At 40.5% G+C, this 61,782-nt stretch overlaps 2 protein-coding genes across 4 annotated transcripts; one reads left to right on the forward strand and one right to left on the reverse strand.

Moving 5' to 3' along the window:
• Positions 1-10,419: 10,419 nt before the first annotated feature.
• LOC310949267 (excitatory amino acid transporter 2-like) lies at positions 10,420-36,490 on the forward strand. Of its 3 annotated transcripts, none has more exons than XM_083916643.1 (11): positions 10,420-10,586; positions 27,620-27,759; positions 29,511-29,663; positions 29,962-30,212; positions 30,620-30,767; positions 31,476-31,602; positions 31,788-32,021; positions 32,111-32,305; positions 33,087-33,221; positions 33,368-33,556; positions 35,380-36,490. In XM_083916643.1, exons 2-11 carry the CDS (start codon positions 27,630-27,632, stop codon positions 35,381-35,383), a joined length of 1,566 nt encoding a protein of 521 aa, XP_083772769.1. In that variant the 5' UTR covers positions 10,420-10,586; positions 27,620-27,629; the 3' UTR covers positions 35,384-36,490. The 3 variants fall into 3 exon arrangements, with proteins under 3 accessions (XP_083772769.1, XP_083772770.1, XP_083772768.1); XM_083916644.1 differs by lacking the exon at positions 10,420-10,586 and adding an exon at positions 24,680-24,783 and having other exon boundaries at positions 33,368-33,656; XM_083916642.1 differs by lacking the exon at positions 10,420-10,586 and adding an exon at positions 24,680-24,783.
• Positions 36,491-41,221: 4,731 nt separating this feature from the next.
• LOC310949413 (CD44 antigen-like) lies at positions 41,222-55,591 on the reverse strand. Its single transcript, XM_083916872.1, has 8 exons — positions 55,267-55,591; positions 46,079-46,244; positions 45,207-45,349; positions 44,994-45,053; positions 44,056-44,445; positions 43,035-43,124; positions 42,782-42,860; positions 41,222-42,590 (listed from the first exon to the last, which is right to left on the reverse strand). The coding sequence occupies exons 1-8, from the start codon at positions 55,331-55,333 to the stop codon at positions 42,377-42,379; spliced, it is 1,209 nt and encodes a 402-aa protein (XP_083772998.1). The 5' UTR covers positions 55,334-55,591; the 3' UTR covers positions 41,222-42,376.
• Positions 55,592-61,782: the final 6,191 nt, after the last annotated feature.

Here is a 61,782-nt window from a genome sequence, read left to right on the forward strand (position 1 = left end):
CCTGTTGAATGTTAAAGGAGGAGGGATTCTCTGAGGCCATTCCTGGACAAGTTAGGTCAAGTATGTTCTTTAGTTCTAAAAACACCTACCCTCTCTCTCTCTCTCTCTCTCTCTCTCTCTCTCTCTCTCTCTCTCTCTCTCTCTCTCTCTCTCTCTCTCTCTCTCTCTCTCTCTCTCTCACACATACACACTTACACACAAAATGCTCTTGTGTTCTACCATGACGAACCCAAGTGAGAGAGGAAGGCAGACGAAGGGGTGGAAATATTCCACTCAGCGGTTGTTGCAGTGAGCGTCGCAGCACAGTGTTTGCATTTCAGCCCAGTTTGAGATCTTTTACTGTGTTTTTCTGTCATTTACAGGCGCTTTTCTCTTTTCCTCCCCACACACTTGGTTCCTGAGTGCGCGACAGAGAGCAGCTGCAGGACAGTCCCTAACTTCGTTGTTTTGCTACCAACATTAGCTGCTCTGTTTAAACAATGTAGACTTAAAACACTGAAATTAACCACAGTGTTCTGAGCAATATACCACTAGCTAGCTGCTAATTTATTAATTCCACTGAAACACTGCAGCCTGTGACATATTAGAACTGAGCCATTGGTAATGCCATTACGCCTGGAGCTGACTGGCTGGCTCCTTCTAGAATCAGATAATTGTATTTTTTTTAGTTCTGTGATTTGTGAAAAAAAACACATGGAGAAAATGAATGCATTTGTTTGGTAACATTCACATAGTTATAGTGAGTAATATACCTTCATACAACTAAGTAACTTAATATGTCAAACTCCAAATCTAACTTTCTAATTTATTTATACTGTGTATATACAGTATATATATATATAATGATGTGAAATGATGAAATGTTCAGTGAGCAATGTATTTTTCTAAATATATATAACTCCCAACTATATATAATCAAGTCATTTACTGAATATCATCATGAATATTCAGTTTAGGTAAGTGCATCTGATACTACCAAGTGTGATTGGTATTACAACAGTAAAGTAAATCCTACAAAATATTTTTGCAGTGCAGAATATCAAAGTTGTTTTTCTTTGCTCTTCTTAATATTATTATCATTCAAAATATATCCAGTCATTAATAACACTTAATGTTAATAATACAAGACCACAATTGGCATGCAACTTGTACAGAGCCTTTGTTGCACTCCACAGGAACATTTATGAAAGAATTTCTGTCTTTCCTTCACCCATTTACTGAAGTTGTACAACAGCTTAGTATAGTCCCATTAGGAGAGTCACACTTGGGCTGGGAGCTTGTCTCTTCACAGGCCCTCGTAAGCTCACAGGGCATCATCCATAGAAACATAAGCAACACTTAACCAAGTCCTGACTGTTCTCAGAAAGGAGATGTGACACTGAGCAAAGAACCTGGATAATGATGAGAAAATGCTACCATGAGAACTACCGGTACATCGTTAACACTGGAGAAGCGGAAGGGCAAAATACTTAACACCAGACTTACATAAAATGTTTAGGTTTCAGTCCAGTTTCCCAGTTAGACTGGTGGGCCCTCTATGCTTTGTTCTCAGTGTGAGAAGCAACCTTTTGCACTAAAACATTTGGCACTAAGGATCCACACACAGCTCCACTGTTAGTATCATAGTCTGACATAACAATATGGGACTGCTAAAATGATGTCCTAAACAGTCACATTTAAAAGTTTGGTGTATAATTTTTTTAGCGCCAAAGCACAGACAATTTCAGATGTAAAGGCCCTTTTGGATTTGCTGTGATTCTTCCTATTATTATTACTATTTTTCAGGATGATGTGGCTTTTTGAGTGCCTAAACATGCACAACAAATAAAGTTATGTGATGATATTTAAAGGGGTCTTGTGCTTGGGTGTGGCAAAATGTCTCATAGCAGCCCTAGAAAAAGGCAAAAATGAAGCCCCACAATGAGGTTTCACCTCGAGGTACAAAAATCACATGTAACATGAGAAAACGCAAAATAATGTCTCTTGGAGCGATACCTTAACCCAACAAGAAGTCAGCCTTAAATAACAAACATTATTTGATCTTTATGAAATTAACATAGTGTGGGCTACACTTGAGCAACATAATGAATGTTTATTGTGTGTTGTGAACGTTGTGGCGGCCATTTTGAGAGTTTCACCACAAAACAGGAAGTTGATTTAACTTCAATCCGACCCAAATTTATCATGCTTGATAGGAGCCCAGGCTTGAGGACAACATACCAATATTGACTTCCAGCAACAGCGCAACAAACATCATCCAATTTACATTAAAATTATACTGTATGGTCTACACTTGATATGTCTTGTGTCACACTGCAAAATGGGTAAGTTCTTTGAAGCTAACAATATTGACACAATGAAATGGTCAGCCGCGAGTCCAGATATAAAAAATCCTTGGCAACGAAGTAATGGCTAAGAAACCCACTACAGTCACTGAACTGTGGAAGAGACTGAAGTAGAACGGACAAAGATCAAAGCAGAGCAGTATGAGAAACTAGTGATGTTCTGTTGGCGCAGATGTGCTGAAGTCATTCAAAGCAAGGGCCTCTACACTTCCTTTTTTTTTTTTAATCCTATCACCCGAAGAAAACACTGTTTAAATCTTCTATTCTGAAACAGTGGTTACTGTTCTCTAATTTTGCTTACTGTTTTTTATTTGTGTGCCATGGTTATTTAAAAAAAACATGCATGTACAGCAGTGGTATGGCTGGTATTCTATCAAATTCTAAACAATAGAAAATAACAATATTTCAGAATAAATCATTTTCATGGAGGCCTATGGTACAGAGGCATAAAACAAGGTATATCAGGCTTTCAGAATTAGAATAGAATTAGAGAATGTTGCTAGCCTTATTCTTTATGCAGTATTGCTGTTGCCCTGTGATAACTATCCCTACCCCCATTTTATACACATCATGCCTTTAGCAACTCAACATTCTGCCCCCAAAACCATTCTTATTCCAGCCCCTTCAGCCCTCTAATACAGTATAACACCAAACAGATCATGGCATTATGCAGTCATTACCTGCCAGATATGGCCATATAAAATGGAAGCAAGTGATTCATACACTTCACAGGCCTGAATAAATATACAACATACTCTTGTTGCAACAGGCAAAGCAATTTTGCTGTATTTGATATAATTCCCAGGCTTGGTTTTTCATCCATATGCAGGCCTGTGCCTGAATTGCACAGCCAGATGTATCTTTATGAGTTATTAGCTGTTATTGTTTATTGTGCAGCAGCTGCAGAAAGCCTGCATGAATTCAGGCGGCTGCTGATCAGACTGAACTGAGAAGAGTTTATGAGACAAAAAGGTATTGAAAAAAAAATTGAATGTACAGATGGGAAGATAGAGAGGGAAAGAGACAGCAGTAAATATGCATGACGTGTACATCCTGGCAGTTGCATGTGGTTCCTTTGTCAAGGGAGGTTGTTAACATTCCCTTTTTTTATCTGTTCTTTTTGTATGAACATTTGTACCATCCAACAGCACTGAAGCAATCTTTAAAATATACAAGGCTTAGCATACAATTCAATACTTGCATTACCCTCTGCCCCAAGGACCCCCCCTCACCACCACCGCATCATTAGGTTATTTCTGAAGACCTGCCAGCTTTATTGCCACCGTAACACTTCTAGGTTTTCTAATTGCTCCTGAGAAGCCATCAACACTGACCCAAGCCCTTTAGGGTTAATGTACCCTTTATACAGGGGCAGGAAGTTGCTGTCTATCCTGCTTTCTTCCCTAAACAGCGTATTAAATTGCCTTACACTAAAAATGCCCAACTTTAAAAGATTAATCCGGTTTTAAAAGGTGATAAGTACTATTTTATCGTTGGATACTATTGTTTTATTACATTATCAAATGTTGATGAGCATTCATAAAAAGTTCTTAAGCGCTAAGAAGTTATGCAAGACAAAAACGTGAAGTGAAGAGCCAAAAGTGGAAAGCTTTTCTTTCTAAATGATTAACCTGTTAGTTTGAGGACGTTTGCTGTTTTCCAAATGGGTAAATATGCTTAAAATGTTATTGCTATACAAAATGTTTGAAGCATGCACATTTAAATAATTGTAAAGAAGTACAAAATGCAATAAAAGCCACATATGGTGTCGTGGAAATGAATGTTCAATAAAGATCAACAAACAGGATCAGCTTCTTCTCAGTGGTTCATTTGACAAAGTATTTTTCTCTGCAGACAAAAATAAGTTAATAACAACCTCTGCCTTCTCATGCACAAAGTTTAGAGTCAGAAGGAGCGACCCTGAGTGTAGTAGAGATCTCCCTTTTGAGGAGGAGGAATCCAACTAATAGATAAGGTCACAAGAGCAAAGACTCAGCTGGGTGACATCTTCAGACAAATCATTCTCTCATATATGTAGGTAATAAAGACGGGTCATGCACTATCTTTCAGGGACAGGATGTGCAGCTCAAAAATGTCTCAGGATTCTCTGGGATTTTCTCATGCTATGTGGCAGACCATGTACAAACAGGGCAATCGTTTTAGTAATAGGATAAGGTTAACACAGGAGATGCAGGATTCACATCTGACCTAATAAAGATTATGATTATAAATTACAGACATCCAAAAATTCCCACAACAATGGTGATTTAGTTAGTTGAAGTTATGTTTACAGATTTGATCCACATGTGCTGAGTAATTAAAGAGGCCTGCACAGCTTATATGTTCTGAAAGTATTGTAAATTCACTTGACAGAGATATATTTTGTTATCAGTCATTCTTGGGAATGACTAATATGCATGGGTGCAGTTTCCCATAATTTTCTGACAAACTTGAAAAAAAAGAAATTCCCTAAATTATTCAAAATTGATAATAATAAAATAAAATGATTGAAATGGTGGAACAAATAATGTTTGACAAACATGACTCCACATTCCATCTCTGCACTCCACCACTACAACACAAATGAACAGGTAGTTTCTTACACAGATGCTTGTGATCAGCAGGGGTTTCATATTCTGATATTCATCCATATCAATTACTAATGCATAAAGTAGTCCCATACACTGGGATCAGAATAAGATGGTGAGAGGAACTGGTGGGGAGTAGACATTACATGCCTGAGACCCTTAAAATTATGATTTACTAATATAACAGTTAAGTAAGCAGTGATACACTGTTGGCTGTTTAGGAGAAATAAACATGAAAGGTAAGGCCAGTAAATGATTTCATATGTGGTACTTTTTATTTTGAAAGAAAATCCTGCGTACCAATCAAGAGGCTCATAATTATCTTGAGAACTTCTACAAAAAAAACTGTAGGTGGACATCATTTTAGCTTAGCTCCTGTTTTCGTTGTTATTGTGTTGTTTCGTGTTGTTTCGTGCTTGGAGCTCGGGCATGGGCTCAGGATTGCGAACATTTCTACATCCTGTAAGTCCCCTTGCGTTCACGAGAACCAAATATGGCAGCGTTCTAAAGCAACCCTGCGCCACTGAGCAGCTCCCACAGGAATGAATGCGATATTTGCGATTTTTGCCCATGAGACCTTTTATCATTCTGAAAGGTACTGTATGTATGTCCTCAGACAAAGGTAGAGCATATTTGTGCTCACAGCTGTAGATCTATACAAAGGTTAATGCATGACTTCACCTCAGAGTAATAGATATATTTTCTGACTTTGCATTCCTTTACATCTAGTGATGACATATTGTCACTTGACAAGACAATGTAGCATAAGTCAGGTCAAATGTATTCATGTAGCACATACACAACAGCAAAAAAATAAATAAAAAAGTGACAAAGACCATACATACATAAGAATGTATTACATATATAAAATGAGGGTCAAAAAGATAAGGTGACAAAATAATGATGGATGCTAACAAACTTTCAGAGATTATATAATCCACTCATTACAAATTCATTCACACTGGAGTCATTTTCACATATGAATCCTGGATAAGGCAGGAGACTTGGGTCGGTAGATAGTCCGGACTTTCTCATTCACACATGCAGCACACAGCAGGAAATTCTGCATGTCAGATGTGCTCTCACTTAATGGAAATACTTGCATTACAGAGCGCCGTCAGAGCCGGTTTGTAATTTGGACAACAGGAGAGTCTCTTGCTGTTCCTTGAATTTGGCTGATGATTTTGGTGTTGGTCCTTAGTGACAGAAGTTCCCAGTTAGAGATTTCGTTGCCGTCTTTGTGTAAATCACCCATCTTGTTCCCCGTCGGAAGTTTGTTTTGCTCTGCTGTTAGCCAATGCATGGTATAAACGTCATCGAGGCACCCTATTCAACTCCAAGAATTGAGTGGAGAATGATCGAAGTGTTCTCACATGAGCCCACTTAGAGATTGCCCGGTCTTTGTACTAGGGAGCTGGCAGGGTAAACTCTGTTTACAGTCCAGTCCGACTGAATGGACAATGTTTTTCTTCACACATACAGTCCTGCCGGTTAATGTCTGGATAATTTTAGGTTTGCAGTGCATGTGTGAAAGGGCCATAGGTTAGTTATTAATGAGGAAGAGGAGGATAATGTGAAGTAGGTGCCAATGGGCACTCCAGGCCAACAGGCACAAGGAGTAGGTGATGAGAATATGCTCTACTTGTACTATCCTTTTTAACAGATAAGAGCAGATAAGTGGCTTATGTTGTGCTACTGACATCCTACTCTCAATGTGCCGCCAGTTTAGATAAGGTGCAAAACAACAAATCCAGTTACAGTTGGCTGCATACGTCCAGATGTTCTATCACCGCGCTGACGGATAACTACAGGGAGGTGAAGGTGAAGGACGTCTTTTCTGGGACTGCAAGTTTTGTCTGACACCATCAACTACATAACCCAGCAAGCACATTAGTCTACTGTGAACCTGTCTGGGTTTCTGTATATACTTGAGGGCATTGAGATTCCATCGATCCACACTCAACGGTTTGGCCGTTTTTGAGTGTGTTTTTAAATGCAGTACACTGCATTTTACTGACTTCCAGTGTTAACACAATTCTACCCTCAAAAAAGCCAGTTTGAGGGTGGAAGTGCGCGGGACACAGCAAGAGAACTGAGTAGTGGAGACATGGAAGTGCCGACCATTCAGAGCAGACAAGGCTTTTCGGGAGGGAGGCTTAAAGAGACAGGCACTGCAACTGAGCATCTCAGACAGAGGGTGAATACAGGTGCAGCAGCCATGAGCAGTATGAGAAAAATAAAGTATTTAATATAAAAGAAAGCATTTAAAGTGTTCTAGTAGAAACACAAAATACATGTATGAAACTGAAATCTAGTATAACAGGTCTCCTATATAACATTTTCATAGGAATGGAACTTGATGTAATAAGCTGTGTTCTTGAAATTGCTGAACAAGCTGTTAATAAACAAAACAGAAACCTACAATTTGAAGGTCCTTATAAAATCATCAAAAAAAACTATATGAAATGACACCCACAAGACATTTCATGCGTACAGCGTAGGAAGAACTACAGTATAACTTTCTCTGGTGATGTCTTTCTTCTGTGGGGAGTTGCTCCGTAATAGGTCAGCTTCATTATCCCCTCGTCAATATCTACTCATTCTTCTTATGTCATCATACTCCTGCTGAGTAACTGTCCCTTGCAAGCGTTTTCCTTTGGTGGTCTGCTTAATCCATGACAATTTCTCGCAACATCTCTGACGGACAGAGAACTTGATGAAGAGAATATAATGGGAATACAGAGCTGCTACTTTAATTTGATTTGTGATTTGGGCGACAGTAGCTCAGTCCATAGGTGACTTGGCTGGGAACTGGAGGGTGGCTAGTTCGAGTCCCTGTGTGGACCACGAGTGGAGCGTGGACTGGTGGCTGGAGAGGTGCCAGTTCATCTCCTGGGCACTGCCGAGGTGCTGTTGAGCAAGGCACCGAACCCCCAATTCCTCGGGACGCCGGTCACTGGCAGCCCCCTCGCTCTAACATCTCTCCATTAGTTGCATGTATATAGGTCCTGTTTGAGCATGTGTGTGTATTTCAGGCCTGTGTGTGTGTACAATGAAAAAATAGAGCGAAAATTGAATTTCCCCATTGCGGGACGAATAAAGGAATTCTTCTTCTTCTTGTTACAAAAGCTTTTAAGTTTTTTTCACCACACATTTGAAACAATGGAATTTGCACAAATGCATTCATACACTTTTCTGACAAAGTGCTAAGTGACACGTGCAAGTTTGGGCATGGTCTGTATTGAAGCAGGAAAACAATGGAGGCCGGGTCACAGACTTCCTCAAATTACAGCTAAACATTACACTAAAATGCTTTTCAAATAACATTTTGGGTGAGTATAAGCAATGCAGTAACAGAATATTAATTTGAACGTAATCAGCCCGTCAGATCTCAAGTTGCTGGAAATCCGTCTGAATATGAACGGGGCCCAAACTTTTTGCTAGAACAAATGAAAAATGAACACAGCCGGTTTTTCCTGGTTATCAGGCTAACATTACCCTCTAAATGATAATAAGGTGTTGTCAGAACAAGTCTCAAATCAAATGTGTTTTTCTAGCTGTTTAGCAGACATGGCCTGTCTCTTTCCGAGTGTGTCTCAGAAAGTTAAGAAACTGTAAGCTCCCCTAATTCCAGTGTTGGAGAGGTATTGGGAAAGCTTTCAGAAGCTATTTGACAAGGACTACAGATGAAGCATACTCACAGGGCTGGCCCTAGGCTTAGAGACCCTAAGCCCAGTGGGCAGTGCTATTACTGCTATTCCTTTCTCATCTATATCACCATCTCTCTTTCTTTCAGTCTCCTCATCTTGTCCCTTATGGGCTGCAGTGATGGCAAACTGTCAAAGTATGCTTGTGAAGACATTTATCCCAATTTATGTAGTGTCCTTTTTGTATTTTATTTAAGAATACTGGGAGTGCTATTTTTGTAGTGGGCAGTACATTACTCGGCCTACTAGGAATTCATACTTCCCTTGCAAAGGAATCACCCTCAACCTGGCAATATAGCTCAGCATCTTCAAAATATCGTCTTTCAGAATATCTGCAGCATATCCAGTGTTTTACATTAGCATCACTGAACTTTGGAAATTGTGTCTTGTGATATAGCATACAAATATTGCAATATAATGTACAGTATAGGCCACATCACCCAGCCTTAAGCCCGGTTCAGACCAAAGATTTGCAACGAAATGAAACCGTTTTAGAATGTTGTAAGGTAAAAGTTGCAGCAATGTGAACTGATCCATCTAATCTAGACTCAAACCGAGTGATGTTATCGCCTGCAACTCGACTTTTCAAATCGGCAGCAGCTGGTTTTAGAACATAAGACACCTCTTTTTAACAGCCAATTAAGTCTAACCAAAGTGCGCTGGTCATGTCACTTGCAAAGAGGGGAGGCTCAACGTGCATGTGAAAGAGAGAGAAAGAGAGAGAGAGAGAGGATCGAGCCAGCAATACAATAAATAAGGAGAACGATTGGAGTCAGGGAAATAAAACGGTATTTTTGTAGTTTCATCACTTATAGAAATGCTGATGTAGGGAGTATCTCACTATCTCTGTCCTTGTTTATATTTTATAATGCTACAAATTATAAACAGTTACGAAAGAACTGTTTATAATTTGTAATAATAATAATTAAACTCAGACTTTAGAATGGAAGAACATAGAGTCCTTGTTATGGAGATGATACACCACCTCACCTCGTCTCACTGATGTGAACTGGCAAGTTTCAGAACTTGCAGAACTGCACGTTGGAAGTAGTTGCGAGTTTCAACTCGTCTCATTGCAAATTTATATTCTGAAATGGGCTTAAGCCAATAGTCAGGCGGAAAAGGAGTAATGCCAAGTCAGTACATAACCTAATCTAATTTTTCCAAGCCCCTGTCCTCCATGGTTGTGACTCACATTGATCATCGATCATGGGTTTCTTTTGGGTATAGGAAGTGTGCAGGCTACTTCGGTCATATAAATTAGACCAGCAGTATACTGTAGCAGATTAGAGAGACACTACATGCATCGAAATTAAGCATGGGCTTTAATGAGTTTCAGCCAATCTCTAACAAGTATCTCCACCAACAAAATAAAGGTCATAACATCAAAGCCAATAAGGGCATGAGAACCTGCAGCACACCATCTGCATGTCAATGCCTGACTTCATTAGGATACTCTGGGTTTTCATAAAATAAGTCAAATCCATCTCTCTGCACTACAACTGCTTATGAACAGCTAGTTTTGCATCAAGTTTGGCGGTGTTGGCAGGGCAGGCTATGCGTGTGAGTATGTGTGTGAGAGAGAGAAAGAAAGAAATAGAGTGGCTAAGAAAGAGACATAGAGAGAAAGACAGAGGTGTACGTTATAGGCTGCATCTTCAACCAAGGGGAGTTGGCATTCCCATGCTGAAGAGACAAAGAGGGGGGGAAACGGGCGGAGGTGGGTGGGGGAGTAAAACGCCGAAGAGTGAGGTGAGGCAGAGCTCATTCAGTGGGATCGCAGAGCTGCGGAGCTCCTCGGATTTTACTAACAGAAAGAAGCGCTGTTGTCCTGGACCGCTTTGCGCTCTGCAGCTGGCTGTGGCTGACCACCTCTGAAGCGGATACGAAAAGACCCTGCAAGGGGACAAGACCAAAAACTTTTTGCATTGTGGTTTTCAACAAAGGTAAGATGTTGTTTTGTTTTTATTCTATCCTGCAAACAACACCAATAAACGCGCAGCGCTGGAGATAGTGGGAGATGCGTGCTTGTCGAGATCGTGATTTGTGGCATATTTTGTTGTTTATCACAACAGGTCACAGGGTTAATTGAAATGATCAAATTAATCGAGAAATTACTGCATATATGTAGGTAATTTGCAGATCTGCCTACCATTGACTTTATTTTCCGTGCAATATTCATATTCCGAAGATGATCATATAGATTTTCCGTGCAATATTCATATTCCGAAGATGATCATATAGATTAAGCCATAGAGGTGACAACCTGAAAGTCCCGGTGCGCTGGCCGTAAACAAAGCTCGCGCTGCATATTGCATTATATTGATTAAAAAGCTGCATACTCACATCTTTCTTCTGGTTGCACAAAAAGAGCGAAAGTGGGATTGATTTGCTAAAGATACATGGTCTAAGTTAACCTTTATTCCCTCTCAGACATACGGGGACAATCAAAATGCGTTTCTGTACGGTTTACAGCATCTGTGAGCAACACTTTGGTGTCAGTGCTGTAGATATACAATCATTACCTCTGTGCTTCTGCATAGGGTGCTTTTGATGGTAAATCAGTCAACAAGTTATATCCTGAGTAAACAAAGTGTCTTTTTAAGTATTGCTCTTACATACACACTAACACAAAGATGACTTTGTAAACTTGCTTGATTTTCAGTAGTTTATCTTTCCTCTGCAATGTTATCAATAAAAGGTCATATTACATATTTTATTTGCACAGTGCTCATGCAGTGGAGTAATCCATGACATTCCTTGTGTCCAATGCCTTGTGTTTTTTTTCTTTTTTTTTCCCACGATGAGACCCTAATATCAGGGCTTGTAATTTTGCACAGAACGAGAAAAAAAAGGAAAACGGAATGCTTATTACTTTGGTACCGCCACCTACCTCTTGAGCCAATCGTTGAAGCCCTTTCCCCCTTCTCTTTCATATTAAAACGCGAGCACATGCACGCACGGACGCGCGCGCGCGCACACGCGCACGCACACACACACAAACACACGGACGCACGCACCGTTTCCCAATAGCAGTGTCACCATGGAAACCAACTCTCTTGGCACCCCCAGTTGATCGCCTTCACCATTACTCTAGCTTGTCACTTAAAAAACGTGTACAGTGCGTGTTTATGGTCTGTCAACTGCATGGTGATGCATTAAACCTGGAGAGGAGGTGGTGCCTCTCTCTCTGACTAGAGATAGACTAGTGGTAGGCCTATGTTTGGATTTGTAATAGGCTATCTTCCCCCGGTGGTCCTGATGAGAGGAAATGGACACAATGCACATATAGGCTACCATGTGTGGCAGGGCAGGGATCTGAAGAGGCATTGGCCTTCAGTGTAATTGCTGGGAGAATCAGTAAAGGAAAGTGTCCATGCAGATAATGCATTTTGTCCTTTTCCCAGAGGCGGCAGCTCTCTAAACTACTGTACTGTGGCATTTGCTGCCTTACATGAATGAACACAACAGACATTCAAGGAAGCTTATACAGTACATGCTGAAAGGCAGTGTGAGTCATTTAATATATAAATCCATGTCCTAAATCTGTAGGTGTGGATTTATTTCTGTTTTCTGTATGTGCTTTTCATGTGAGAGGGTTACATGCTACCACAACAGCTGATTGTCATGAATGGGAATTCACATCCACATCCACATCCATGGGAGTCTGTTTGAGTTCATTTTGCACATATTTAGCATTTGTTTACAGAGAGGAACATCATTAGCGTAAGGGAATTTATGCAGACTCTTTAATCTGGGAGTGTGCCATTAATCTTTTCCTACCTGCATGTGCCGGGTAATGATAGAAAACAAAAGATTTCCAGGGTGTTTATCACTTGCCATATGCTTTCTAGAATATGTTGCCTAAAACAGGAAGCATATTCTGTTTACTATTCATTTTGCATTCATCACAATAAATGCAGTATTATATGAAATTATGTCTGGGTTACTTGGAATTCTTCTTTAGCTATAATACCTTTTTACATCAAAGTCTCTCATTAAGGAAATGCCACTTCAATATAAAACAAATCTAAATCAACTGTGTGATTTCAGCCTTTTACTGTGTTTGCTATGGTAAGAATAGTTTTTTTAAACCAAAAGTTAATGATCAAACGTTCAACATAAAATCATGAAAGTGTCAATCCTTTAACATAAGCATAGCATAAATGGATCCAAAGGAATCATGCACGCATGCACGCACAACACAACATACAGAGGCACTCCCACGTTCAGACAAAACCCTGCAGTGTTGCTCAACGCGTAATTCTCGGTATCTGTTTTATTGACCATCTGCGAAGACGTTACTTTAATTAGGGTAGACATCGCTTGGGGTACTCAGGGCAGAGTAGATGTTTGCATGAATATGTCTGTTTGTTAGGCTGTTCTACTGTGAGGCACACACACACAATTGAATGATTAATTGAATCCTATAGGATGTTCACATGCAGTGATTTTGATTATATGGATTTCGAGAATTAGCTATATTTTTTAGACAACTTAGAAAGCAAGCAGCCTTGCTGCCTTCATATTCTCTTCACTGCTCTATAATGATCTTCAGTTCAGTTTAGCGCCTGAGAAAAACAATATAACCCACGGACAATGTGGAAACGCTCAAGTTTCTGCCAGACAAACTGAGATATTACACTGCCAGAAGTGTTAGATAGAGTGGGAGAATGGCTTTAATATGTAGAAGTGACAGAAAGACACAATAGATGGGGAGGACAGACAATAAAATATAGTACTCTTTCTTTGGTTTAAAAGAGATAAATGGCCAAAGGATGGAGTGAACAAGTGGGATAGAAGGTGGGTTTGATTCTCCCCAGCTCTGCCCAGGCACAAGAACATAAAAAGGGCAGCTTAAAGAAGGAGCATACGTTACCTGTCTGTGGCTGGCCAAGTCAAACCTCTACTCTCACTTAAGCTGCAGAGAGACTGAGAAGGAAAGAGAGAGAGAGAGAGAAAGAGAGAGAGAGAGAGAGAGAGAGAGAGAGAGAGAGAGAGAGCGAGAGCGAGAGAGTGAGCGAGAGAGTGAGCGAGAGTGAGGCAAGGGAGGTGGGGAACGGGCTGGGAAAAGTGGAGGAACTAAAAAATAAAAAAGGAGGAAAAAAGATAGTAGAACTGGGAAAAAAAGAGAAGGTGAAATAGACACCAGAATTCAGACATCCACAGAGATGTGTATGTGTGTGGCTGTTGGTCTCCATTCATGGAGCTTCTCTGTAGTATTGCTGGCAGTCTGTGGCATCTAGTGCTTGAGTAATCCTCCTGGGAACACATTGAAGCTGCCAAAGTACCATCCAGCTCCTCTTTTCACTCTCTACCACCCTCATGGTCGTCTATCTCTGTCTCTCCTTTTCCCCCACTTTCTCAATACTCCTCTTTCTTTTCCCTTAGCTGTTTCTTTCGTATTAGTCCTTCCTAATTGCCTTAATATCATCCAATTTAATTTGTTTCTGCACTTAATTTTCCCCAAATTTCCTTGCTTTATTGCTTTTCAGGCCTTGAATTGCATTTCATCTCTTCCTCATCTGTGCTCCTGCCGTGAATCTTCCTAATATGTGGGATTTATGCTCTTTTTCTTTTTAAAGTCTTGCCTATAGAATCAGCGTTTCGGTTCTCAGAGAGCAGAACAGAGTGAGGCCTTTCCCATGGTTTGACCAAACAAAGAGCCTGGCTTCCTTCACTTCTGTATGACTGCACAGGAACAGAAACAGAGGCATTCACCAGCGGGTCGGCTGCTGGGCGGCAAAGCGATAGATCTCCGCTGGCCATGGTCAAGGCATTTCTTCAGTTTCGCTATGAGACGGCAGCGATCATTAAACTGTCCATATAATCTGTGTTGATGCTTAAGGGACGGAACATAACCTCAAAAAATGGAACTATGTGTGTCCACTTGGCATCAATGTGGTCAATGAGTTCACTTTAGCACCACAACTAATATTGTCAGGAACTTGCCTTCAAATCCAAATAACATGAGTTAAGGAGATAAGATGAACAGAATATACTGTATATCAATAACGCTTTGCAAATAAAGAGCCAAATAGTCTATGCATATTAAAATACACAGCATATGTTAAATAAGAAAGAAAGATGAGAAAACAATGAACCAAATATATATATAAAGTTTTCTATTATGATCTATCATGTTTGTGCTTCAAAAGCAATGTGCTTTACTGTTTATTTATTGTATTATTAAAATAAAGTATCTGATTCTGAAATGTTTTATAGTTTATATAATAATCAGATGTTATTTAAACTTCCTAGTACTTTCTAGTATTCTGTGTAAAGTCTTTTGAGATACAAATGGCTATGTAGCCAGTACAAAGACCATGTCTGAATGTTGTGCTACATCTCTTCTGGTGGACACAGGTTTAAAGTCATGGTCACCCACATTGACCCATTGATCTGGTTAATAGTGGCTTTTTGTGCTCTAGTTTAAATGATTCAATCTGTAGTTTCCATCCCTTCTTTTCAAAGGACTCAACAGAATTCATATCACATTAACACATTACAATTTACATAGAGGGTGGGGGGCCCCAGAGGGGATTGAGTCAGTGTTTACTGTGGTGCAGCGAAGGGCTCATCCCTCTCACCCCCATCATCACTGCCACTGTCCTCCTCCTCCCTGAAAACCCCAAACCACCCACATCCCATTGGCACCTGCTACATCGGAATTCAGGTCAGCAGGGGGAGTCACGAAATTGCTCCGAGAGTGATTGGTAACGGAAGGAGGGGCCGGACGTTTTGTTTATTCGCTTGGCACCAAAGACCATGCCATTGAGAACAATCAGCCCATTGTGCGGCAACAAAAGAAACATAATTAAACCACATTAAATGATTCGTTCAAAACAAATAGATGACTTCATCTGAAAATTGTCACAAGATGCAGTCTGACAGATCCACACTGGTTGACGGATGGAGCTACCTTTGCTTCATGCCATTGCTCTTTGAGCCTGTCAACACAGACAGCAGTATCTCAATATTAGACAATAAAGCAGTAAGACTGTTCACTTTTGGAGCGCTAGTTTTCTCCTCATACCCCTGCTTTCTATAGTAAAGCTTTTATGACATGAGTCATAATGAGGATAATGGGAGGATCAGCAAATGTGGAATAAAGAGGAAGAGGATGAATAGAGAATTAAAAAAAGGATTAGATGATGCCTAGAGTTTCTATATGGTGCCAAAAATGTAACTAGATCATCATTTTCACATTTTATCCTCCTGCTATTAGCCAAGTTCTAACCTGACAAGGAACAAACAAGGAAAAATGAAAAATGATATAAAAAAGTTAATATAATTAAAATTACTATCCCTGCCCCCTCCTCGTCTCAACCATCTTCCTCTTCCTTTGCCCCTTTTTACTATTCCACAAATCCTCAATTAAGTGCGTAATGGGCCTCTGGGGCCGGTTTGTGTGCTTCTTTGTTCAGCTCTGGGGGATCGGCCGGCATTAATGTTCCTCTTGAGTATGTAAATAGCCTGAGCTGTGGGAGCGCAGGGCAGAGCTGCCACTTGTCTGCTTAATCGCGAGGAGCTCCATCACTTTCCGACATTTCAGGGAGCCAAAACGGGACATGCATGAGAACTTCAGCACCAAGTACAATGCCCACACTCGGAGGAGTAACCTCAGCACCCATGTCCACCTCCCACTTCTTCCGGAATAAACCCCCCTTTGCTCTCTCTTGCTCACCCCTTTACCCTCACCCCCTCTACCCGCACTCCCTCTACCACCCCATTCCCCCAAAACACCTCCCCGCCGCAGACCTCCTGACCAATCCCCCCTCTGCATGAGTGCTGTTCCCCACTGCTCAGCCTATCCCATCCTGATGAAACCAGCTGATAGATCCTAGTCTAGTTTTGTTTACCTCACCCACTTGTCCAGCAGAACACACAACAATCCCCTTCATTGCATGTTTGTCAGCCCCCTTTTGAGAACTAAAAGAGGAGAAAGAGAGGAGGGGGGGGGGGGGGGGGGGGGTTACAGAAACAAAAACGAAGGAAACAATTAAATCCCCCCTCCTCCCCATGAACCCTGTGCTTGCGGTTTCCCAGCTCTAGATTCTGTGAACTAACTTGGAGGCCTGTAAAGTGGCCCATTATTCTAGTAGGGGTGGCGTGTTCCAAGAGTGGCTTGCCTCAATGGCTTATGAACACAGAGAGGGTTTTGTTAAAGAGTTTTGGCTCAACACAATATGCACTGGTTAATTAGGAGTGGTGTCTATCTATCTATCTATCTATCTATCTATCTATCTATCTATCTATCTATCTCTCTCGCTCTCTCTCTCTATCTATCTATCTATCTATCTATCTATCTATCTATCTATCTATCTATCTATCTATCTATCTATCTATCTATCTAAGTTGAATCACTTTAGATTCAGTATATTAAAATCCGTTCTACATAGTGCACACGACAGAATCCATTTGTATCCAGATGGATCCTCACATTACAGTGAAACTTGGATCCAGAGGATTACAGTGAACCAGGATTTCAGGGATTTTATGCCGTATGCCTTAAATCTCGACTGAAGGGGGTTTACCATCATCTGAGCAGGCTAAGATGAGTATGCTCTGGGGATTTTGGCTGTGTCTGGCAACAGTGGAAATGTGTTGAAACTGCTTTTGCTCAGAGGTTCTGATAATGATTGACTGTGACTGTGTATAGGCAGGCTTTCATAATTAGGCAGCGGAAATGGCCTAAGCGAGCGCATTCACTCTCAATGGCATTCCAGTGCTGCGTGTGACTGAAGAAATATTTACATAGTTTGACAAAGTATGCAGCGAATAGTGACATGGAAAGAAAAACAATGAAGCGAGGAGCAGAGGGGTCCCTCTGTAGCTTTTCACGTGAACAGCAGTCATTAATAGCTCTTTTTTCACTGTATCTATGGGATATGAGAAAATGAGTCTTGATTCATGTGTATAAGTACATGTGGTTCTGAAAGAACAGTGTCAGGGAAGTGGTCCTGAAAGGAAAGCAGAAGGCCTGAAGTAAGTGTACATCACAGGCTGAGGTTTAGCGTTTTTGAAACGCTGAAAAGGGTCATTGTTTAAAGACAGATCAAACATATCGAGTGAATTCATCTCAGTCATTATATTTGTAGAGATAACTTATGATATTTTCACTTCATGCATCAGTGGATTGGATGGTTAAATTTCCGTTTCCTTCACTAAAACAGTTGGCCAACACTCCACGGCTTTTTTAGTATCCCGTGTGCTTCGGTGCCTCTTGTTTCTAGGCACTGAAAATATGTATATAGGCATTGCAGATGAAGGCGCTCTATTAGATGATACAGTATGTTGTGATAGCAATGATGTGTTGCATATGCGTGTGTGAAAGAGAAGAAGGAAAAACATTGAGAAAAGGAGGGAAAGATGCTAAAAGAGAGAATGTAATGAGGAAAAGAAATGCATACTGTCGAATGAGAAACTCTCAGCTCTGTCACACTTCCGTGCTTTTCTGATATGCTTTCCCCCATTGTATTCCTTGATGTGATGTGTTGTCAGTGCAGATTCAGAGACAATGGGTATTGTAATTAGAAGAAAACAGACAGGGGCCCTTATAGAAATGTGTGTGCAATAACATCAGCATAGGCCATGCCTACATATGTTCAACCTCTGTTTACAGTAATTAGCATAACATGCCATTCAGGCAGTAGATACCATATGGTACATTAGTTGTAAATGTATGTCCATGAATTTCTGTTGGATACATAGAGATCGGGTAGTGCAGTATATGGCTGCAACAGCAACAGTAACTATACTTTTAGTACTTTTATCTAAGGTGCACTATAGTTATATAGATTTTTCCAGACATGACCTAACATTTCAATTGAATAACAGTCTTTAGGATGTGGTGATAAATGTGCTGTATGTATCTGTATGTGTGTGTGTGTGTGTGTGTACGTGTGTGCGTGTGTGCGTGTGTTTGTGTGTGTGTGTGTGTGTGTGTGGTGTGTGTGTGTGACTGTGTATGTGTGACTGTGTGTGAATGTGTAGCTGTCTGTCCTAGCTGACTGATGTATAATAAATGTGCTGTATGTTTCTGCATGTGTGTGGGTGTGTGTGTTTGTGTGTGTGTGTGTGTGTGTGTGTGTGTGTGTGTGTGTGTGTGTGTGTGTGTGCGTGTGTTTGTGTGTGTGACTGTGTGTGACTATGTGTGGCGGTCTGTCCTAGCTGACTGATGTAATGAGCTGTGTGTGTGTGTGTGTGTGTGTGTGTGTGTGTGTGTGTGTGTGTGTGTGTGTGTGTGTGTGTGTGTGTGTGTGTGTGTGTGTGTGTGTGTGTGTGTATGTGTGTGTGTGTGTGTGCAGGAATGCCCTTTCTGTCATCATCACTGCAGGGTGGTGTGAGGAGAGCGGGGCACGGCCACTGCGGCAGGCTATACTCATTCCCTAAGGGCTGCAGTGTTTAATTAGTGAAAGAACATCCATCCTCCTTAGACCTCTTATTGGCAAATCCTGAGTGAGACTGTAACCCCCTCACCCCGCCTTGAATACCATGGGACTGGACCAACTGAGATTGATGACCACACAGATAACCGTGTGTGTGAATGCATGCATTTACATGTTTTGTACTCACTCAAATGTGAGCGAGAAAGGGGTTAGACAGTGATATTGTGTGCACGCATCATCTACATATACTGATATTTGAGAGTGTGGCAGGTGAGTTTAGTGATGTATGAAACATAATTTGTGCACTAATCCCATCTCACAGAGACAGCTGCCCAACACAGATGTCAACTCTTTATTTATCCACAGATAACCTGATAACACAGGAGCTGCTCGTATATAAAGACACATGCTTCATCTCATTCCCTGCTTCTATTGATTACTTTAATCTTACCTTCGTCCAACCCTTTCCCCCCGCCCTCACTTATTTCCTCATCTGTTAACCATTCCTTTCCTTTGTCTCCATCCTTACCTTTCATCAGTCACACCTTCCCTTTTTTCCACCCTCCCCCTTTTTTCCTTCACCCTTCCCCCATACATTGTTACACATCTATCTTTATAAGGCATTCTTGCCATTTCACCCCTCCCACCCTTCCCTCTGTCTACTCTCTCTCTCTCTCTCTCTGCCTCTGTCATCCCCCTCTCCGCAATGTAGCGGGTATACCATAGTGGTGGTTATAGTGGGGGGTGGGGTAGTCCTGCCTTACTGGCAGATTTAATGAGCTCCTATGGGGATCGGACCAAAGCCATCAAAAGCTGTGTGCTGCTATATAGCAAGCTCTGTTAAACAGATGCGCCTTTGCTAATGATAGTAGCATCGCTTCATATGAACACAGGAGTAGCTATAGGAGAAACTAGAGGAGTGTCTCTTCAAAATGTGTATAGCCCCTCATCGCATAAAGGAGGTTATGGGGACAGTCTGATTGTGGATCATCCTGTTTTTGACCTTTCATCTTTGCAGCTTTAGGCAAAAGATGGGAGCTGAGATAAGGGATGCTGTGGTAATACATTCCTGCAACTTTGAGGAACACCACTGAAAAAAATTAAGCAACCTGTGACATGCTTAAGGAAAGACGGAGAGTTACTCAAGCTGAGACATGTAATATGAATGCCAGAGAGAAGGCCTAACTTTGAATGCAAAAAAAGACAACACCTAAACTAGAAAAGGAAAGACATGCAGGGATGATTGATCTTCAATCTTTAGCTTTGAATGTGAAGTGCGTTTTAGTTGGAATGGATGCCATCAAACTGAATCTCTCTGCAGACATTAACCAGAGGAATGCGAATCACCCAATTCAACCCTGTAACTACCACTCCGCAGCATAATGAACTGTTAGCACGTAATTACAGTGGGACTGGTCACATCTGAGAGACCTATGCAGACTACAACACTAGCCTCAGGATTCCCAGAGGCTCTCCCTAATGACTGCCTCATTATGGACACAAAGAGTGGTGCCAAACAAAGGGAAACCTTAGAGGATGCTGAGGGATAGGCACGTACGGCACAGTATCGTTTAATCATGCGTTTCCAGGATGTTGATGCACCCTGATTGTAAAAGAGAATGGCAAAAATGTAATGAAAGCATGGGACTTACAGTGTTAGAGCCGTGACATACAGTGTAAGAACCAAATTGCAAATTACTGCACATGATGGAAGTGTGTATGTGTGTGCGGTGTGTGTGTGTGTGTGTGTATGTAAAGTCTTGTGAAAACTTTATTCTCATTTGGTTTGTAGAATAGTGTTACATGCTAATCATTTGACAACAGTGGTATGTATAACCTGTGAGGACTCTTGGTGGCTAGTATGCTGGATCCAAACATGCTAACCTAATGATCACCGAGGCTCAGTTGTGGTAAAAGTAGCTCCTTGAGTCACTGGCCGTGGTACTGAATGCCTGCCCTGCTACCCCATATCTGTTTGGAAGGGTCAACCCTCTAAGACCAAACCAAAGGTAGCCCCTTTTTGTATTTTTGTATTTACAACTGTAACTAAATGCAAGTATATTATGCAGAATTGAATGTTACATTTTTGATGGCTGTGCCCTGATTCTGTAGAAAAACATATACTGAAAGACTATATTCCTTTCCTTGTATTACTAATAACATGCCTCTATAACTGTTAATATTCCCTTTGTTAAATCAGCTCTACACTGCTCTCATTGATTATGCTAAAATTGAACTCTAAATTGGCATATTGTTTGGCATTATTCACTCTCAGTTTATTGAGTAACTATTATTCATTCAGTCCAAAAAACAGTGAGTGATAGCATTGTATTGACTTGTGTGTGAATATCAATATCAGTCCGCTTCGTTCAATTTGTGGCTCTATTGGTGTCGTGCCTGTCTTTATTCACACTGTATTCTCACTCCAGGGTTCACTTGGAAGCGCTTCAAGACAGCTTTCAAGTGGACTGTTGAGTGACTCTACATTTCTGTCACTTTCTTAATTTGAGCAAATGAAGACGATCACTAACTTCACCTGCACTGATGTTGCCTGTAATAGCTGATATAGAAATGCCAAGGTTTGTCAAAGTGGTTTTGGATGAGCAGATTCAGAACCATTCGATATACATAAACATGTACACAGTGGACGCACACTGACATACACAATGAAGAACAGTGTTTTCCATCCTTAGAAATTAGTCTCCAAGAGAGTAATTGGCTAAGAAACTAGTAGGTCAGTTTCATTTGGACAGTTGTTTGAGAAATGCATACTGGGAAAGCCCGATGTTGACTGTAGTTTGGTATTGGGGATGAATCTATGCAAAGTTTGTAGGCAGCATCCTAATGGGAAAGATTTTTACCATGGTTACTCATGGTTCCTACTCATAGAAAGCAGCACTCCTAGGGATCTTCCGTGTTTTATTTTGCTCCTGAAGAACAGCAGGTTACGCTGCTGTTGGAATACATGATAATTGGCATGACGGTCCACACATCTCTCTATCTTTCACAGAATGCATCCATCCCAACAGCCATCTAGGGAAACATAATTGAGAGGATAACGCTTCCCTTTCTTCAGATACTGGAATTTATCTCCCACTTCCTATGCACAGCACAACCTGAAGTGTTTGCTGAGAGCTTCATTTGGGAGGGGGGTTCACAGCTCCTAGGCAGCCAGTATGTGTTAGCCCATTTTTTCCCATTGCATTGCAAGTGGCTTTGAGGCCCAGGGGGGCCAGATATATCCGGAGCCTGGCCCAGCTCCAGTAGTCTTTACCTCACAGAATATTGTGATGCTCCAGTCATGAGAACGGGCATCGGGCCCCTCGAGAGACCAGTGGGAAACGTGTATTCCTATGTCCAAAGTATAGCCATGCAACTAATGCAAACTTGTTAATTATTATGTAAGCATGTTGTGGATGGTAGAGAGGCATTGTATAGCAAAGCCACTGACAGAAGCTATATAATTCATAGCATTAATTATCCAGAACAGACACCAAACAAGCTTTTACGAATGTCCCGTGAAGTTTTTCAAGATATTTATATGGAGTGCATTACTTCTCTGTCTATGAAATTAAATGCTCTTTGGTGAGGTTCAGATTCAATGTGTCTATCCATCTGCTAATCTAACAAGCTAACACATATTTACTGTATATAGTGTTCACGCAGGCTATGCATTTGTATGCTGGGTGTGTATGGCTCTGAGCTTCCTCTTTCCCCTTCATCCCCTTCTCTCTAAGCCGCAGAGTGTTGCTAGGACAACCCCGCGTGGTCCTTGCTGCATCGCAGCGGTCCTCAATGCCAGCACTCAGGGAACCTCCTCGCACTGGGAAGGCAGCATAAAATCGGGATAATCGCCGTCGATTATGGGACACAAAGGTCTGCCGCTTCTGAAAGATTCATTCATCCTGGAAAAAGAGACTGTGGAGGGGGAAAGAGAAAGGGGCGCCTTGGTCCCTCCGCTGCTCTCCCACGGTGGGCACAGGCATGACATCAGTGGCCTGAAAGAACTGGCATTCTGGACATGCCCACTGCCCTCCCCCCTTGCTATACCCTTATACCCCCTCCCATTCGAACCCCCCTCCCTTCTTTTCTCACCCCTGCCAGTTTGGATGCAGCTCTTGGCCGGGCGAGTTGGGGCCACTGCCACTGTTTGCGTGTGAAACAAAGCCCCTCAGAAGGAAGAGAGAGGAAGCAAAGAGCTTCACATGGTACCAGCCAAGAGCAGGGATGGCTGCCTCAGCCTACCCCTCACGGGCCCCTCTTTTGGCTGAGAGGTGCTGGTGTGACCCCAGTACCCCCTTCTCCCCGAGTGTCCCTCTTACACTCCAATGTAACCCCTTCTTCTCTGTCCTACTCTCGCTCTCATCCTGAAAACTCCTTCTTCCCTGAGAAGGTCCTTTCAATGAGTATGACATGTCAAGGGATTTAGGATGAGTGATTTCTCATGACACAACCTTTGCCAACAGGAATGGGATTCCTCTGGCTTTTGTTATGCAGTTGGTCATTTGTTTGAAGAGGAAATAGCTTTCCAACACATTTCCCTAATTACAATAATGTGATACTGCTCAATACCATGTGAAGTCCCATGCTGCTGAGAGACTACAGTGAAATCAGTGTGACACTATCCTCACATGAATCACGTTGGTCATTTGTGCTTTGGAGTTCAGCACTTTTGAGTTCTGTTGAATAGTGGGGAAATGTAAATCTGTATGTTGAAGTGTGACTTGAATATGTGGATCTTATTTTGACAGAATCTTTAAAGACAGATATTTTGTAGCTATCGTTGCATACAAAAAATGAATATTTATTGAGGTTATTGAGGACATTATAGGCCTATCTATTATATCTTTGAATCTGATTATTTGGGCCTTGTGTGTGACGTCAACATTTACAGAAAATATCCTCTTAGACCACTGTGGCTCAAGAGCGACATAATGCGTAGCATAACTACAGAGAGCAGTTAACATTAACCTCTCATCTGCTGTCCATCAGGATGACCTCAAGGCTCACAAACGGCAACATTATGACATTAAACCTTCCATTCATCATTCATTTGCTGTTTATTCCCCTCTCACCAAAAGGGCTACGTACAAAGCACTACTGTCCGCATTGTGCCATTAGCAGGCATCATCATGATCATCTCCAGCAGCCTGGACTTTGCCTCACTATCCCATGAAGCTGTATGAGTCCGGGAGCATGCTCTCCAGGGGATTACAGTGTCCAGGGAATGGAGGGTCCATGAGGGATTTGACTCTTAAGCTCAGATATTGACTCCTCCCTCCACTTCTTTTCCCACATTTATTTATTTCTAGGTTTGTTGGATATATGTGTGTGTGTGTGTGTGTGTGTGTGTGTGTGTGTGTGTGTGTGTGTGCATGCGCTCTGTGCTGGTTGTGGTTGGTGGTGGTGGTTGTGTGGTGGTGGAGTCAGTGGGTGGGGGCTGAGGGGGGTTTGCATGCTTCAGTATGGGGCAATTCAGGTTGCTGTGGCTGTGACTGGGTCTGTCTTCTGGGCTGTGTTGACTCTCTCCTCTCTGGATGCTTCGGAAGAGCTCGTGGACAGCTGAGAGCTGCTAGCTGTCAGCAGAGCTCTAGTGTTTTACCTGGGACCTTACCTGCTGTCATCCGGAAACGGTTTTAGATGGAGCAGTCGTGAATGATTCCTTGGGCTGATTCACTCTTAAATACCAAAAGCTGGAGACTTGATCCTGGTCCATGTATATAGCACTTACTTCAACTCCAACAGAAATGAAGTAAGTAATCGCATCCCATTGACAGTTGTAGGCTAAATCTACTTTTACTTTTTCTTCTTATGTATTCAATTCAAGCGATTTTTAAAAGTAATAGTCTAATAATAGTATAGTCTATCAGCATTTTTTAATTGAAAGAAATAACGTCTTGAAACATTTTTAATCTTTCAGTTTAGATTTAGATAGACAGGTGTTGTTTTATTAAGACCGTCATTAATTCTTCATGGCTTTACGCTCCTGTAATGCAATTAATCTGACTAAGCCCTTGGCCAAGATTAACCGGTTTATAAAATGATCCTATTAGAGACTGAGGAGAAGAAACTGTGTGTATGCATGTGTGTGTGTGTGTGTGTGTGTGTGTGTGTGTGTGTGTGTGTGTGTGTGTGTGTGTGTGTGTGTGTGTGTGTGTGTGTGAGAGAGAGAGAGAGAGAGCGTGTGCATCTGTATATGAATGTCAGGACTTTTGAATTATGAGTTCCTTTCCTGTCAAATCATTTTATAATCGCAAAAACTTACCATAGAAGTGATTAACATCTTGTTCTTCATTTCTTTATATTCACATTTAAAAAAAAAAAAAAGAAAGAAAAAAGCAGCCCAGTTCGATTTAACTCAATGGCACTGAAAACTTTGAAGCTTAATACCACAGATTTATTCTTTATAGCAGAGAGATAAATTAGTAAGACATATATATAAATATAAATTAATACTTAATTTATGGCATATGAATCAAACTTGCACAGCAAGGATCACTTTTCATCCAGTATAATAATTCTATAATATAGAAAAACACCTACTGATGTGAAATGCCAGTTCTCTGCTGTACTGTAGCTGATTGCTGCAAATTTCCGTTTTCATCTATCATTGGGTCACACAAGCCCACTCTCTCATCCGTGTCATACTTGGTGAGGGAAACGCTAATGAGAGGACCATGACAGAATAATATCCGACCTCTGTGACGTCTAATGTCTGCTTCCTCTTGCTCTCTCTATGTGCTAAAAATAATGAAAGTGAGAGAAAAGGGGAAAAATTCAATTAGGAGGACTCATCACTCTAATGGGATAGGATTACAAGGTAATACCCATTTTTCAGGTTTTTTTCCAGGGATGCTACTAATTCAGCCAGCTATCATCTGAGGGAGGAAATAATTATGGCTACTGTTTGCCCGCTGTTTGTATGGATTTTCTATATTTCACACTTTAGTAAGAGGAGGCAGGATTGGTCCATCTGTGTGCCTGGAAGCTGACCAGGTGGTCTTCATATTGTCAAGCTTACAAAGCAGCAATACAGAAAGCTGGGGGAGGTGTGTGTGTGCGAGTGGAATTATTAGTGACTACTTACACAACAACAATAACACCATAAAGAGCCGTTGGTTTCGAGGAAGTTTTCCAAACGTTGCCTATTGATTTGAGATCCTTTTGATCAACTTTCAGCTTTGAAGAGCTTGACAGCCACCATGATTAATATCTATGACGTGTTCTGACTTCATATAGGTCTGTTGGGGGAGGGTTTGAAGACAAAAACTTTCAGTTCAGCACTGAGGCTTCCATTTGTGAGTTTTAGGCCATGAACCCCAGGGGTGAGGTGAAAGGTCAGAGTCACATTATTTCTTCTTTTCTGCTCTTTGTAATCCATCTCAGCAGACATTTCCATGAGCTTATTGGGGATGAATAGGAACAGAGAGATTTGTCTATATCCCAATTTGATAGATTATTCCTGTGACTTGGTGAAGAGACGACAGAATTATTGAACACCTGCCTAACTGGCATGGCATAGACACAGCTGGCTCTCTTCTCGCTAGCAAACATATTCCCACCTCACAGGAAACTGCTCTGTGCTGCCGGTTAATGTGAAATCAATTTTCATTCAACCAATCAGGCTGTGTGACTGAGCCCCGTCTTCCTATGATTATATTTGAAGTTTCTAAATGTAATGTCACACAATTGTAACTGAGAAAGAGAATGTATAAGTGGGTGTATGAGACTTAAGAGGGAATATGTTTGCTCCTCCTCTCTGTCAATTACCAAACCTTTATACTGTCAAGTGGGCATCTGTTTCACTTGTTCATTGCTGTCTTAAATGGATGTCTTAATATACCCACTATATTTGGTAAACTACAATGTGAACTACAGTATTTAATTTAAAAAAAATCCATGGCATGATACAGTATTTTAAATGGTAATGTCTTCATAATTTAGCTGTGTTTGTCTCTTGTATTATAAGTCAAATCTTTGTCACTTGTTATTATGTGTATTTAAATGTAGTGCATACTGTATAACGTAGTAGTACTTTTGCAGAATATTAAATTCATACCATTTCTTTGCGATACATCTATCTTGGAAGTGGAACAGTCAGTCAAATTACATAATGTACACATGCCTGTACATTCTTACAAGACCCTAGACAATTATTATTTTATCAAAATGCAGAACATCTTTGCATAAATCTTTTTACAAAACTGACTTATGGTGCTAAATGTCTGAAGTATCGCCCAAAAAGGACAGCAAGGAATTTGACAAGCAGAAGCTTGTAGTCAGCTTCCATCTGTTGGATGCTTGGCAACACCCTTTAATGCTTAACATTTTTTTATCATGCACTATTTTCTTTTTAACTATACCAGATATACATTTTTATGCACATCAAGATGATCTGATTTCTGTATTATGGTGCTGTATTTCATTGTGGAGTCAATATAATTCCTTATTCTTTCTCACGGAGATCACACATGAAAGGACATAACCACATGATAGCTGAAAGAATGCGGTAAAGCCAATAGTGTGTTCTTAAAGGGGTTCAGCTTGATGCATTTTGAAAATAACAGTTTTCTTTGCCTCTGTTACAGCGCCAACAGTATGCCTAAACAAGTTGAGGTGAGGATGCATGAGAGTCACCTGGAGCCCATTGAGGCCAGGCCTCAGAACAAATGTGCCAAAATCTGCTCCAAGATGTTCAAGAACCTTCTGCTCACACTCACCGTCCTCGGTAAGTCACCTCATCGCCAGCGTCTTTTCATTTTCTTCTTTCTTCCTTAAGGACATGATAAAATGCAGGGCATGCTACAAGACAGGCACCAACCGCCACTGAGTTCAGCATTCTGTCAACTCAGAGCTTGATTATGCAGCTTGCTTGTAATATGAGGAGGAGATGCCATCTGTGCCTGCTCAGTGTACCAGACAGTAAGATGACTGGGTGTCCTGACCTTCCCCAGCTCCATGCCACCTGTTGCTATCAAACGCTCTCTGCAGCCCTGGACAACCAAACAGCCTCTGGTGGTGCATGAAAAATACTGTCATTATAGCGGTGGCTCACTACACCATGGGGGGAGGTTTAATAGAAAGAGGAAGGGGCACAAATGTACTTTATACTTAGTATTTCTGGTTAAAGGCCTTAAATCAGCTTTGTGTTTAACCATTACATATCATATATACTTTGTCGTGTCTGACAGGTATGGCCTACCAATCTTATATATCATTGTATAAACAAAGGCTGTAGTCCTGTTAAAACTGTATAAATGCATATACTGTATGTGTGTATAATTTAATTTAGCCTGGTGTGTGCCTGTCTATTTGTACCCTGCTTGCATGGACGTGTGTTTGTGTGATCATGTGTAATGTGTACATCTCACCCCACTTGGCAGGTCTCTCACAAAGCAAGTGAGCCAGCATGATCATTGATCATCTGTCACTTGGCAGATAAGAGCCTGAATGGGAACTTGCAAATGGGCCAAAGGGAAGGCACAGGAAATCAAGTGCCATCCAAATCTATTGGTTGGGAAGAATCCACAGCATGCCATTAGACTGGAGGATATTTTGAAGACAGCTTATATTAAAAAATCAATAAAAAAAGATAGAGGGCTTTGGATTCCCATGTGTGCTATTAAACAACATCTCGGCCTGCGTGATCATTGGCAGTGATGTGGTAGCAGAGGAAGTGCAACCCCGGGGTGTAGAGTTTTGTGTGAGATGGACAGACACAGAGGCCAGCTACTACAGACTACAGGCTGGGCTGGGGGTTGGGGGGGGGGGGGGGGGGGGGGGTGAGCACACAGAGGTCATCTTTAATTTTGAGGGCTGAAACACTGTGTGGCCGGAAAAGAACTGTTAGTTGGAAGAAGCATATATCAAGGGTCAGCAGTGGCTTTGTTAAAATGTTTTTGAGGCTTTTAGAGAGTAAGAGGAGGCCAGAGGATAAGTAAGGTAGCAAATAACCAAATGGATGGCAGTATATTCCAGTGAGAGATCAGGTCAACTACCTAATTTTACCCCTTTTTATTGAATTCTTTTTCTTTTTCTTGCCACAAGGTGAAAAAATCCTTGAAAACATTTTGGCTCAGCATAGATTACAGATGCTTCACCAGGGAATCTGACATGCTGCCTCCTCTTCACTTCTTCAGAGAGATCTGATCTTAATCCTCCACGAGCTTTACTTTTTCTCAGGAGGTTTCCATATATATCTTCTGAACCTACCGTCGTCCTTAAGCACGTAACAGATAACCTGTCCTACAACTCCAACGACTGGATTCATAGGACAGAAGTCAGTTATTAGGGTTTATTTTTAGGAGAAAAATCGTAGCTCATTTGTTCTTTCATAGAATATATCTAAGGTTTTTATTCAAATGTAAGGCTTTTCTCCTCTCTGACTTCTCAATATCTGACTTGATTCCTAAATCTCTTCTAGTTTGCTATTATACACTCTTGCAGTTGCACTCACTAACACTTCTCCTTGCACTTCAGGTGTGATCTTGGGAGCTGTATCAGGGATGTTGCTTCGCGTCGCCTCCCCGATCCACCCAGATATTGTCATGGTGATTGCTTTTCCCGGAGACATCCTGATGAGGATGCTGAAGATGTTGATCCTGCCACTCATCATCTCCAGTTTAATCACAGGTGCAGACATTTTACTCTTTGCATTTTATCTTTACACTTCACTGCTGTTATTCTTAAATAGACACAATGAAAAAGCATGGTTATTGCTGTCCTGATTCTAAAATCATAATTGAAAGTAGTTCATGTAATACATCATTTTATGTTTCATGCACATGATTAAACACTATTATGCAAGACCCTAACCGCACTAATGGTCCTTGCATCCAGCCTTCATGGCCTGCAGTATTAAGACAACATTTCCATTCAGTAAGTTCATGTAATTACCAGATAGACACAATCTTGCTTGTTTTGGCTGCAGGTCTCGCCGGTTTGGATGCCAAATCCAGCGGTCGTCTGGGCACCAGAGCTATGGTCTACTACATGAGCACCACGGTTATTGCTGCTGTCCTGGGAGTCATCCTGGTGTTAGTCATCCACCCTGGCAACCCCAAACTGAAGGAGAATCTGGGCCAGGGCGAGAAAAATGATGATGTGTCCAGTTTGGATGCCTTCTTTGATCTGATCAGGAACCTGTTCCCAGAGAACCTTGTGCAAGCTTGTTTCCAACAGGTAAATGAGGATGACAATAACAAGATGATAAATATGACTCAATGCGGAAGTGTGACTGACAGTGCAGGTGCCAGATGCTTAGAAAGTCTGTCTGATGATGTTAGTCTTGCATGAATGGCATCACTTAATATGGAGAGCCCAATATCTTGGAGAGACTCAAAAGCTTTTGTGTCTGGAAACAGGAAGGAACTTGAACAGAAAGAATCCTTTGACAATATCTATATTGCCAAGGGTTTATTAACAGAGGAATCCAATGCACATAGATCGTAAAGACACAACAAAGATGAAGCAGATTTGTATACATGATTATTGACAGGTGAATTACCTTGTTTCATAGTTAATGCCATATCTGATTCCAGTAATGGTAATAAAACTCATCACTAGTATTTTTCCCTGCTTTAACTCAGATCCAGACTGTCACGAAGAAGGTGGAGGTGGTCGTTGAGGAGAATGTCAATGCCACCACCATGGAGGGCCTGGTGGCTAACATTACTAAGGAGCCTGAGTTCATCATCAAAAAATCCCTGCAGTTCAAAAGTGGCATGAATGTTCTGGGTATGTAACCAACCAGAAACACTCACATTATAGCCTATTTACAATCAACACTGAACAAGACTAAGAGCCTACAGCCATGCTAGCGGCGGTGCTAACATGCTGATGTTCAGTACGTGTAATGTTTTGCATGTTCACCATCTTAGTTTAGCATGTTAGTTTGCTAACATGTGCTACTTAGCATTACACACAAAATACAACAGATGCTGGTCAGCATGTCATTAGCTTTGCAGGTATCATAAGCCAATGTATACAACACACTGAAATTGATGATTGTGCTAAGTTACAAGTAAAGGGATCACCAAAGTTATTACAATTTATCCTAAGCTTGGCATCAGTGTATGTCAAATGGCATGGCAATACATCCAATAGTTGCTGAGACATTTTACTCGAAACCACACAGTTGAACCGTATTGTGACGCTAAAAATCAGGGGATCACCTAATTCATCAGGATTTATTCTCTGAGCACCATAGACATCGCTACCAAATTTAATGGCAATTCATATTTCAGTAGTGGAACAGGCATTGCCATCCAGGGACATGCTGCCCCCATGGTTCAAAACAAGTAGCAAACATCTGGACAAACCTAATCTTTTTGGCTGTAAATGTAAAAATTCTCATCTCTTAATAATAATTCCCTCACGTGGTAGTCGTCTCACCTGTCCACACTTGTATTCAGAGCTTGATACATTTATGGTTTTCTGTCACAGGTCTGATTGGTTTCTTTATTGCATTTGGCATCTGCATGGGCAAGATGGGAGAGAGAGCCAGACTCATGCTTGAATTCTTCAACATCCTCAATGAGATTGTGATGAAACTTGTCATCTTGATCATGTGGTTAGTATCACTTATGAATCTCATTGAGACTCATTTTAAAATGGAAATAACTCTTAACCAAGTTATTTCTCAAGTCATTAAAGCATTTTAAATCATTTCTAGCTATGTGAAACAGAATTTGTGTCCTGACAAATTCTTTGTCATCTGTCTTTAAATTTATAACTAAAACAGCTTCATCTTGTCAGGTACTCTCCCTTTGGTATTGCCTGTCTCATCTGTGGTAAGATCATCTCCATCAAGGACTTGGAGGTCGTGGGCAGGCAGCTGGGCATGTACATGGTGACTGTGATTGTGGGTCTCATCATCCACGGAGTTATCTTCCTGCCCAGCATCTACTTTGTTATTGTCAGGAAAAACCCTTTCACCTTCTTCCTGGGCATCTTCCAGGCCTGGATCACTGCCCTGGGGACAGCCTCCAGGTCAGTATCAAAATGAATGTATAGTTGTTTCTTAATATCTAGACAGTTGATTCGAAGTATGACTTACCTCCTTTTGCTTTTCCCTCCAGTGCTGGTACACTGCCTGTCACCTTCCGTTGTCTGGAGGAGAATTTAGGTATTGACAAAAGAGTCACTCGTTTTGTGCTCCCAGTCGGTGCCACCATCAACATGGATGGAACTGCTCTGTATGAGGCGGTTGCAGCCATTTTCATTGCCCAAATGAACGGCATCCATCTTGACCCTGGTCAGATTGTCACTGTCAGGTCAGGAGAAACTCATGATCTTTCATCATTGTACGGCGAACATATATTGTATTAGTTGGTGTCATTTAAAGTGAAACTTCTGTGAAATAATGAAAACCTTTGGGTTTCTCTGGGTAACCTCTATAGTCAAACTTTGAAACAAGTTTAATGATGTAAATGGAAACATATTTGACTGCACACAGAAGTCAGACTGGGATTCAAGAAAAGCTATTCTTAGTTATAACAGTAGGAATTGTAATTTCCATTATTCAAAGATGGTTTAAATGGAGCCCTCAGAGTGCAGTTAACAAACACAGTTAGCTCTTAATAAATGAAGACAGTGAACAGAAGAGTTCTGAGGAAAAAATTTACAGTGCAGCAATTAAACCACCAGGAGGAAGTGATAACATGCACCAGTGCCGTGTTTCATGCTGAGTAGGAAGACAAACTCCAATCAAAAATCTACTAAATATATTTCCCAATTGCTCTTCTGGGTCTAAGAGTGAGTCAAGGATGGACAACCTTCAGCTTGACATTTACATCGCATATCAATCCACGAAAAACCCTCACATTAAAAGCCGTGTGTCACTTTCAAGCCTCTCTTCATGTGCGATGGAGGACCCACTCTGATGCTCTTCAGCCGCTGCTCTTCAACTATCATAGAGAATTTTTTCATCTGTCAATGTGTAGAGATTTCACGTTCATTGGCGTCTGAGGAGTTGCAGCAGGGTGTGGGGGATGTAGTTAGGTGTGGCGGGTTGAGAGAATGTGATTGAGTCCTGCTTGCTGTGTCTTCATCCAGTCTGACAGCCACCTTGGCCAGTGTTGGAGCGGCCAGTATTCCCAGCGCCGGCCTGGTGACTATGCTCTTGATCCTGACTGCTGTGGGCCTGCCAACCCAAGACATCAGTCTGCTGGTTGCTGTTGACTGGCTGCTGTGAGTTTGACAAGACATTGATTGTTCCCTTTGCATCTATATTAGGTTTTTGTTTTTTTATGCATCTGGAAATTCCTCTTACTATATTTCTCATTTGATAAAGTGTAGAAAACAACTTTTTTTTATCCTGGTTTCTTTCTCTTCAGGGATCGATTCAGGACCTCAGTGAACGTGGTGGGTGACTCCTACGGTGCAGGCATCGTGTACCACTTGTCAAAGGCAGAGCTTGATGAGCTGGACGCCCAAGCGGCCAAATCTGACGACATCGAAATGATGACAAAGACCCCTTCTTATTACGATGACATGAAGAACCACCACGAAAACAATTCCAACCAGTGCGTCTTAACCGATACCGCTACCACAACTGCTACTGCCACTGCTACCGTCACTGCTACCGCTACTGCTAACAATTCTGTCATAGTAGATGAAAGCAAGGTACAATTAATGCTTACGGACATAGAGACTTCTATATAACCCCTCTTTGTTGCATGCTCTCTCTGCACTTTTGCTTTACTCTGTTTTATTCATTGCATCTCTGTACATAATAATGTAAATACACCCACTGTTGTTTTAAGACAAAAATGAAGCACGAGAACAACAGATGCATGTGTACGTATGTATTTCATTCTTCTGGAATAGCAGCTTTTTGTGTTGAATGACCATCCAAAAATGTAAAGCACTCTTGCCAAAAGGTTTCCAAATTTACACAAACTAAAATATGGTTCAAGTTCAGTGAATGTAAATGATATTTCCTGCTCTATTGTTATCCTAATCTGATGAGTGTAACCTGTTGGGGATTGGCTCTAACTCAAAAGGCAGAGCCAGATAATCCTCATAATGACACTGAGGAATTATTTAGCAGCCCTCCCATCTATCACAAGTTCACACAAACGTCGATCGTCAAGAAAACATCTCGATTTAATACTGTTTTCCCTTTTCTGTGATCATTTTAGTTCTGATATTCTTTTTCTTCAGCTCGAGGGTTCATTCTGCTTTATCTTTAGGGGTTTATTTCCAAAGGATCACCCTTTCCTGTAAGATTTTAAATGACAGGGAAAGTGTTAGAGATAATTAGCAGTTCCTATTCTCTACATGTACTCGTCTACCACACTGTCAGTGAGTCATTACTATTTTGACACCAGCTATTTCTGCCTTTTTTGAGAACTGCGTTGTAAAATCGAAAGCTGTGAAGCAGCTCCAGTAATGTAAAACATAATGCACTTTGAAACCCGTCTTTGAATATTTTCGAGGCTTTTAGAATAATAAATGGGAGTTCACAGTGCTGGTTCCCTGACACACACACCCTGGCAGAAAAGGTCTACTGATGAGCCTATTCATTTATTAAAGAATGAAAGGTGTTGCCTAGCAACACTGTCGACCTGTTACACAAGTAATCCGTCCATAGTCGAAATGTTCTAGCCTCTCTATTCATTAACAAGTATTTACATATACATGTGACACAAAGACTTGCTATTTCCAGTATTCACCGTGACTTATTTTCCTTCTGTTTTCTGGTCTGTTTTGCCTGTAAACAACGTGAATCCCATTTCTAACCCCTTTTTCAAAGCTGCACACCACTGTAGAAAGCTTACAAAATAGCTTAAACATAACAATGCATTTTTCTGTAGTGTTTGTACCTTGTTATCATTGTAATCTGTCTATTTTTCAGTCATTCATTTTTTTTTTACTGCCTGTTCTCAGGTCAGTAAAAGAAACTCCACAACCATGAACGTTATCATCAGTGGTCGCACAGGAGTTCCAGTAGTTTTGCATGTTGTAAAATAGTTATGATAGCTAAGAGGCAGTGTTTTAATTGCCAAAGCATCCAAAATTACAGAAAAGAATGTCCTAAATGGCTTTATAGTTATTAAATGTTACAGTCATGTGTGTTATCTAACAAATTTCCTCAAACTATGATTCTTAATTTCAACTAGGACATAGCAGGACTGAAGTTGCTTTTTTGATGGCATAGCAAGCAATAAATCATGGTCAACCTTAAGCTTTGTAAGCCTGACTGACCAATCAGATTGCTTTTCTGAAACTTATGTGGGACCACTGTATTAATTATATTTTTGATCCAAAGTTGTATTACAAATGTATTGTGTTTTTGGCCGTCCCTTGTATCAGCTGTTTAGATTTCCCTGCTAACTGCTTACAGGTAACCTCAGCCACTAACGGCTCTGCTGCGGAGTGCACGCTTGTTGAGGAGGGACCATGGAAACATGAATAATGGCAGCACAGAGATCCCCTGCTCCTGGGCTCCACAAGCTTTCCTATCTGCTGATAAAAAAGAGTGAATGAAAAAAAGTCACACGAACAGAACTACTAATTATTTTTTTTATGTAGTTTAGTTTTCTTTTTTTATTAGTCCCTTTAAAAGTTTTGTAACTGTCTATCTGACTGATATATAATACTAATTCACTTAACCGTGAAATGATAACAGAGATGTACTTTACCTGTTAGAGCACAATTATGTCCGTATAGCAGATACTTGCACAACATACTTCAAGGCTCGGGGAGGGAAGGAAGAGAAAAAAAGATAAATATTTCTAGCAATACATCTACATATATCAGAATAGTTATTTGGATGAGAGAAGAAGTGGATATTATATGTGGATAGCATATCATAGGATGTACTGAGATCATCCTCCGAGTTTCATACAGGTGATTCATTATTCTAATGCAAGGAGATAAGTGGGAGTAAGAGTATGAATCATGACAACCAATGTAATGTTTGTACTGAGCTTCCTCGCTTAACATCCCTGTCAGTACCATCAGAATGTGTGCATAGGGCCACACTCATGTAAGAACATCACTTTTGACACTCAGACTATCAGAGACTTTAAAGTTTATCTGACTCTTTCACCCAATATTACCCACTATCCCTGAGATCCAGCAAGCTGAGGAAAGGGTAGGAGTAACAGTAAGGGACAGGAAAACCACACTGAGTCACATAAACGCAGCCACAGTGGAAATTTAAAGCACAAATCACTACATGGATGCCATGTTTATCCCGCCCCCCCCTTTTTTTTGTCCACTGTAAAGAAAAGGGACTTTTTTTTTCTTTGTGTCACCTGTTGAGTGAGATATAAAATGTGTTAGTGTGTGTTTGTGTCTTTGTGTGTGATAGAGAGAGAGCGAGAGAGAGCGTGAGAGAGAGAGAGAGATAGAGAGAGAGAGAGAGAGAGAGAGAGAGAGAGAGAGAGAGAGAGAGAGAGAGGGAGAGCTGGGGTTAAGAACATGACCAAGTCAATTATAGGGACCAAACAAGCAGAAAATCAATCAACTTCGAACTGCCTCCTCACTCACAAAACAGTTGTTAGTTTTCCTAACATTGATGTCCATTTATAACTGGCTCGCACAGTAGCTGATACTACCATATTTTCTGATGAAATCTAAAAGCTAAGAAAACCACTGCCCTAAATATGAAACTTTGTACCCCTGCCCCTTCAAAAAAACGTTGTGATGCCAATGACATTAAAGGAACATTAGCACCAAAATTATTATTGTAAAAAAACAAACAATAACGAAAAATTGCCATATCTGAATCATTTGTAGCACAAAAAAGAGATTACATAGAGCACAAACAGAGTGATAGAGCACAAGTCAAGCCAATGAGGATAATTTTCAGTCATTGGCATAATCGAAGTCATACACATGTCGTTTCATTTCAACACTGATTATTTTCCACGTTTAAATGTAAATAAATCATAATAAAGGACAACAAAAGATACTCAGTCGGTATGTTTACTCTTTTACGAGGAAAGTAAATCTAAAAATGTTTACTTGCTCACTATAGAGCTTAAAAAAAAATGGCCTCTTAACTGTACAACTTTAAAGTGTTGACTATGAAAATGGTGACAGTTACTGCAAAGACCTAATATGATAATATGCTAAGGAGTGAAGTTTCATAGCACACACAGGAAGCACACACAGGAAGCACACATGTATGCACACACATATTTCAGACAACATTCCAGTGGTTGAATGATCCTCGACTTGTGTACTATTTGAAAGCACAGACGGTTATTACTGACTGAGTACACAATGGAAGAAAAAGTAGTTCAGTGCCCAGCTGTATGATGGATTCTGGGCTTGCACAAATAAAGACAGATCATTGATACAACACTCTTCTGGGAGGTTTGCCAACTCCCTGTTTAGCTAGACCTAAAACAGGTAAACAGTAATGCAGTTTAGCCTCCAGAGCTCAAGACTGTTTCTACAAACCCTAGATGCTGCAGCTGTGTGTCATTTTAGGAAACTCAGACTAGAACAATGGACACTTCACGTCTATTATGTCAGAATGTTGTCAACTATCAGGTAATAAGAAGATATTCCTGTCATAGAACCAAATGGCTTAAGTAGACCTTAATTCTTTTTTGGCCTGTTTAAATGAGAGTTGAGGCTTCTGCGATGTGGTTGTGGGTTTGATTTTCTTTATCAGTAATGTGTCCTTCTTTCCTGTCTTGTTTCTTTTCATTTGAAGATGTTCACTTCAAACAAATGCCAACTAAAGTAACACTAGGAAACATAACAAAACACTTAGCACAGCACTCTGTCCTTTTGTTCCTGAAACACACTATCTGAAGAGGTCTTTCACCTTGTTTTTGTTTTTTTTAAAGCTTGGCTAACCGAAGTTTGCTTTCATAAAACATAGAGCGCGCTTGGTGTTCTGCCGCACACACAATACACAATAAAAACAAGCATGCACACATACACATACACCGTTTTTTTCATATGCATATATATATATAAACACACAAGCATTCTTAAACCTCAAAGGTCACTAACATTTGTAATTCTAATCAGTGGGCTGCAGAGCCCAACACTGACACCCCAACAGGCCCTTTGAGCCTTTGACCTTCAGGAAAACAAAAGAAATCGATGGGGATTGAGTATTGGACCAGAATTATGTTCAAACTCACAGTTTTAGAAGCATGAATAAAATAAAATGATGATTTTTTTTTTTTTTTTTGCACCACTATCTTAAAAGCATGATATTTTGAAGTGCCTCCTTGCACTTTGTGTATATATTGTAGGTAACAGATGTTTTTTTTTTTTGTTTCTTTTGTTTTCTTTGGGGGGGTGGGGGGCGTTGAAATGGTATATAGGAATATAGTTTCATTGCTGTGGCATTTTTAATGTAATCCTCTAGAAAAAATATATCATCTATGTCCTGAGTAAAATTAGATTAGACGAAAATGTATAGAGAGGAAATTGTGTAATAAATTGATTGTTTTTTTATTCTCTAATAGCTGTTAAGTAGTTGTTTTACTTACCTGTCACACACCAATATATAAATATCTTTTTTTTAATCTAATGTAAGCGTTTTGAATGTCTGTTCCATGATGATATAAGCAGTGTGAGCATTCATTTTCATTGTACATAAATAAATATATAATTGTTCTGTTCAGTGGCGATGCAGAATTTCCTGGAAATTACAATGACCCTGAAGCAAACGCTGTTTGCATGATGAAGAGAAAGAAAGAGTGCAAAAGAAAGAGTAAGAGAGCGAGGGCAAGTTTTTAGTTTGAAGAACGGGGGCCAACATGAGACATATTTGGGTGGGAATTACCGTGATAAAGGTTGCTGAAAAGAGAGACACATACAAGAAAAGGTCAAATTTGCCCTGTATGTAGGACAGAGTGTCGAATCAAACACAGCCTAGTAGTTGATTTGAGTGAAAGAACAAACACCATTAGATGCATTCAGATGCCGAATACAGTATTAGAATGCAACATTCCTCAGGTGACTCATTTGAACCGTTTTGTCTTTTCAATAAAGAAACCTGGCTTTAGACTCAGGCATCTTTGTTCACCTGGTGCATTTAAAGCTACAAGACATGGATATCTAGATCTTCTAGATTCTGTGTTACTACATGCCACATCTTCACATAGTTGACCTCTGACGTGTCATCAACATCATGGAGGATTATAGAAATCCCACTTGGTAAACTGCCTTTACTCAAACTTGCCTTTATTTTGCTTTCTACACAGAAACTATATGCCGGAAATTTCTGAGTTAAATGGTACTGATGAAATGGAAATTGACCGACACAGTATTTTCAAAAAATGAATAAATAACCAGTTTACCTTCAAGCTTGTCCTTTTCTACTGCAGTGTGTCTTTTTGAAGAAACTCTTAAACAAAGCTGATAACCTGTCTCACTCCTGCCTACAATGTGCTTTCCTGATCTTACATTTCTAGGCCTTCCCTCTTTGTAAAGTTGTTGTAATTTTGATGTAAAAGGCAGAGCGTATGTGTGGGGGAGATACACTATTGAAAAAAAAGACAAAAAAATACAAGAATTCTTTCCACGGTCTATGGTATACATAAAACAATCTGTTTCTACATATCAATAAGTGTTGTACCTTTGGTGTACATATACAAATATAACTAATAAATGTTGATTCATAACTAAATATTGGCTTTTTGACTGTGAATGTGTTACATCTTGTCACATAACCATCTCTCACTCTCACACAGGAAGGAAGGAATTAAAAAAAAAAATTAATTCAGTTGGTTTAATGACAGTCAGAGCGATCTAGTCTAATGTATTATTCAAAGCATGCCTAAATGCATTGAAAGCTGCATATAAGAACACAAGCAAATGTTATTTATAAGTATTTTGATTACTATGGTAGGGCTACATACGTTGGAATTGACAATGAAATGTTTATTGGCTATTTTTACATTAAGAATCTCCAGACTGCCGTATAATTTACAATCTATCATGAGGCTCTAAAGGAATGAATAATCATCGACCATTTTAAAGATGATGAACATGCCTAAGAAAAATAGAGCTGAAAATTGACAGTATGCTGTCAATCAGACCATACAAGACCTGTTCCACTCAGATCCATGATGTAAACATAGAGAAAAATAATTCATTATAAGGTCAGAGATTGAATGGGAAATGATTTATAATGACACTGCAGGATACCACTACCATAGGAAGTGATTTCCTCTTTGGGATATCCAATTTGGCAACAACAATATCTAAGAGTGAAAAAGTTTAAAAATATTTGTGTATGCACTTGCCAAGCATTATTTTAATTACTCATAGTACCTGGAAAAATGAAAAGAAACAACAAAAAAAGCTAATGTTAATTTTATCAAAGATAATGCATGTTGTTTTTCACAAGATCAGAACAATTGACTACATAAATCGTGCTCTTTTCAGTGTTTGTCAGTGAGGACAGCTTGACTCTACATGCAGTTTAATACCATATGCAAAGATGCCATTCATATCTTTCAAAATGGCTCTCTTTATCTCAGTCTTTGTTCCCTGCGTTAACATGTTCTCACATCCCGCCCCTGGTGCCATGGAAACCTCATTTCCTCTAATGCAGGGGCAATGTAACCATTTGCATGCTACTGTCATGCCATTCACTTGCTCCCTTTTGTGAGTAGTCACTCAATGAACACACCACATTCCTGCACATCTCTTTCGATACACATTTATTTTTGTTCATGACTTTACAAATGTTTTCAGCGACATCTTTTGTTAATTCGCCATAAAACCTGCCTACACTAGTACATTAGCTACTTCTCCTCAAAATGAATAATAAGAGCGAAAGCAGGAAAAGTGGAACAAGTCAGAAACAAAAAACAGCAACTGTTTGCAGACGAATAAGCTGTCACACCTTGAATAATATTGATACGACACAATGTATGATATATTTCACCAATGAGAAGGTCAGTAGAAAAACTGCAGCATTTTGTTTATGTGTGTCAGATGTACAGAGACTGGCACATTGAGGCCTGGATAAGCACACAAGATTCATTCATCACGCCCCTCCCCCTCAGGAGCGAGCACACTGTCGGAGACCCTTTCTCATGAAGAAACCTTCCCATTGCAATGTGTTTACAGCACATGCCCAGCCCCCCACCCCTATTATCATATGTGCCACGTAGTTTAGCATCTAAAGCTAGGCCGCTGTCACCCATGGTCATGGTTGAGCTTAAATCTTGCATTCAAAAAATTATTAATTTATCCAATTCTTTTTTTTTCGCTTAATCAGTGTACACACTGTGTATATAATATGTATACATCATCTTTAACGCTCTACGTATCCTCAGGATAACATTAGGGACGTCATAAAATGATATTCCCAACCTAATATAAATGTATACCATATTAACTTATTTCAATGGTGCATCAGTTGCACAGTTTTGGATGCTATACATCAGGTTGATTCATACAACATCCGTTCACAGTCGTTTACCTCGAAGGTACTGTTTTCTAATTAAATAACTCTCAAAAAATGACACATTCCTTTATTTAAAAAGTGAAAGCCCCTTTCTACCAATCAACAAAAAGCACTGGCAGCTATTGCTAAGGCATTTCCAAAACATACACTTTATATACAGAGACCGAGAAAAAAGTGAATCAAAGATGCATAAATTAAGGTAGTGACATCCCCAGTTGTCTTTAAATGGAAAAAACTTCCAGTCCACAGGCAATGTCTGAAATATACACAAAGTTACAACAATAAGCAAACAAAACAAATAAATGAAACACATGGAAAACATCAAGGGATGTTTTGCTTACAATTAGTTTTTCTATCTGCAATATCACAAATGAAATAATCCAGTTCTCACCGTTGGTTTATTATTTCCTAGTTAGGCGGAAAGGCCCTACAATTTAGAATCCACCAATTCTATGAGAATAGAATTCTATTCTAAGAAAATAATTTGTCATCAAATTAGACCCTAACCACCCACTCCCTTTAAAAACCCATTTGCTCATCAACAAAGCGTACAGCTTACAAACACAAAGACACAAAACACATTCACACACCCTGCTATGCACCAATGCATGATACTCAACCATACATGACACTCTTTGACCGCCATTCGGTCCTAGCTAACCTGGCACACACAAGACAAACAAAATGCTGCACATGTTGGTTTGAAAGATCTCGTCCCACTGAAAGGCACCAGCTTCAGACCCAGTACAAAACTTTGTACCTCAGTTAGACAATCTCTCTAAATAACACACACATATAACCTTCCAGTGCTGGCCACCAGAGCAGTTTTTACCCCCAGCGTGTAAAGCCCCAGCCCCCCACCCGTCCAATCTCCCAATCGTCTCCTTGCTCTATCCCTCCCTATTCTCACCTACTCTTTCCTGCCTGCATCTACACTTCTCTCTCACGCCATCTGTTCTTTATCTGGCGACTCCTCTAGCGTGATGACAGTGAACTCCTCCGTGTTGCCGTTTTCCTGGATCTTCTCCTTGTTCATGAGGGTCACCATTTCCTGTTCTCTTTCCTGGGCGTGGGAGCTGGATGCTGATGCTGCAGCCCCGTTCCCCTCACCGCCATCTTTGGATGTGATCATCAGGGTCTGCTGTTTGCCACACCAGCTGCAAGAGCACATTCAGACAGTTTTTTATTTATTCCTCTTTTGTCATCCCCCAGGCTGCAGCAAAATATGTGAAAATTTGAACACTGACTATTGATCACTGCACCCAGTAAGTCAGAGAAACAGGGGGTAATGTTTGTGTGCTTGTCTAAAACAGTTTATATGGCAACTGTATTTGTATGAAAGTTTTACCTCTTTCTTTTGGCAACAGCTGCACACACGAAAAGAATAGCAGCAACTGCCCCGATCACTAAAATGATTACCAGCCAGTCTGGAGGGAGAAATAACAAGCCATGAGTCAACAGCAGAAAAGCTCAAAAAGAATCAATAAGAAATAAAGACTGGATCCAAATAGGAGTGTCCTTTTCCTAAAAAGGTCTAATTTGATTGAAAACACTATAGACTTCAGGGTTGTGAGGTATATGTTAAGTAACAGGCTGCTCACTCCATGAACCGCTGGCCTCCCGTTGATCAGGGTCAGGCACAGCAGCAGGACCCAGGACCCGTCCATGGCCATTAGCTTTTTGTTGTGGAGCTGCATTCAACAAAACAAAAGGTAAACATTTACATCATCTCAGATACATTTATATTAAACACAGCAGTACCCACAGAAATAAGTTTATTTAAAACATAAAACGAGATGAAATGTTCAAATGTATTTGTGACTGTATCACTGTAGATATCTTTCACTTTAAATTGCCTTAAATTGGATATACGTTTTCATCTCCTTTTGAGGCTGGAGGCTTTGAGGCACCAGATACCGCAAGCTACATAATATGTTGCTTTTCTCTTTACGTGAACTGTATATATATGTAATTTCTGGCCCTGGTATTTGTCTGAAAATCAAACTATTTAGATTCATTGACTTGATTTGAGTTTACCTGCACAGCAAATTGAACTATACCATCAATAGACACTCATGTGCATTTGGTGTGTTTGTTGTATACTGATTGCAATTCTTCTTAGGGACATGGAGGCAAATTCACTTTAATAAATCCACTCGACAGCCTCAACCTCAACACAAGGGGGCGTCATGTGTTCTTAAAGTTACTTCAGGCCTCCTGCAACCTGTTGCATCTGATTCCAGGATGTGCTGCCCTTTAAGAATTTCCCCAGCATTTTTAATACAAGTCAACTCAAGTATCTGCATTCTCTGTGATTATATCTTTGGATGTACACAGTGTAGACCAAATTACAGGAACTGTGCAGCATTATGCGATCCAAAAATGACTAAAGAGCTGAATCAGCACTCATTCTCTGTGGTACAGTCTCCATAAGAACATTTTTAGCATGAAAGAGGTGATATTATACAGGAATATAATATATTCTGTCAGGTAATAAAATAATGTTGTTATTCCACCCAAATCCTGAATACTTTATTGATCTGTGGTCATATACACAACAATACTTGTACTTTAATTTGTAGTACTTATGTATTGGTTTGTTTTTGCCAGTGTATTTCTTACACTCTGTTGTGGCATCGTCTCTGTCAGGATCTATTTCTCCCTTCTGTTTATTTTCAGTGGGAGCTTGTGGTTCCTCTGGCACTCCAAAAGGGGCCGTTGGTCCCTCCTCGGGTGGCATCATCCCAGATCCAGTGGGCTGGTCAAACTCTCCAGGACTGAAAGTGGACAGTGCACTGCTGTTCTCACTTCCCCCATAGGGGTTTTCTTCTACAGGAGGGCCCTCCGTAGAAGCTTCTGGCTCGTCGACACTCAGTTCTATCACAGTAGTGGTGGCTGACAGGGTCACATCTCCAAGAGCATCTTCCCCAGGGGCTACTGTGGGGTCACTACCAGAAACATCCTCAGGTGGTGTTTGCGTAGCGGTCTCTTCCAGGCCCTCTGCTGTTGTTCCTGAATGGAGTATAGAGAGGGTCAAGCAGGGTTACAGTCACACATATCTTTTGATATGTTGTGTTAGTACAACATTTACCATTTCCTGGTAATATGGTGGTGTCTTTCTGGAAATGATTTAAAGTGTTGTAAAGCCTGATTATATTCAATTCTGTAAACTTGTTTTTACTTTTGACATTTTAATTAATCGAATCATGACAACATTAAGGTCACAATGATAATACATTGCAATGCAACACACATACATGGATTTTGAGTTTCTCACTATCTTACACTCAGAATTACAGCATAATATGAATTAAATAGTTGAAGCCATAAACATGTATTTGAACAGTGTCTTGTCAAAAAATCAAATCAAAGGGATCCATCCAACCAAAGTAATGTCTAAGAGGTCTTTTTGTTTTTATATATAGTAGACAGTTTTATAATCTGGAAATCCTGCATGTACACAGATCACACTTTTTTTAAAACATCGATCATTGTTGAGCTTTGGTTATATTGGTGCTTAAATCTTTACAATTGGGGGGGGGGGGGTATATTGTACTTACCTGGTTCATTTGAAGCTCCTTTTACTGAAAAGGCTTTCTTACAGTCCTTCTCAGGCTCAGCTGGCACAGAGGGGAACAAGAAGTAGACATTACCAACATGGAGAGGCAAATAACAACAGGTCTATGCGATGCAGCCTGTAAATTTACATAACACTTGAGAAATTTGAGTAACAGCTGTGGCCTGCACTGATCAAGTTTTGTGGATAAAATCACCTGTTTCATTATAGCAGTAGACATCATAGAGGTCTTCAACCTCTACATTTGAATTAGTTATCAAACCAGTCATGTTCTTTGCACAGTTTTCATGCTCCGTGTGTCTGAGGATGGCAGTGCTACCATTGCTGGTCCAGCCGTTCCTGAATGGTCACAACAATATTATTATCAGAAGACATATTTTGACACAATTTGTAGCTAATTTTGAGACATTTGTTACTACAGAATGCAATATGTCTCCAAGTAGCCATGGTTTAACACATTCTATCATTTTGGAAACCTAAGTTATTCACATTGCTCAGAGAAGTGAGAGAAGAAAAGAAGAAGAAGAAGAAGAAGAAGAAGAAGAAGAAGAAGAAGAAGAAGAAGAAGAAGAAGAAAAAGAAGAAGAAAAAAAAACCTTGATTAACAGATATCAGATGGTTTCCTTTTCTTACTACATGATTTCTACCATGTGACAAATCTTGAATAAACTGTATTGTAAAACTAAAGGACTTTTTTTCCTCTTTTCCGTTTTTACATCTCTTTTTGAAGTGGAACAATGGAGACCTAGTGCTTTAAAGTTGAAGTGTAATTGTGGGATTTAAATGTCACGTCTGATATGAGTAAAAATATTCCCTATGACATTTGAGAACTGAAGAAGATCCAGAAGGTGAAATGTTAAAAAATATGAAAGGGCTCGAGTCGTTGCAGGATCTTGAGAATTTCAGGTCTATAAATGTTTCATCATAAATAATCTGTACTTCTTTAATGTCTTAAAAATGTACATTGTGTTTAACAAGAATTAAAAAAAAATTAAAATCTCTTCAGGAAAAAGAAATTCATGGTCATAATGACTAAAAATACTTATTTAAACAGGCTTGTGGTTTTACCTGCATGTTTCCATGTTCATATCATAGGCCTCTTGGATTTGTTCTTGACTCGCCATGATGCTCTCCATCTGCTCACACACCTTTGTAGCCATGTTAAAATTCAAGGAGTGACGGCTTGCTCCTTGAGCCAGAAATACCCCGGCATAGCTGCAGCTGCGGGAGTTCACTGTAGTAACAGAGAAGGAAGAAAACACAGGTTTAGTGTCTTACAGGATTATCACCATCTAGATACTGATTATGCGAGTGGGACTAGCCCGCAGGTCACAGGTATATTCTTTTTATTGTAGCACTTGAAATATAATCAACCGAGAAATGCACACAGCCTGTATTCAGAAACTGTGCTTTTAAACAAACTGTCAGGTTGTGATGTCACAGCTATCCAATATATAGGTAGAAAGTGACCAATCAGAACACTGGGCATTTTCTGGAGAGGGGCTTAAAGAGATAAGCGCTAAAAATGAGTGTTTCATGCATTTGTTTTTTAACAATTAAAGCTTGTAAAAATGTTTTAGTACCCACAGTACACATATGAACCTGAAAATTAGCATAACAGGGACGTTGAAGTCTTAATACATTCTTGCCACTAAAAGGGATCCACAGTCTGAAATCTTGAATTTAGACTATGGCTACCGTGGGACCAATCTACTAACTAAATACTTACACATTGTGATCTGTAAATTTTCAATTAGATACATGGGGGTTCAGATATGGAACAGCTTTAATAAAATTGCAGCTCAGTTCCCTTCTCTGAAGAATTTTAAATGTAGACTCAGGACCTGTCTGACTAACTAGGCAGTGGAAACCTATAGCCCATCTCACAAATCTATTATTTGTTTATATCTATTCAATAATGCCCACAGATGCCTTCTATTATTTGCTTGCTTATGTCTATTCAACTATGCCCACTTTGCTTGCTCTTTTAATGTCTGAATACCTTTTTGGATAAGAGGACTTTTCATTTTACTTTCTCACATTTACCAACCCTTGAGGTGAATAAAATGACATTTTTTTTTGTAACATGTAACATCAACATCGCATTTAACGTTGCTTGTCTTCAGAACTTAATAGATCAAACCACATGTATAACAAACAGAAAGTGAGAGAAGCATAGCCTTAAGGCTACAGGATCCAGATGCTGTGGGCTACATCCTATGAATTTATTATTTGCTTTTGATTTATGTAGGATTTCCTGACAGAGAAAACTCTTTCTGATAGTTCTATAAGACACTGTGCGTGCTTAAATGCTTAAAATAAATGGTAAAATCTTGATTAATACACGCGTGGTGTCTTTTGCGTCATTATTCAAGTGTCAAGTCATGAGACAACTTCTTTGTTTAGATTAGTTCTCTGAAAGAGAAGCACAGATGCATCACGAGACAAGCAGCATATATAGCGCTTAGCCCCCAGGTCTTGTTAAGTCTTTTATGTTCAAAACAAAGTGCTCAATCATGTCATCACAAGAAAAAGTTTCACTACTTTCCACCAGGGGCATTTCCAGACTTTGTTTATTGGGGTGGCCCAAGTGGGGCTCCAACTTATGCAGGAGTGGCATTTCTTTCTCCATTACTCATATCCACTTTGACCCTTAGAGAGGGGGTGCAAAATTAACCCATTTTTTATGACCTGAGAATTGATAAAAATGGCCAAAAATCCCTCCAAAATACACTCACCCTCAAGGAAAAAAACAACACATTTTTTGTCTTGTTCTTGCCCCAAACTGCATGGGATTGGCATTAAGTAGGTTTTTGTCTGGCTGTAAAGGGGAGACTCATGAAGAACCCATTTTAATGCAGATATCTTGAGTTAACCCTTTAAAAATGGCCATGTATTTTTTCCTAACTTTGGAGCATTATTCAGTCCCTTCTTCACTTCATCAAGCCTAACTTCCTCTTACAGACAGTAATGCTGGCCAAGATCGATCAACGGCGGTCCCCTGGCTCTCTTACTGGGTTGGCACCTGGCCTGTGCAACCCCTGGCCACCCCCTAGAAACACCCCTGCCCTACGATACTAACTGACCTCTTTCTGAAAAGATTTAGCCCAAACAAAATGCCACCAAGCATTGCAGTGAGAGTGGTGCACGGTCTGTCTGTGTCTCTGTGATGCTCGGCCTATTTGCTTAAGTTTGCTTAACTAAAGAAGGAACGTCGGGGAAATGACTTCCACTTGTTGAAATTAAAACAAAATGCAAACTAGGCCTAAAAAAAATTAGCAGATGAACTACATGTGTATGTCTACACATGTAGGTCACTTTCAAATACCCATATGTCCATTAAAAAAATAATGTGATGTTGGAGTTGGCCAGGAACCGGTTTGACAGTTTAAACACCTGGGGATTTCCCTGATATGAGCAGGTGATCATTTGCATTGAGAATGAAAGAGAGAGAAGCCACCTGGGAAGAGTCTTGCACTGTGGGACACACATCCCGCATGGTGAATGTTTACCTGTGACTTTATTCACATGTTTTGATCTTTGCATGGTCCCACATAGATGCATGGTGCATGATCATTTCTGTGGGAGTATACTGAAAGCTACTTTGAAAAGCATCTTATTGCCACATAAAATGTATTATCAAATACTGAACATTTGATTAGGAGGGTGATGGGTTCGTTCTGTGGAGGCGTTGAAGTTTGAAGTTTATTTCAGAATGACTTCCAACAAAAAACATATTAACAAATCATATAAATCATATCACATCAACAGATCATTCTGACTAAAGAGCAGCAACAAATTCCAGTGCAAAAAAACCCCAATCATTTGCTTAAGCGAAAGCAAAAACCAGATCCTTTACCGCAAACAACACAGAAGAAACCAATATCTGCACTAAGCCTGTGAATGTTCTCATTTGTCCAGGTCATCGTTATCCTCAAAGCAATTTCAGTCAAAAGCAACTAGACTTGGTTATTTATGACCAAGTCCAGTTGCTTTTGACTGAAATTGCTTTGAGGACAATATCTGCACTGTTTGTTGCTTGTTTTAAATGTGCTACCATGGAAACAGGTGATGTCACAGATCACCCGCCTTGAACAGCTAAGCAGCAAACAATATAGCAATGTTTTTGATGGCTGAGCTTCTTGCGGTGACACCTGGTGAACAGGAAACCTACATAGGTTTTGAATACAAGAAGTAACTACCTTGCCAACTTATTTCATCTCATAGATTCACATGTCTCCTGGAAGACCAGTAGACAGCACAACTAACGGCAGTAGTTGTAGTGGTTGGGATTTGAAAGGAATGTATCAGAAGTTCTCCACAAGACTGAAACTAAAGATATAGAGCCCTATGGTTTCTCACCTGGACGATTGTTGCACATAGTTTAAGGGTCAAACAGAAAATATATTTAGAAGAAGAAGAAAAGTAGTAGAACAAATCGTTTCCCCCCTTTTTTAAAGCTGCATTTAAAACTTCAATCCTGCGCCCTCATAATAATATAACTACTTCCCAACACATTAATAGACAACAGAGCAGAGAACAATGCCTTTACAATACCATGTAGCCTTATACAATTGTCCTGCGATATGCTACATTTGTGAGGCTTTATTGAAGCGGCTTCAGATATACTGTAAATTAAATCAATTAAATCAGTGGTTTCTTTTGTAGTTGTTTGGATTACATTACATTGCACGGTATGTGCTCACATAGTAATCACATGCTCTACAATGACAAATTGTTTAGCTATAGCCTCAGCAAAGGGGGTGGGGGAGTGGGATGCTCTGTCAAGCGGGCAAATGTAACTACAGATTTCTTAGGAAGCATGAAATGCCAAAATATTTAGATGACATAAGACAATAAATGGGTTGTGCCTGAATTAAAATTAAATTTGTCCCAATTACAGATACGTATATCCTAGCTAGAGCAGCTAGATATGCTTCAACGTTTAAACAAAGCTGACTTTTCAAAGACTACATATGATCATTTTTCCACTGGCTGTTATGAGTAAACAGAACACAAGCAGCAGCAGGAAGTTGAGCTCTCTGTTGTTAGCGGCAGCTGGATGACAAAAGTTGGCCCCAACCCTTTTATTGACAGTTCCAGTTGTTTGCTTCTCTATCTCCCTCTTTCTACCTCTCTCTCTCTCACACACAAACACACACACACACACACACACACACACACACACACACACACACACACACACACACACACACACACACACACACACACACACACACACACACACACACACACACACACACACACACACACACACACACACACACACACACAGTGAAACAAAGGGAAAGAACCTCAACACATGCTGCCACATGGCACAGTGTCCCTGAAAGTAGAGGGGTGAAAATCAAAACAACAGGGCCTTGCAAACCTGCCCAGAAAGATCAAAGAGAGCACAGCTACCAACAGTGATCTGAAAAGGAAGCTGACATGAATCTGAGGCACAATCATTAGTATGCAGAGGGAACAGTCATGGGTGTCTTTGCACAGTTTAGAAGCATGCTATGCCAAGGCGCTGACTCTACCAAAAGCTCCATTGTCACCTAATAGAGTTGAAACCAAGGATACTGCAAATTCTGGCTGCACATAACCTGAGAGAAAAGGGAGCTTTCACGCAGCATCTTGCCAAATCTCTAGTTCTCTAGAAGTAATAGACAAGCCTGACTCTCCACTCTCAGTTCACTTTCTCTCCCACCATTCTCTCTCCCCATCTTCTCTTGTTTTCTCTCATTATCCTCTGTTTGTCTTTTCTATGCCAGCAATAAAATACACATTATCCCATGTTGTACACCCAGGTGGGCAAACACAGGTAGATCACAGATGCACACACACATGAATGTTGACAAATCAGTTCTTGAGTCATAACATTTGTACTGCCATGACACGGCATGGAGAACAGCAAGTCAACTATTATAGCCTTGCGTCTTGATGTCAAGATTAATACCTTATTTATTAACCTCTTATCTGCATTTTTGTCTTTCCTCATCTTTCTCAGATACACCTTTCTGAAAATGTGCACATTAAAGTTTCTCATAATATCGTGCGGGAATCCCATGCTTGAACAGTGAGTCTAGTGTATATGCCCCACTACTACTGTAAAATCCTTTAAGCCATAGTTCATTGGCTGGTTGGGAGAGGCATTGGCACCATCACTCCCACAGTCCTGCATTGTCACACTTGAGTGATGTTGCCCTGTCAGCTGGCGCGTCTTTCCCTCCACTGGTCACAACAAAGGTCCACCGGGCCATAAGGACAGGTGAAACATGAGATATGGTGCGAATATGTTTGTGCATGCACACACACACACACACACACACACACACACACACACACACACACACACACACACACACACACACACACACACACACACACACACACACACACACACACACACACACACACACACACACACACACACACACGCACACACAAACACAACCCCCCCACACACACAACCAACCACAAACACACAACATTATCTGAAGGTCACGATAAGGACTTTTTTGCTTTGCGATGTTCTCTCTATTCATTTCTCACCTTCTGTCTGACACCTCCGCCCATTATATAAAGCGTTAACTTTAAACCTCTCCTCTTAATCAAAAAGAAGGTTTTGATGACTCTTTATTTAGATGTTGTGTGATAAGAAATTTGACCTCGTGTTTGAGGACAAAGGAGACTTTAGTGGAAATTACACACTTTAAAACATTCCTATGCAGAAGTATTTTTTGCTATTTTTGTTAGCATTATTATGTTTTAAACTATGATATCTGTTAGCCTATTCTTTATGCAAGGGTTTTAATTAGGCCTAATGGGCTATTGCTCATGACTGTAAACATGATCTGTGTATGTACAATAGCCTACACCTAAAGGCAAAGAGACTGTGTTACCAGATATGTCAGAAAAAAGCATTTTCTAGTTATTTCTCACCATTTAATGAATAAATATGTCTATTATGCTATAGCAAGACTGGTTAAATAAATAAATAAAATTCAATATTAGAAGTGGGGGAGGGAAGTGAGTTTGAGGAAGAGGGTTGTGGCATTGCGAAAGGGGAAGTTAGCCTACTGTTCTGCTAGCTACGTAAGGATGCCAGGGGAGGAAGAGGCGGCTAACGTGGCTAAACAGCCGAAAGAGCTGGATAGCTTGACGGTAAACTTATGAATTATTAGCGCTAGCTTCACCTTGTAAGATTGTTTTGTTTGTTTCTCACCTGCGTTATTGTTGGTTTGTTTTAATTTTAAAAACCTTATAGCTGACCTAGAGAGGTGAAGCAAACCACAGCTTGTGTCGTGGGCAATGCGACCGAGGCCTGCCACACTGTTGCCACTGTCGCTACCCTGGAAAGCGAACTACTTGCACTTTTACCTGGTCCAGCCATAAACTGTAGCCTCTTGTATTTTCATCACCATTTGTAGGTCCGGTCTGGGTGCATTTGGAAATTATTTGAATTACTATTTTTATGCTCAGTTCTTTTCAAATCATTTTGGTGCTGGTGATTTTCCTTTGGCACTAAAACCTCTTTGGGGAGCGCCAAAACATTTGTTAGCAGTTAACCTAGCTTAGCACAAAGACTGTAAACAGGGGCAAACATCTACTCTAGCTCTCTCCGAAGTTAGAAATTACACTAAACAGCACATCTGACACTAACTACATGTTGTTTGTTTAATCCATACACAAGCAGAAATGTAAAAAGGACACTTAAGAATTGCCAAGTTAGCTGTTAAACTCTGCTTCCAGTCTTTATGCTTAAGCTAAGCTAACCTCCCCCTAGTTCTCTCTCCACATTTAACATACCGGCACGCAAGTGGTATCGATCTTTTCATCTAATTCTCGGAATGAAAGCAAATTACTTTATTTCCCAAAATGTCAAACTATTCCTCTAAAGCAACAGTTGTTTATATCTATTACATTTAGCCTATACAGTGTCTCGTTTGAAAAACAAGAATAAGGAACCTCTTCATTTTTTCTCAAGTATAATCTGCTGTTATGCATGACGATTGGAAATACATTACAGAGCCCTTCCTGAGCAGTTTTCCCATGGACACAAAGACTTTAGTGTACAGAATATGAGGAGGGAAAGCAGACAGGGGGAGTGTTTTTAGAAACACTTAAAGTCACAAAAATGTTTTAAAAAGTAAGTAAAAGGTATAACAGCACAAAAGAGAGAGAGAGACCTGGAATATGTTGACTTCTGCATCATTAAAGACCAGTTCAATCAGTGTCAAAGGCACTGGGTAAAGAAGAGAAGATTAAAAGAGCTAGGAGACCAGTTATAAATGATATTGCGACAGCGCCATTCGGCTTCAGGGTTGTTGATTTTTTCAGAGGGTGCATTGCTAGAGAAGGCAAACACGTGTCTGAGAGTCACAGTTGGCAGAAGATGGTACTCAGAGCCTGTACAGGCACAAGCCCTCTTTGTCAGGGCCCCTGACCACCCCTCACCTTGAAACATGACATGGGTTTATGCAGGAGGGGTCGTTACGCCAAGGAGACAAATACGGTAACATTTGCAGGAAGTCCAGCAGTCAGGTTGGCCCGAATAAATGCATTTAAATGTGTGTGTGTGTGTGTATGAGAGAGAAAGAGACTAATCCTCTGCATACATGAAGCAAGAATTACGGTCAGTCTGTTATCTCAGCGGAAAAGTGCAGTCGACAATCTGCACTTGCTATCTATTAAGGAAACCCAAAAGATACAAGAGCACAAAGCTTACACATCAGATAAAGTTAGAGTTTGGATGTGTTATAAGCTCTGCATATGTTAATCAGAATCTCTCACTTGGTGCTTGAGACAAGAAATGGACAAATGATCAAATTTGGAAGATCCTCACAGATAATATAACTCGTTACAGCCTCATGAGCCACTGAATTATTGAAGTGCAGTCATACATTTGAGTCATTAGATCTAGTTCTAGATTTGTTTTTTATTACACTCCTTGCAGAGGTCATACAGTACATCATTTGAATACCTTGAGGGCAGTTTTGTCACTACTGTAGTAGAGATACTAGTTCCCAGATTGGTTGGTATATAGTCAGCATCATAAAAACTCCCCGTAAATCTCATCTTGTTCAACTGGCCAGGCCACAATGCATGAGTTCTGCTCTTAATGATGATCTTCAGACATCAGGCAAACATAGCCATAGGTTTAAGGTTAAAAAAAAATGTCTGGACCAGAATGAGATGTAACCATCGTAGGGCACTTCTAGCCAGACACCACTTACTCTCAACACTCAAACAAAGAAATACATACATACACAAACGTTCACAACTCCTCAGCACAAAAGGTGCCATAAAGTGGGTTGAATCACAAGGCAAGGAGTTGGGGGAGTGGCTCCATCCCCTTTCCTCTTCCTACATACAGTACACATAGACCCTGTTTAGGCTGTCTCTTATTTGCCTTTTAATACAGGTCAGATTGATAGCTTGATACTGATTGTTCTTTGGCGCAGTGCCAGAGGGAGTCTTTGTGAACAACCCCACCACCACCTCCTCAGGGGGGAAAAAACAGATGAACCCAGACCTGTTTGATTCCGTACAAACTCCACCTCAAGAGATATATTGCTCCGAGCAACAAATCCAATCAAAAACCTGACACGAGAAACACATGTGAGCAAGAGAGACAAAGGGAAAAGAGGGAGACATTGACTGGGGAAATTCTAGAGCGATTACTGAACAGCCTTTGTGTGAGAGAATAAAGCATTAAGCGTGGCAGCACAGACTCCAGCTGTATCAGCACAGCAAAGAAGGGAAAAACACTCTCTATTTCTGCTTCTACTTGAAAAGGACTGCTTTTACAAACTCCACTGATCATCCAAAGCCCTGATAAATAAGGTTCACTTCACAGCGTGTAAATATGTGCGCGACAGAGGGTGAGCAAGAGCAACTGTCTCCTTTTGTGTCTGTCAGGAGTCTCAGACTGCCAGACGTAAGCCTGTCTGTGCTGGTGTAGCACGCTCTCTTGCCGGCATCCAGTGATCCATTCTACAAGCAGCAGCAGCAGCAGCAGCAGAGCAAAGCCTCTTTCTTTCACTGTCTTCTCTCTACATGAATGCTCACTCAAATTCCCTCTCAAACAAGCCTCAAAATAAACAATACAGTCTGGTCCTAACATCTGAAAACAAAGAAATGTTGACTGCCAGTCAGTCAGGCACAATTCAGACAGAATAAGGTTTAAAAAAAAAAGAATCCCCAAACAAAGAGCCATCCACTGGGCGAAGGCATAGTCCCCTCACCTTGAAGTTGTTCAGACCTGGAGGAGGCCAGTAATCCAAAGGTGACCCCCAAGAGAAGCGTCCACATCCTGGGCAAAGCGTCTGGCGATGACTGGGTGAGTAGCAAGGAATAAAGGTGTGTAACTGTGATCCTGTCTTGCTTCTGCCAGGAGTGACGGGAGTGTTTGTGTGTATATGTGTGTGAAAGAGAGAGAGTGGTTAAAAAAAAAACGAGAGACAGAAGAAACCTGTCACTGTGGAGGGAGTTACTGTGAGTGTCTGGTAGCTGCTGGAGCTGACTCAGACTTTGCCCCAACTTTTCTATTCTCTGCCAGAAAGACGGAGACTAGCGGCACACACGCAGAAGGGCAAGACTGGTTCATGTGAGCACACACCCTTCTGCCTCTCCCACACTTGCCCCACCTCCCCTCCCGCCCCACCTCACACAGCCTCTCTTTTCCTCTCTTGCTCTATCTCTCCCCTCGTCCTGCCTCTAAATTTATAAATGGTTAAGAAAAAGGTGATCTCTCCCTCTGGCTGGCTGCTTAGTCCCCCCCCCCTTCCTCTTTTCATGTTCCTGACAGCAACAGTTTCTGAGAGCCCATCTGGTCTTTTGTTCAATCCTCACTCCATTTTCAATTCATCTGATTTTTTTCTCTCTGCTCCCTTGCGCTCTCCGTCTTTCTCTCTTGCTGTATATATCTCAGTGTGATCCTGTGCCACCGACTGAATGAGGTCACATCCATTTCACAGAGATATACCTTATGTTCAAGTTTCATAGATCCAGAACATTGATAGAAAACGCTGAAACATTGCACACATTTCTCTCTGTTTTTGTTTGTTTTACCTCCCTTGATCTCATAGCGCCGCTTGGCCAACATAAAGCAAGCACCAGTAAAGAGCTACTTATTTAAACCTCTACTATACATACATAGGTATGACAAACATGATGGCTATGAATCTATGGTCTGTTCCAGTTACACTTCTAGCTAAGTAGCCCCGTCATATAAAATTATGCTCAATGGTATCTGTGATTTCTCAACTTCTTAACGAGAAACTTGCCTCCACTCTTCACTTTAGTTGGACATTTCACTTTATCAAGTGACGGTTTGAGTCCGGTTTTTGGAATTTCCCCAACGACAGTCTTGTGTTGTGTGCATGTGATTATGCAATATCTTATATAAACAACTGTAATGAAAATGTGTGAAAGATAGTGTGTCATTCTGTGACTTCCTTAATAACCAGCCATACAAAATGCCTGATGTCTCAGCATAACCAGTAAAATTTGTTGTCATGGAGACAGCATTTAAATAAACAGATGTGACTTGGCCTTTCAGGCGAAAAGTTTTTATTACACTTAACAGTTTACAGTCTTTAAATAACAGAACAGCCTATGTCAGGATAGGACAATGAGGGACAGTTGGGGTAATGGGTAAAAAAACGTTTAAAATTAAAGATACAGCCTCTCATTTTACACACTTCGGCTATGAAATACAGGAATACAGCAGTGGAAAAAATGTATTTACTTTCTTAAATTCTTTATCGATCAACAATGTCATTAAGATACATCATCTGAGAACCATTAATGTATGTAGAAATGTCATAGCAATCACTCTAAAAGTTTTCTGGACCAACCCAAGTGGCCTACAGATGGACATTGCCATCCCTGGAGCCACATTGCTAGCATGGCTACAACACCAGAATACACCTGAATGCAGAAACTGCTATCCCATGCAGCTAATAATGAAATACTGTAGCATGTACGAAAAGTCTGGTCTCAAGACGATTTTTTTGAAGTCATGTCTTGGTCTCGTTGCTTGTTGGAATGTTGCCTACATTCTATTATCTATGCATTGATTCGTTTGATGTTAGAAGATCGATCAATCTTGTTAATAGATCCATCCTAACTCCTTAATCACTATATTATCATTGGAAATACACAATTGCTTAATTTATGGTGTTGAAAAGGACTCAGTTTTTTATGGACTTGGTATTGGCCTGGAAGCGACTGGACCTTGTCTTGGACTTGATTACACCGGTCTTGACTACAGCCCTGAAATAGTAACACCAAAAGAAAAAAGTGGAACTCACTGCGGAACAATGCAGAACACATTAAGAACATACTCCCATTAGATTAGGACTAGCCCCTCGACTTCCTTTAAACTACAGACCTCCGGTTTGGGAACAAACCACTGATAAGAGTAACAGGTCAAGTGGCTTTATGAGCATCAATGCAAAACAGAGAGAATGATGGTCTATGGGTTAAAGCAATCACTCTGATTTAATTGGAGAATGTTCAGATTTAGTTTGGAGGACATATTACAGAAAAGATTAATAATTGCACACACACTGTTGGCTATGATTTCACACACAGATTCAGACACATTTTTTTTTTCCGATTGACTGAAATCACACCCACCCACGATTTCATGACAAGAAATAAGAGTCAAAAGAGAACAGAGTATCAGAAAGATTCACACTTCCTACCCTATAGATACAAAATCACTTCCTGTTTGAGGCCAAGCTGTTGCCATAGTGAAACTTGTTTATTGCTCTGTGTATGACAGCAGAAAGAAGCATATTAAAATCATATAAGAAGAACCATGTCATGTTGTATTTAGTTCACAGGTTGGTTTTTTTCATGTAACACACAATTCATTTTTCCGTGTGTGACATGCAATATGCAATATAAATAAAGTTACCATTCCTGGTGTGATGGATGTCTTTTTTTTGTGACATAAAGACTAATGTAAATATGTCTAGATTAAAAGTTCAGTACAGCTGGAAATAAAACAGTTAAACAGTGAAATCCGAAATGATAAGAAAAAGAAGACTGGAGTGTAAGAGACAGTGACAGAGAGACTCTGAAGACATGATAATCCAACCGTCCTCGTATTCGCTTCCTTCTCACCACAATGTCTGTCCTAGTTTCTTTCTCTGGAGAAACAAACATTGACACAAAGACGATCCACTCCTTTAATGAATAGTTGGGTGAATGTGTAACAATTGCTGTGAATGATAAAAAAAAAGGAGCATTACGGTAAACACTAGAGAACGACGGAATGCACAAGCTCTCAATCACTGTCTATGTATAGAAGTTAAATAAACAAGGGCTTGTGTGAACATAACCATAACCTAGTGACTACTTAGGCTAGATCATATGTCTCATAAGGTGTGAAGTGGCCGTGAAAGAAGATGTAAAAAAAAGACAAGATGAACAAAGTCTTTTTGTCATCAAACAGTTAACCAAAATTCCAGGGTTATTATCTGGCTATCTCTGCTGCATGACGTTACAGCAGCACAAACAGAAAAACCTAGGAGATGAATGGCTGTATACTGGGCATGACTAAAGCCTAAATTAAACATCAGACTGCTGAGTCAGCCAATGTGCATCCAGGAAAGAAAAAAAAAATCTGTTAGTGATTCAGTGAGGACACTCTCACCAGACGCACTTGTGGTTGGGAGTCCATGTGGTTATTGCCAACTAATGGCACCTCCTCAACATACCTATTAGGTAACATTTCTTTTTCCTTCCCACCATGGATTGCGACAAGAAGAGATGCAAGATGTCCATATACGTACACAGCAGCAAGATGAAATCTATTATTCACTGTCTAAACATCCAGTGAATATGAGCATTTGCACAGATGTGATGATGAGAACTACATGGTGTGCGGTTATATTTGTGTGAAATATCTCCTGGTAACAAAGACAGCATGAAGTTTCCACACATTTTAATCTATTCCCCCAACGAAGACATGTGATCTCTTGGTATTCAAGGGATGGATGTTTCTTACAACTTCATGTTACTGCTTCCTGTTAACTGGAACTACTGAGAGGTAATCAGAAGTCTACCTTTGTTGCCGCCTGTGCTGGGGGTCTCTGGGCAGGTGAGATCATCAGGAGGGTGTGGTTGTTGTGTATCTTTGGGTTGTTAGATGTGCTCTGCCTCACCCTGCAGTGTCTCAGGCTGAATGAGCTATCCTGGCGTCAGAGGAGCATGACTGGACTGCTTCAAAAGGCCGGACTTTGTGCAACAACAACAAAGCAAGGGCCTCACTTGTGGGCTGGGATAGCAGGGCGAGCGTGTTTGGACAGCGAGTGTCACAGAGTAATTTTATATCCATCTGGAATGTCTTGTGTCATCCCCCGTCTGAGACCCAGTTCACAGTCAGCACAGTGATCATAAACAACAGTAATCTCACAGGTGAAATATTTGCAAATGCCACTCAGTTTCTGGTAAATTTACATGTTCCTTTCAGAACACTCAAACAGATGCCCAGAGTTTGTGGGGGAAAAAAAGCCTTGCTAAAGTTTTAATGTAGTATAAGTCAGAAGACGGAAGAGGAAGTATGAGGTGATCATTTTACAGCAAGCTTTGTGAGCAAAGTCTGCATCCCAGTTAAAAGACGACTGAATAGGGAAGTGCTGGTAGTAAGGGAAAACAGGGAGACCAGAGGAAATCCTGTCAACAATGGCTGAACAAACTTGAGCGTGAGATAATGTGGATGAGAGCAAGCCTCTCACCAACCCTGGTGATCATTCACAAAGCCTTTTCACACAGGGAAATATGTGTCTTTGTGTGTGAGAAAGAGCGAGACCAAAAAAGAGACAGGGAGGGACTCCTGGGAGGAAAAACAGACAAAAATGGGTCATTATTGGAAGATATAACCAGCAAACTCCTCTTTAAATGGAGGAAATTATTCATAATTGATCCTTATCTTATCCTCTACAATACTACCTTCCTTGAGAAGACAGAGGAATCCATAAAAAAATCAATTTGATTTCATTTGAAAGCCTTAGGACTGTTAATACATAAAAGGGTTCCTTACTTTTAAACTTCCCAGGAGGAGGGTGGAGTGTGTGCGTATGCGTGTGCGTGTGTGTGTGTGTGGGGGGGGGGGGGGGGGGGGCAGACTGGGTGACTTCAGACCCTCATTGGATGTGTAGTCAAAACCAACACATGCATCAGCTACATATCAGCACAACAGAAGTGCACACTCGCCCACTTTGGTTTCTATAGCAACCGCCTCCATCTCTCTGCACCATGCTGCGTGTCCATGAGTATGACCTACCCGCCAGCGTGAGCCCCCACACTATCTTGAAGATCCTGCGTACAGTTAATCAAAACCTCGGCGGGAACAAATCGGATGCCTTCTGTCTGGTGGCTCTCTTATCCAGCTGTTACACATAACAAGATAACTGGACAGAGATTAGTGGGAAGTAGTAAATGTCAGACTGTGACAGGAAAGCCAAATAAATGTCAGAATCTGTTTTGCTGCTTTCTCAGTGCTGATATTCAGAAGTACATTGTTCAGCTGCTCTGCTTAGTCCCAGCAGTTAAAGCTGATCTGATAAAACCGAAAGGTCTAATACAGGAACATGATTTCACCATCTTGACAAACAATACCAACCACAGGCATGTTAGAACAGAAAAAGGATATGGCACCAACAGCAAGAATAGTCTACTTCACCACAAATATTAGGCCTGAAGGATATTCTATACCAATGACACAAGTATGCTTTGTCCCGACAAATCTCTCATAATGGTAGCTTGTATGGTGGCACAAGACCATGAGATTAGCAATCATTATTTTTTAGAAAAATAAAATGGAAATATTCATATAGAAACCATTAGATAGAAACCTTTCACCAAATCATAAACAGACATAATGCATTAATTTGCCAAATAAATCCAGCAACTTGTCAAATACATTCAGTGTGAAATGTGGTAAGTAAGCTAATGTTTAGGGAAGGGTACTTTGAAAATTCAAGCCACCACCATTCTAATAAAGAATGAATTGAAATACAACTCTTCAATTATCATGCTCAATAAAGCTATGTCCTACAACTAGCTAACAAAAACTAGCAGTTGGTGGGGAGGTTACCCATGTTCCCCGCTTTGTATCAGAACCTTTTTTAAAAATAAGGTCAGATGTTTTTCAAAGAAAGGGTCCTATGTTGAGGGTTTTTCCACAAATAGTGCCGAGTTCCTTGGCAAATAGGCTTATGTAGACCCTAACCATAACCCCTAACCCTGACAAAATGCAGAATTAAATCAATGAAGGCAGAGGCTTATGCAACGGGGAACATCGGTCCCGGTGAACATTGCGATGACCCCAGTCGGTGAAGTTAGGCTACTTTCTGTTGGTTAACTAAAATATAGAAAAAGGAAAAAAAAATATTCACTTCAGTAATGTAATACAAACTTGCATGAAAAACATTCAGTCCTTTGGCTAGGAATGTGTCGTAGTGTTGGCAGTAGTGCGGATTGCACAGGAGAATACACTGTGCATTAATGGGACAATAGCAAAGGATCTCTCTCTGTATACAGTGCAGGTTAATTAAATGGCCATATTTTTAACCAAAACATGTCATAAGACTTTTTAAAATTGAAACGGTGCAAACATTCCAGAGCTGAACTTCCCATAAAATTTCCCAGACATTTTTCCACCCTTTGCAACCCTAGTTTAGTCATGACTCTGAGCATTGTTTAACTGTTTTTCTGTCAGTTTGTTGCTGGGGTAACAGATCTGC

The sequence above is a fragment of the Echiichthys vipera genome (genome assembly GCF_963691815.1).
Source record: "Echiichthys vipera genome assembly, chromosome: 7".
NCBI lineage: Eukaryota > Metazoa > Chordata > Actinopteri > Perciformes > Trachinidae > Echiichthys > Echiichthys vipera.

Bases quoted from the DNA above. Each gene is read 5' to 3' on its own strand.
- LOC310949267 (XM_083916644.1), top strand. From the start codon at position 24,746: ATGTATATAGCACTTACTTCAACTCCAACAGAAATGAA. The intron at 27,760-29,510 runs GTAAGTCACCTC...CTTGCACTTCAG, and splicing joins GCTCACACTCACCGTCCTCG to GTGTGATCTTGGGAGCTGTA. The intron at 33,657-35,379 runs GTACAATTAATG...AACTGCTTACAG, and splicing joins TCATAGTAGATGAAAGCAAG to GTAACCTCAGCCACTAACGG.
- LOC310949413 (XM_083916872.1), bottom strand. From the start codon at position 55,333: ATGTGGACGCTTCTCTTGGGGGTCACCTTTGGATTACTGGCCTCCTCC. The intron at 45,054-45,206 runs GTGATTTTATCC...CCTCTGTGCCAG, and splicing joins CTACTGCTATAATGAAACAG to CTGAGCCTGAGAAGGACTGT. The intron at 44,446-44,993 runs GTAAGTACAATA...TACTCCATTCAG, and splicing joins AGGAGCTTCAAATGAACCAG to GAACAACAGCAGAGGGCCTG.